This window comes from Beta vulgaris, chromosome 7 (assembly GCF_026745355.1).
Source record: "Beta vulgaris subsp. vulgaris cultivar EL10 chromosome 7, EL10.2, whole genome shotgun sequence".
In the NCBI taxonomy this organism is placed as follows: Eukaryota; Viridiplantae; Streptophyta; class Magnoliopsida; order Caryophyllales; family Amaranthaceae; genus Beta; species Beta vulgaris.
Genome location: NC_079208.1, coordinates 7033442 through 7105530, shown reverse-complemented (window position 1 = coordinate 7105530; position 72089 = coordinate 7033442). Strand labels below are relative to the sequence as shown.

At 34.4% G+C, this 72089-nt stretch overlaps 5 protein-coding genes across 5 annotated transcripts in view; 2 read left to right on the top strand and 3 right to left on the bottom strand.

Annotated features, from left to right (window-relative positions):
- LOC104898532 (uncharacterized) overlaps positions 1 to 2001 on the bottom strand; it is an 11199-nt gene extending 9198 nt beyond the window's left edge. The window contains exons 1-2 of the mRNA XM_010685624.4: positions 1627 to 2001; positions 66 to 648 (exon numbers count right to left, since the gene is read on the bottom strand). Coding sequence (XP_010683926.2) covers positions 66 to 648; positions 1627 to 1896 — 853 coding nt within the window. The 5' untranslated portion in view covers positions 1897 to 2001. The remainder of the gene's footprint in view (positions 1 to 65; positions 649 to 1626) is intronic.
- A 9876-nt stretch (positions 2002 to 11877) lies between these two features.
- On the bottom strand, positions 11878 to 15225 carry LOC104898531 (homeobox-leucine zipper protein ATHB-22). Its single transcript, XM_010685623.4, has 3 exons — positions 14909 to 15225; positions 13739 to 14109; positions 11878 to 12286 (listed from the first exon to the last, which is right to left on the bottom strand). Exons 1-3 carry the CDS (start codon positions 15081 to 15083, stop codon positions 12047 to 12049), a joined length of 786 nt encoding a protein of 261 aa, XP_010683925.3. The 5' UTR covers positions 15084 to 15225; the 3' UTR covers positions 11878 to 12046.
- A 6426-nt stretch (positions 15226 to 21651) lies between these two features.
- LOC104898530 (F-box protein PP2-A15) lies at positions 21652 to 30125 on the bottom strand. Its single transcript, XM_010685622.4, has 3 exons — positions 29575 to 30125; positions 29016 to 29134; positions 21652 to 22376 (listed from the first exon to the last, which is right to left on the bottom strand). The coding sequence occupies exons 1-3, from the start codon at positions 29890 to 29892 to the stop codon at positions 21914 to 21916; spliced, it is 900 nt and encodes a 299-aa protein (XP_010683924.1). The 5' UTR covers positions 29893 to 30125; the 3' UTR covers positions 21652 to 21913.
- Positions 30126 to 42661: 12536 nt separating this feature from the next.
- On the top strand, positions 42662 to 45009 carry LOC104898529 (uncharacterized). The gene has a single exon (XM_010685620.4). It carries the CDS (start codon positions 43245 to 43247, stop codon positions 44820 to 44822), a length of 1578 nt encoding a protein of 525 aa, XP_010683922.2. The 5' UTR covers positions 42662 to 43244; the 3' UTR covers positions 44823 to 45009.
- A 15223-nt stretch (positions 45010 to 60232) lies between these two features.
- On the top strand, positions 60233 to 60849 carry LOC125491725 (uncharacterized). The gene is made up of 2 exons (XM_057390706.1): positions 60233 to 60648; positions 60768 to 60849. Exons 1-2 carry the CDS (start codon positions 60233 to 60235, stop codon positions 60847 to 60849), a joined length of 498 nt encoding a protein of 165 aa, XP_057246689.1.
- Positions 60850 to 72089: the final 11240 nt, after the last annotated feature.

Genomic DNA, 72089 nt, shown 5'->3' with positions numbered 1-72089 from the left:
AACATTCATTTGGACTCCCACTCAATCCATAATTGAAATTTTATAATGATGAGACTATACTCCACCTGATGCTTCAGGATCTTGCTCAGAATCAGCAGCAGCTTCCTTCCCTGCACACCCTTGAGCTGCACGTTTCGCCTTCCGACGAATCTTTTTCTTCTGATTCTTTGTCAAATCACCATTGGACCCTTTACTATCTATTGTGCTCCCAGACTCATATATGGTTTTGTCCTTGCTATTGGGAAGAATAAGAGGAGCACCAGATTTTCTTGGGTCCTTAGACTGGTCTATAACCGACAATAGCAAAATGTTTTCTGGCTTCAAATCAGTGTGAATGATAGACAGCTGCTTATGCAAATAATCCAAGCCAACCAGGATATGATAGCATATCTCCTTCACCTTAGCCAGAGGCATCCCACGATAGTCTGAATACTTTATTAATGTTAGAAGATTGTCCCCTAAATACTCGAACACCATACACACATGCTGTCCATTAGGACCAGAATGTTTAAAATGATCCAGAAGCTTGACAACACACTTTTTATCATCTGGGTCACCATCAGCAATCTGTTTCAATATTGTTATCTCGTCCATAGCTGCTTCAGTGTAATGTTGCGCACTCTTTTGCACTTTCAGTGCGACATATCGCTAATTCATAAGTCAAACAACATAACAAGCATGAATGATCCTCCTTACAAGCATTTTCAACAAACTTTTACCATGTAACTGACGTATAACAATCCTATCCATGGAAGGAAGAGAAAGTAGTACACAGCAAACATCCCAAGAAACTTACTACCAACATTTCAAAAGAAACCTGATTGTACATAAGTGAGAATCAATACGATGCAAGGTTCAACAAACAAAGTAGACCAATAAAAATCTTATAAAAGTTCAAAAAGTCCTTTCCTCTCTCCTCTTCACACTCAGCTTCTCTATACTTCCATAGCCACATGCATTTATAAACTAATCAATGAATACATGACGAGAGGACATAAGGTTTTACACGGAAAAGTCGAACAATAGCAAAGTATATATATATAAAGTGTTCACAGTGCACATATACAAAATCAACAAAAGAAAAACAATTTACTAATCAAATTAGTTCACACAGGCGAACCTTCTCACTATAAGAGTTCCATAAAATACAAAAAGTCCTAATAATTTTCCAGAACAATAAAACACACACGACCATAATCACTCCAATAACATCTTCGATAAGCCTAACGTAAGCTTCCACAAACAAAAACAAAAACAAAAGAAAACTAATTACTAATCAAAATTAGCTGACAATAGCAAACGTCCTCACTGAAAGAGTTCCATAAAACACAAAAATCCTAATAAATTTCCACACAATCAAAGATTTCAAACCAAAAAACACATAAAACATGCTCATTTCAATAACATCTCCAATAAACCGTCAAAAATTCATTCGACAAAAGTAAAGCAACCTTCCAATATAAAAAACATATATCAATAACAACATCAATCAAAAACCAAACTTAGGTCAAAATCAATCAAACACAAGAGAATCCAGATAAAGAAAACAACAGGTATTGAATCAAAAACAAAAATCATCGACATCGACGATATAAAAAAAATTAGGAGGAGAGAGAAAAGAAATACCGAGTGTTTGGTATCCCAAGCGAGCCAAACAGTGGAGAAATGGCCCCAACCAAGCTTAGTTTGAACAACATAAGTTCCATTTTTGAAGGAATCTCCAATTCGTACCGCATGATAACCTCCTCTTCTGTAATCTTCTTTACCTTCGTCTTCCGATGTGTAATCGCTTCCACTTTCGCTCACTTCTTCTTCGTCTTCTTCTTCCACCGGAGATGGCGCCGGAGCTTTCTCTCTCATCTCCGACGCCGGCGTATCTTTTCGCCGAGAATCCATCGCCGGTGAATTTCTCGATCTCAGGGAGGGAGGTGTTTTTGGAAGGGAAAATAAATTAGGTGAATCTTTGACCCTCCTGAATCCTGATGATTGGGTTTTTTTTTGAGCTGTTCTTTTGTTTATATCATTTACCTTATGAGTTCAATGTAATTCAGTTCAATTCAATTCAATTCAATTCACTTCTGTTCAGTTTAATATTATTATTATTATATTTTTATTATTATTATTATCATTGTTGTCAAAATTCCGATTCGAATCTTACAATTTTATAATTCTACGATTTATCCGATCCCATCGTAAATAAATTATAACACTTACACAATTCTCTATTTTTCCAAAATAGTTTTTTTGATATAAAACTTAGAGAATCATCAAAGTATTATCGTCCATGTGATAAGGTATCGGCTTATTCAGAATTTTGCAGCATAAAACATAACAAATAGACTTTATAAATAAAACTTAGTCAACTACAAAGTCAATTTCAAAGTCAAACCAACAAAGGGTGTGTTCTCTTCAACTTAAAAAATTAAGTTTCAAGTCCAATAAGTTCATATAAGTTCAAATAAGTTGCAATCAGGTCCAATCAGGACAATAAGTTCCAATCAGGTCTAATAAGGTCCAATAAGTTCCAATCAGGTGCAATAAGTTCCAATCAGGTCTAATAAGGTCCAATAAGTTCTAATCAGGTGCAATAAGTTTTAATCAGATCCAATAAGGTTCAAATAGTCAATGTTCAATAAACATTTGTATTATTATCCATTATTTTATTATTCATATCACTATTAGCTGATTATGTTATTATTAGAATTTTAATTAAAGTACCGCAATGATTATATAGTACTATACTTGTATTATTGCCTATTATTTTATTAAATATTTGAGTAGTATTTTATTATTCATAGTACTATTAGCTGCTTATGTTATTATTATAATTTTTTATTAAAGTACCACAATGTATAGTATTATACTTGTATTATTGTCTATTATTTTATTATTCATATTATTTTTAGCTGATTATATTATTATTAAAAAAAATATTATAATCATGGTCAATTAAGGTTAACAATAATAATCATTATAATTACAATATTTTGCAATAATTCGTCTTTAAATAACTAGAGATAACATGTTTTTGTTAAATTATTTATCATAAGAGATAATTAATAATAATAATTCTGTAAAGGACGAATTTTAATACTCCCTCCGTTTCATTTTAATCTACACACTTTGACATTTTACACTATTCACAAATTTCACTTTGACCATCATTTCTGATTTATACGGGGATGAAAATATAGTCATGTGGGATCTTGTTAGATTCATCATAACATGTATTTCATTAATATGTACTTTTTATAATTTTTACAAATACAAAACTAAAGATATATGTCCTCAAAGTTTTGCATTAGCATGCGTAAAAAGTGTAAGTGTGTAGATTAAAATGAAACAGAGGGAGTAATTATTACTTCATAACAAATTTTGAGGGGTAGTATTTATGTTAGGGGTAATATTTATATTATTACTCGTCAATTTTTTTGTCTAATAAGGTCAAATAAGTTTCAATCAAGTCTAATAAGGTCAATAAGTTTCAGCCAGGTCTAATAAGTTTCAATCAGGGTCAATAGGTCTAATAAGTTTCAATCAGGTCGGTTAATAAATTTCAATTAGGTCTAATAAGTTCCAATCAGGTTCAATCAAGTCCAATAAGTTGAATCAGGTCCAATCAGGTTTAATAAGTTCCAATAAGTTCAGTTCAGTTCAGGTTCAATAAGTTCATGGCCAATAAGTTGAAGAGAACGTACCCAAAGTCTAACTTAAAACCAAATCAACTTATGAAAATATAAACTTAAAGTATGATAATTAAGCTACACGATCTCTCCAATCCCGAATTCAATGATGCATCATCTTCAAACCCGTAGACAGACAATGCATTATTGATCCCTAGAGACTGTTCGCCAAAATGGATCATCACATGATCAACAAGGCATAGACATGATCAAAATACACAAACAAAAGCACGTATCAACGGGCTGAGTACTACATAACAAATAATCATAACATGATCCCCTCAAAAAAAAAAAAAAATCATAACATGATACTACTATATAGTATATACTATGCAAAAATAAATAATAATATAATAACTTGCGGATAACTCAACTAATTAAACTAAACTTCACAACCAACATTTTATTTACTTTAAATGGAATAGCATATGGAACGAGTTGTCTGACTAAAAATCAGTCTTTCCTTTGGAAGACGAAATACGGGCGCGACTCTGTATTTCCATTACCTACGATATCAAGGAACTTATAAAAAAAAAAAAAAAAGGAAACGGTGATCAATCCCATCCCAGGAAAGCCATGGGCTATCCATGTACTCCAAATCTCTATTAGTCCAACATTTCAGACGTGCACATGCCTAAAACTATTGTTGTTTCACTTTACATGATTTACCATTTATTACTTGCTATCACCCACAAGCAATAAAGATAATACAATGATCAAACAATCACAACTTTCATTTTTATCTTAAGATTAGATAAATGATCACACAATTTAACAACACAAGATTAATTCAACCCTTAATCCAATTTTCCTTATTTGTTGAACCTAACCAACAACCAAACTACCTTTCAAAGGTATAAAATATCAACTTACCAGATAAGGTCTTCGATCCTCATAAAGTAGTGAAATAATAAAAAAGAAACAACATAATTCAACCATGATCCATACCAATATGTATACATATTAATATCCCCATGTAAATTAATAAAATAAAGTTCTCGACTATATGCTTGCATCAATCTTCCATACAAACATAATATAATCTCATAATCAACATGTTTCACACAACGACACAAAACATGCAAATTCAATATGATAGAAATCATATATGAACTCCAAATATTTCCTATACATGATACTACATGGTTCTCATCCTTGAAATCATGATACTAAGCATATCAACACAGAGGTATGTATGTACCTTGTGTAGACAAAACAAGTGGCCACTTTCACAACCTTAAAAGTCGCCTAAAGAGAAATATCCGCCTAAAATAACCAATATAAATCCACAAATCAATAATCTATAAATTTCCAGCAACTTTAAATATTTCAAACCCTCATAAAAAGTGTTTAAAATCTTCTTAACCAATAAATCATTCACTTTTAGTGCCCCCTAGCATAGTAGCACTATACTAGTCACAAAAACCCCTTAAAATCAATACTTTAATGCTTTAAAACCACAATAAGTGTTTTACTAAAATTTCCAGCAACATATAACATATTAAAACTCTTTTAAAATATACTTAAATATATTTAAAATTCATATAGGAATAATCAATTCCATAAACTATAATAGTCTACTATGATTTTTCGACCTTAAAAATCCTAAAAATCCATGCTTTGATAAGTAAAAATCCAACTCAAAAATAATAAGTAAATCTGAATTTTTATTTCTTCAATGCATAAATTATATAATTGTAGATTCATACTTAAATCATCAAACTAAAACTTTTAAACATAATCAACCTAAAAACAAATCCTTTAAACATAAACTTTAAATAAAAAGTTGAGGAGGAAGAAAAGTGATCAAACCAAGAAAGTGAGGGACACACACCTACGAGGGAAGTGGCGGTCAGCTGTAGGTGGTGATGGCGGCAACCGGCTGGGAGAAGGCGGCGGTTGTCGAGGAGGAGGGAAGTAACGTGAGGGAGAAGAAAGAAAAACGTGAGGGAGAAGAAAGAAAAACGTGAGAAAGAAGAAAGAGTAAGGGGGCCGAAGGTTTGGAGGAAAGAGTAGAGAGAAAATAATTGTGTGGGAAAATATGAGATTTATGGGGTTTATATATATTTTCCTTGTGGGTTTATAAAAAGTAGAGGTGATCATTTTGGCCCGGCCCGGCCCGTTTTTGGGCCGGGTTTTGGGCAGAATTTTTCGGCCCGCGGGCGCGGGCGCGGGCCCGGCCCAGTCGTTTTTTTTTTGGGCGGGCTTTGGGCAAGCTAAAAACGACTTTTTAGTCTATTTTTTGGCCCGGCCCGTTTTGGTCCGCAAAAGCCCGCTAAGCCCGGCCCGAAATAGCGGGCTTTGGACACAAAAATTCGGCCCGAATTTAGGCCCGGCCCGGCCAATGGGCGAATTTTTTTGGCCGCGGCCCGTCCCGAACCCGGCCCGGCCCATGATCACCTCTAATTAAAAGGTGATTGGGCTCAAATAGAGCTTAATGATAAATGAAATTAGTGTTTAATTTGAGTCTCCATACCCAATTAGGACGAAGTTCTTTTCCTAATCTAATTAATGTTTGGGTTCCTCAAGCCCATTTAGACTCCTTTTCCAGGTGCAAAAAGTATTTCAAATGTTTTTCAAAGCATGCCTAAATAAAATATTTTAATTTCTTTTAAATCATTAAAATAATTCCTTTGACTTTCAAATAGTCAACCTTTAAAGAAATGAATCATTTCAATACTAAATTATATTTCAATATAAATAACTATACATTAAAATATGTTTGTAAAATTTATAAATTTACAGGAGATTACAAAAATCATAAAGGTAATTTCACGTATTATATTTCAGCTATTATATTTGGTTGCATGCTATTTCAATCTTATAGTAATGAAAAACCATCACCATTTGCTAATGAAATAGGTCATTATGAATATGTGTAAATTTTTAACATGAGGTTCTTACCATATTCATGCATAATTATCTTAGAGTTGATCATTTTGGCCCGGCCCCATCCAATTTTTGGGCAAAAGTTTTGGCCAGCGGTCGGGCCCGACCCGATTTTTTTTATTTGGACGGGCTTTGGGCAAGCCAAAAATGACTTTTTAGTCTATTTTTTGGCCCGACTTGATTTTGGCCCGAAAAGCCCGCATATTTTGGCCCGAAATGGTTGGCTTTTTGCACAAAATTTTGGCCTGGTCCGACCAATGGAAAAAAAAATTATGCGCGTTCCGGCCCATGATCACCTCTAATTATCTCTATTTTTCTGTATAGTAGGATCTTACGACCCGATCCTACCGATTCGATTCTTCCAACTCCTACGATCCAAAGTAGGATTTCGATCCTAATAACATTGATTATTATTATTATTATTATTATTATTATTATTATTATTATTATTATTATTATTATTATTATTATTATTATTATTATTATTATTATTTCAGTTCAGTTCTATTTAGTTCTATTCATTTTAGATATTCTCAACCCAAAAACGGGCCTTTAGTTTAACATGCATGGTAAAATACGTTGAATTGCATTATAATTTATGATGAATTTATTCATAATTTTTTTTCAACATTTTAAAAGGCAAAAATTAATCTATACAAATATATTAAAAGACATTCTTAAACAAAGAATGGCATCACGTGTCACTCTTACTTAGGTTGCTTTATCAGAAAATGAATTGTACAAGATTTGATCTCGTGACTTCACGTTTATAGACTACAGTCTTAACCACTAAACCAAGTTATATTTGATATTATAATTTCAAAGTGAGATAGTAATAAATGAAAAATATAATTATCTGGGGCATAACCCGGACCTAAAAACTAGTTTCATTAATCAAAAGCCATACGAAATCTATAATCGATATCGAGAAGAATGAAACACAACATAACTTGATCAAACAACATAACTTGATCAAATAATGTTCCTTTACGACATAACTATGATAGTAATGAATCAGATTTGGCAATATAACATAGCTCTCGTTTATACGTTAAATAATACAATCTTGTATGAGAGTGTTTATCATTCTAATATAGCTGGAACAAGATATCTCTTTATTGGACCATATAGATAGCGCACGTACGGATTCCTAATATTGATTGCAAATTTGTACAACAACCTATCAAATAGGCTACAACATACCATAAAAACCAAACTTTAAACTCCCACAATATGATGAGAGACTAATAAATCAAACTCTAAACTCCCACTAGAGGAGACAAAGAATGCAATAATTAGGTAAAAAAAAACTATCAACAAAAATAAAAAAAAAAAGTGATCATGATTAAGGAAAACAATAATAAAAAAGAGCATAAAATAGAAATTGGGACTTACTATCATTGAAAAGGATGGTGGTTGCCTCAAACTGAATGAAGAAAGACTAGGGATTCGGGGGGAGGGGGGAAGAGAGACGACTATTTTCAAATTATATGGTTGATCATAAAGTTCTATATTAAATTAGATATATCTATCTTACGTACTAAGAGAAATGATATCTACAATAAAAACTTAAAAGTGAAAACATTAATTAAGTGTAGGCAAAATATAGATTCACTCTCATGGAGCATATCTTATGCCATATATCTGAGTGCATCGTACACCTAAAGTTATTTTTTTACCCATTCCTCATTTTTATGCTTATTTAAGGAGCTTTAATACAAATGAGTAATAAATTAATAAATAGCCATAGCTACATTGTATGGTACATCCAAGTGTAGAATATAAATTGCACTTATAGTGATAGAGGTGCAGAACAAGAACTCTTCATTAATGCTACCTAGACCAACATAGCTTAGACAAATCTTAGATGATGATGTTAGAGGAGTGATCATGCCACACTTTATTTCTTAGTTATCATAATTTCATGTCTTTTACAGTTGGACCTTCACTATCACCTAAAAAATTAACTTTAAATGTGTATGTTCTTGTTATAGATTACTATATGACGGTACTATTTATAAAATGATTATTGTCAACCCTTAAGAATACACATATATATATTGTTAATTCTATGAGGAAAATTTTGTTATAATATATTACCTATTTCTGAAAGGGATTTTTGTGTGAAATTATCTTTTTGCAAAAACTTGAAAGGAATTCAACCACTCGGCTATGCCTCGTATGTTGTACGACATAATGCACTACCTAATCCCATCTAATTGGAAGTCAATATATGGGCGGAGATACACAATTTTATGATACTGACTTGACATGGAGTCAACAGATGATGATTTCAATTACCTCAGAAAATCTCACTCTCGCTCTCCTCCAATTTGTTTTATCAATTGAATATGAAAGCTAATGAATTTCGTAAAGCGATAATTGAAGTCTTGTTGACCCCACGTTAAAATTATTATGCGAAAGTTCACCCTTTCCATCAGAAAGTTGGATAGGGTGGTGTGGTGCAACATATAATACTAGTCGTATATCCACGCATTGCGAGCGTCGACAATTTTATATATGAATAGGCATATATTTTTAATCTAATTTTTTTTTTTGGTAGTGATTTAAATTATTGAGGTTCTTTTGTAGATGTTACTATCTTTTTGAACTAAAGGTGACCGATTTTTACTTGTTAGAAAATTTTGGTCGAGATTTAATAATACTTTGTAGGCTGCTTTAGTATAGTTCTTTAACGATTGTAAATGTTAATAAACCATATTACCATTTTGTTTGAACTTTGTAAATACGAAGTATTATGTTGTTATGATATCACTTTTTTTAAGTTGAAGATTTTAATTAATTTCGTGAATTGATTGTATCAATCTAGTCAAGGTAGTAACGGTGATTGCATATTCCATTTTTGACTTATTCCATATGGCAAGTTGCATTGATTCTCATTTTTAAATTTATTATAAAAACACATTGTTTATTTTATTAGAGGGTATTCTAGTCATTTCAAATGAGGACACCACACCTTCTCCCTTGACTTATATAATAGAGATTAATTTATTGGGTAGTTTTAAAGACTTACTCCCTCCGTCCCATAATATAGTGCTTGCATTCCTCTTTGGGTGTCCCAAAATGTTGTGCCTATTTCTTTTTTATCAATTTGTTTGGACTAAATTATCCTTCATTTCTACATAAAACTTTCCAAAATACCCCTACTTTTTTTTAAAATATGTGCCCCTATTTACTGTTTTACACCATTCCAAGGAATATTTATTGCTCTTTCATTTAATTTTAGAGGAAAAAGAAGAAAAAAATTAGTTCCAAGACAAAAATACCCAATAAAGATTTACTTAAATATATATTTTTGTGAAATCCTAAAACTCCTTTTATTTTCCTTAATTCTTGTGAAAAATGAGAAGTGAGCACTATATTATGGGACGGAGGGAGTATTATTTTTAAAAAAGCTATTACAAAGTCCCTTCTATGAAAGGTTTATCTACAACAATATTCTATACACAAATTCTTATATACGGCCGGTCACATCGAAAATTTCGCATGTGGCTGGCCCACTCCAATTTGAAATAATAAGCCCAGAAAACAGTAGCACGTACCTTTCAGTGTTACTAGAATCACCGCTAATACAAATCTGCCTCTCACACAAAGTCGATGCCATGTCTACTCCTTTTTCTCTCTCCTCTGCTACAATTTCACTCTCTTCTCCCTATCCATCTTCATCTTCAACTTCTCTCCTTCAATCACTTTCGAAGCTTCAACAATGGCGACGCCGTAGAACTCCTTCGACGATGCACCTCCTACTGTCTTCGAAGCTTCAACAATGGCGAACTCCGCAGAACTCTCACTCGTTTCTTCCTGGGAATCTATATTCATAGGTTTTAAGAAAGCCCATGTGTTTTCTTAGCAATAATGAATAACCTCATTTAATCTTATGAGTAACCCCAAAGGTTCACAAAAGTAATCGTATTTATTCAAACGAGTAACTTCATTCATTCATAAAAGTAAACTGATTAGTAAACTTATTTATTCAAATAAGTAACCTAATTTGTTCACAAAAGTAACCTCATTTTTTTATACGAGTAACCTCGTTAGTTCACAATATTAATCTTATTTAATCATACGGTGACCGCATTTGATCAAGTAAGTTCACAAAAGTAACCCCGTTTTATTATATGAGTAACCCCATTTTTATCATATGAGTAACTTAATTAGTTCATACTAGTGATGTCATTTAATCTATGAGTAACCTCATTTAATCTTATGAGTAACCCAATTAATTCATATTAGTAACCTCATTTATTTATACAAGTAAATTCAATTAATCATACGAGTAACCCAAAGGTTCACAAAAGTAACTGCATTTGCTTATAAGACTAACCACATTTCAATGTAGGAGTAACACCCTTCTATTTTTAAAAGTAACCACATACTCATACAAGTAACTCCATTTGGTCATAAGAGTAACTCCATCTGTTCATAAGTGTAACTCCAGTTGTTCATAAGTGTTTGTGCATAAAGGTCAACTTCACAAGGCCATATCTCACAGCACACTTAAAATATTGGAAAGATTCAAGTTGTAAATGAAAATTTGGCTTGATAGCTTTCCAACGCCTGGTCAAAAACTCGATTTCGATGAAAAACAAGTGAGATATGACCATTTGAAAATGAGTTAACGGGTTGATACGCTGTCGCACACGCGACCACATCTGTAATTTCTGTGTGGCCGATCACACGCAAGACGCGTTGTATTCTATATTGGAGTAAAATTTTTACGATACATAGGTAAAAAAAAAGTTAACAATATGGCTTGCTTATGAGATTAAATGGATGAATTGAGAAAACTTTTCCATTTAGCTATCTAACTTTAAGTGATTATATTCTTTTACCATAGTAGAAAATATACATAAATAAATGTGTCACGTGTCTTAATGAAAAATATAATTTTAAAAGATAGTATTTGAATGACTAGCTTAATGGAAGTGGAACCTTAAAATCATACACCCATGCATTACTCATATTAAAACAAAATTATATTAATCTAAGAGTAATACAATAATTAGTATATTTAGTAGCATATCCTAGTATATAGTTGAGGTAAAACAAATCATAAAAGACTCGGTACAAGTGCAAGCATGACGAACAAATAGTACTTGATCTAGTGGTTTGGTTTGTATCCCCGTGGGATCATATCCTACTAAAGCGAGGCATTTTCGAGGTGGAGATTTCCCCTTACTATTCTCCCTACTTTTGAGAGGCCTTGCCTGCAAAGTCGGACCGGATTGACTTGTGCAAAATTTCAATCTGATTAGAGCGCCTTCTCTTTACCTTAAAAAAAATAAAATGCAAGGGTAATTATGCGTGAAAGCTCCCAAAATGCTAGTCGTACGTACCATTTCACATTGTAGTATTTAGCTAGTTAAAGTCTCTTAAAAAAACCTTAAGATATAGACATATATTAATTTATTTAATGTAATTTTCAAGCACAAGTTAATTAATTTATATATTAATCATGCAAAAGCACCCCAATAACATGGTGAGACTGCATTGTAATCGTCAACATTGAAGAGATGATGACCCTCTTTGTTGTTGTGCCCACGACTGAAAACGGCTTGTGCGTTCTTGTGATGATCAGAATTTGGAATTGCAACCGACGAGCTTTCTACGGTCTCTTCACAGGAGGCTTCTGTATAGTTGTAAACTTGTTTCTTTGTGGCTTGTTGCATAAGCATAGACTTCAATTTTAGTACCTGTTCATTGAGTTTTAAGATTTACCCATTAGTTTTCTATATGTGAGCATAAAGAGTCGCAAAGGGTCGGCTACTGTACTTATCAATTTGAGTGTGCACAAAGCGATCCGGATCGGAATCGGACCGCACCGGAGATTCCGGTCCACCAAATATCAGGATTTCGGTCCACTGGTCACGTCCGGACTAAATTCGGAAAATTCCGGTTCGGACAGGTTGGACTGGAATTTCTACTATTTTATTATAAACAAAGTTCATATGTTATAAAAAAAAGTAGAAAGTTAGAAACTTAAAACCTACTATTTATTCTTTAGGATTATTGTTATTACAATTATTAATTTTTAATGTATATAATTTATAAATATATTTAAATAAATCTGGTCCAAGAGGTCCAGGACCGGACCGGAATTTTTCCGGTCCGGCAAAAAAACCCTGTATTCCGGTCCATCGGTCCAGCCGGTTTCGATGCGGTCCGGTCCTGGACCGGTGCACACCCCTAATTGTACTAGTCATCTTGTTGTGTAAATGTAGCACGATATTGGTTGTGTTCACTTGCAAGACTACAATGATTGCTCTTAATCGTACAATTGCAATTACATTAACAAAGAACAAACTAGAGATAATCTAAAAGGTAGTCTGACCCAATTAGAAAATTCCCGGGATTGTGCAAATTGGGCCCGATTTTGGGCCCGGTCCGGTCCGTCCTTTTTTGTTTGAGATGGGCTTTGGGCAAGTCAAAAATGACTTTTTAGTTTAAATTTCGGACTAAACCGATTTAGGGCCGAAAAAACAGGCTTTGAGCAATAAAATCGGGTTCGAAATTTGACCTGACCCCTTGTGCGGACCGATTTTTATAGTGGCGGTCCGGCTAACCTCGCATTTTGATCACTCTAGAACAAACTATGCTTCATCATACATGGAGTTCGGAATTAATTTTTAAGAAATTAACATTATACACATGTCGTTCATAAACTTGATTAATGGGTAGAGTAGTCGAATGAGTGTGAAGTTGTGAACTGTGAAGATAGGGTTAAGTTAACCTGGATTCTATTTGTTAGTTTTTTAATACATGAGGTTGTTATTAGGTATAGTCAATACAAAGCCAAAATAGTTAACCAATGATTTTATTAAGCAAAAAATAAAGTAAAAGAACAAACATTTACGTCATAGTAAAATTGAGTATATATCCAGCTATCCAATTATAATTATTTGTGATTTTTTCCCATCATAATAAATGGAGTAGTGAATAAAGTAATTTATTTTAATAAAGAGGCAATGGTAAGTCTAATATTAATAAGAGAATTTGCCTAGCTAATAATAACTAGGTTATTAATTTCTTTCGATGACTAGTTTAATTCATTTAGTAACTAGGTCTACTTTTATATTAAAAATTAATTAGACTGTCCCTTTTAATAATTTTTGAAAAATAAGTTGGTGGAGAAAGAAAGTACTAACCTCATCTTGGAGTTTCTGCTTCTCCTTAGACACATTTTCAAATTCAAGCTTAAGAGCATCATACAAATACTCAAGTTTCTTAGCCTTCCACCTTGCTCTTCTATTTTGGAACCACACCGCAACTTGGCGAGGTTGAAGACCCAGCTCTCTTGCAAGCTTCATCTTTCTATCAGGGTCTAACTTCCTCTCTTCCTGAAAACTACTCTCTAATGACTCTAGTTGATTCGTCGTCAACCGCCTTTTCATCTTCTCTTGATTATTGCCAAAACTCATCATAATCATGTCTCTTCCCATTCCCATACTTGGCGTTGCAACAATATTTGAACCCATCATCTCATCAACTGAACATTGATGCTTTATTACCTCTAAACCTTGGGGATTGAAATATAATGAACTAGAGTTAGTTACCATATTATCAGGGCCGGTTCCGAGGGTAGGCAAGGAGTGCCACCGCCCAGGGCCCGCGATCGTGTGGAGCCCAAAAAAATAAATTAATTATGACCAGTTAAATAAAAATTGATACACTTTTTGAATATTTAGTGAAATTTGTGCTATTTTGTACAATTTTTAATAATATTATGTGCTTATTTTTTATTGGTATCATTAACAAAATATAGATTATAGTTTTAGGTACGAAGGTTTTAATTATATGGCCTATAAAATATTAGGATCGACTCATATAGAGGCCTTTGTTTTTAGGTCCGCCTAGGGCCCAAAAATTATCAGGAACGGCCCTGCATATTATATATATGTAGTGCATGTTTACTGCAAGAAAATCACAACGTTGCTAAACAATATTATTAGCACACCTAGGATACGTACTTCATATAGTAATCATATACTTTTCCCGTTTCATAATAAGTGAAAAACTTCTCTAAAAAAGCTTTCACATAAAACAGAGCCGTGTTTCACTTATTATGGACGGAGTAAGTATTAAAACGAGAGATAGGCTAGGATTTACCCTTTTACTATATTAATTAAGACCTAAAGCTTGAAAAATAGTAGCATTTCATGACAACTTCACAACATACTATATACTAAGTACACCATATATGTTCAATACTATGCTAGAAATAGTAACATATATGATTGATAAATAAGTTTCTTACATACATGAGGATACAAATGAATGAGAGATATAATACATGCATATAACTATGATAAACTCACCAGGAAAACTATCAAGTTGGTTAATATTGTAAAGTAAGTTGCTGGAGGAGATCTCGGGGGTGCAAGAAACAAAGGCTGATGAGTTTTTTAAGATATCACTATTATTATTCCAATCCATATTTAATTTGGCTTCTCTTTCTTGTCTTCTCCTATAAAATAGACTATCCCAAAACATTTGGGTAACATATCAACTGCTTGCTGCTGTTCATTATGTATACAGAAGAAGAAAAAATGACAAATTAGGAAAGGGACTTAACTACCATGAGCTAAGAAAATGTTGGGGATAAGTCTAGAAAGTGAGAAGACAAGTTCATAAAAAGGACTCTTGGGTGTGCTATTGTATGTAATAAATACAGTGATTCTTTTATCTAGGGATTGGAGCACCAGAATAACTTAAATTTTTGTTTTTATTTGCTAGAACTTTCTACATATACGAGGGACATTGCTACACCTACCTATTGGATAGACAACGCACTACTAATAGAGCATTAAAAAATAATTATTATGTTGAGTTGGATATCCACTACTATAATACTAAACACGTCTTTATTAATGGTGGGTAGTCTATCAAGTAGGTATACGGAAAATTTTCCCTATAGAAGTGTCATTTTGATTTGTGGAAGTATGAATGCAAAATAGATTGTGTTAGCTTCATTTCAAAAGAAAAAAAGTGGTTAGAGGTCTAGAGTTGGTCTTATAAGAGACCGTCTAATTTTAATTTAAAATTAGGCAACATATTAAGCTCAATAGAAAGAAGATAAGTATTAATGGGCTTTTTGAATAAAGTGATGGGCTTTTTGAATAAAGTGATAAACTTAAGTTAGTCTAATTTTAACATAAAATTAGACCATCTCTTTTAATAACTTGTGAAGAACCTATAAGAAAAGCATGAAATATAAAAAGAAACAAATGGAGTATACACTAGAAAAATAGATTTATAGGATTGGTAAAAACACAAATTAGAGCTTACCATCGATTTTACCGATGAATTTCCACTAAAAAAAATCAATGAATGAAGGCTAGAGCTTGAGAGAGAAAGAGAGAAAAAAATAGGAGAGAATCATCGCTCAATTGTTTTTCGTTTAGATATTAAGGACAAAGTATAAAATATGACATTTTGAAAGATCTTGGGGTCACAAAAATGAACTTGATTTGACCTAATGGATAGTATTAACTATTATCATTATATTAAAAAAAAAGATAAAATAAGTATGGTTGAAGATAACAAGTAAAGTTTATTGAGAAGAGAAGGGAAAAGGATTGGCTCAAGATATTGTCCAAACATAAAAAAAGTAAAGTGTTTTGAGTCATCTTAAAATGTCAAATGAGTAATGTATTTTGAGGAGCAATAATATTTTTTTTTGTGCTTTTGGCTCATCTTTTTGTATGATGCATCACATGTTCAAATAATGGTGTGACATTATTACTAACGTTCTAAAGACATTTGCAGTTATCTTATGAAGACATGCTCAAATGACAATGTGATGCAATTGTGTTTGATAGTCATTAAGCGTACATGGCAAATATGTTACAAATATTATGAGTACACCATGCACTTTCCACAACTGGATCAGGGTAGTCCATGACAATTTCTAATTCTTTTTGAAAAATGTATCTTTTTCAAACCCATTTTACCTATGTAGCATTGGTACTTGTTTTAGTTAACATAATCATACCCGCACCCGTACTATTATCGATATTCCTAAAATTTCAAAATCTTGTCGTTTTCTGTCCCTGTACCCGAATCCGCACCCATATATACCATATCTGTCTACGTGCAACCTATCATTTTACTCATCTATGACACAAGGCACCAATCAACTTAGAAAAGAATTTCAATGCTATATCATATATCAATCACTAAAAATTAGATTAACAAAGGAATTTTAATTTTTTTGTAAGAAGGTGTTCTACAGTAATCTTGACTCCCTAACAGTTATCACATTTCTGAAATGGCTTCAGAAAATCTGACACCCTTCATTGATTGCAATGAACCCTAAAACTCAAATCCAAATCTAACCAAGAAGGTGTGAGCAAGCTACAGATAGCTGCAGTGCACTATTAACACTGCAAGTGAGGTAAAGTTAAACACTGTTTAGTTTCAGCAAATTTCTTGGGATTGATGACAACCCAGAGAGTAGACTGTAGTAGACTGCTTTTGTTTTCACAGTTTTGTTTTTTGTATTATTATTAGCAGTGATGAAGAAAAAATAACATAAAATATATAAATTTGGTAGGTTACATGCACTCATTATATGCTTCCCTATACTATTACATCGTCCTTTCCTATGTTTTTATTTCTCTGCTCTTCTTCTACAAGAGACCAGAGATCTGTTTGGCTGTGCAAGGGAGTAAAAGAGAATACAGAGAGAAGTTAGCTGTGCAAGGCGTGAGAAGGAGGAATGCATAAGTTGTCTGTTTTTACCAAGACCAAGATTTGGGGACCAGATAGTGACTTTAGATTCCTCCTCCAAACAGGCTCTGTGATTTCTAATACTCCCATAACTAATTGTAATACGACTCCGTTCTCTTTTAAATAAAACGTAGGGTTTCAACACAGGAATTTAGGAGAGAAGAGAGATAGTAGAAAGGAAAAGAGGAATCCATGTGATACCAAATAAAATAACGTTTTATTTATTTTGAAACAGCTTATAAAGTGGTAAATGTTTCATCTATTTTAGAATAAGAAAGTATCAGTTTGCTGCATTTACATTTATTTGGATAAGAATGATGAAAGAAAAGGTAAAGGAAAAGGAAGGGAAGGGAAGAACGAGCTTTCATTTTCCTTTCAAATCTTTCTAATGTAAATAATTTTTTTTTATTAAGAGGGGATGGAAGTAAATAAAGCTCTCTTTTCAATCTCCGATCTCCCAGTTTCCATTCCTATACTCATATAGTTGTTTAAGTTAACAACTCATGTACTTTCTTTCTTATATATGTACATTCTTTACTGATTTATATGTTAAATTATGTATTAGAAAAGTTGTATAATATAGAAGTTAAAGTTACATTAAAAAGAGATTCAAGAACTCACATAGTAATGTTTTGTTAATACCTATAGCTAAAATTATGAAATAGCTACTGGAAATGACAATTGTCATTTTAGTTGTCATGTCAATGCTTAAGAAAGAAAGACATATATATAGGGGGTGTCATTTGTGATTTTATTGTCTTACGATTTTTTTTCTTAGTATTTTTAATGAGGTAGAACTACATATCAAAGGACCAAGGAGGGGTGGATGAGATTCGATCCCGTGACCTTTTAATCACACTGGCTCTGATACCATGACAAAGGACCAACTCAACAAAAAACTTAAACGGATAGTTAAGGCCCCAAGAATAGATCTATACTCTATCACTACATACTACCCGACGCTGATATTTTGTCAGATATAAAATCTAATTTGATGATTGGATAATGAATTGCAAAGTACGGATTACGAGCTTAATACCTCTTACAAAGCTTTTCATTTTCATTTGGTGAATAGCAAAGATAAGTTTCAAAGAAATGTCATGTCACGGATGATATAGTGCATATCAATGCTTAGGCGAAAGGGGAAGAAATTGCGAGCTACAATTCTTGCCCACGCTTTTATATTAATCTTCTCAATCATCCATATTTTTATAACACAAAACATAAAAATATGTTACAATATGTTGACATTTCCTTCTTATTACATAGCTCGTTAATTCAATTACAGGATATAGTCATTTATAGTCAAAAATTAAACTATATATTTTGTGAGGCCTCGCTCTTTTCAAAACAATCAAACTCCTTAATTAACTTGCTAAATCGATTAGTTATTGATGCATAAAACTCTTCTATCGACGTAAGTTAATTTATTTAAAAACGAGCTCAATTATAAAAGAATGTCATGTGCAATGATTATCAAATTTAGCGGTTTAAATGTGGTGAAAAATTATTTTGATAAGACACTCTCAAAAGTTGAGATCACTCTAACATGATACAAAATCGAATTCTATTAAAACAAATTAAAGCCACTATAATTGAAAACAAATAACTTAATAGACCTCTGAATTTGTCTTGTAAGAGATCGCCTATTTTTAAATTAAAATTAGGCAATGGTAAACCCAATATCAAAAAGAGAATTAACCCAGTAGTGATTAGGTTAATTTCTTTTGGTGACTAGTTTAATTTATTTAGTGATTAGGTCTTTTATATTAATACTAGCAATTTATGCACGCTATGCGTGCCTCACTTTTTTAGAACATAATTTATAACTTTTTTGGGCATAAACAAAGGTAAAATTTGAACATTAGACATGTTTTTTGGGCTAGTTAATTTTGTTGATTAAGCCTATATCACTTAACCAAACCCGTCTTTTTATTATTTATTTTATATATACTTTCTTTAATATTTTTAAAATTAAAACTGATGAGCGATAAAAGAATGTTACACAGATTTATTAAGTATTTATTATATTTTTATCAACAAAGTATTTTGTTTTAATTAAATCATTTCACTTTGTTAATTGATTGTATTTTTCTTTTTGATTTACTACTTGATTGTGTATAATTGATCAAATATTTGATTTATGCTATTTAAATTTGATTTTCTTTCATTTTTTTTGGTAGAGTTGTTGATCTACTAAAAGGTAATTAAGTAAATTTATTGGGACCGTGATTTTTAATAATTTATGTTCTTTTTATTAGTTTATATGATTGAAGATCTAGAAAATCAGCTTCATTTTATATCCTATTTTGCTACATCAGTTTCGTGGATCTCCACAGGAAAAGATCCAATTATTATCAATAATAATATCTTCCAGATTATATTTAAGATGAAGGAAGTATAAAAGTAACTAGGATTATATTCCCCTTCTACTGCTACTTCGATTCCCACAGTTGGAGGCAATGAGCAGAAAGGGTGAAAAAGCATGGAAAGGGTATAAAAAGGTTGGAAAATCAGTAACAACAGACTTGGCCGCTTGTGCAGGCACACAACATTGATAAGCTACGATTCTCTTGCCTTTTGATTCCCGCATGTGCCCCTTTGTCCAGCAGTGCTCTCCTCTACTCTACGTATTAGGTCTGCTTCTCTATTTGATCTTAATTCTTAGGTTACCATAGTTTGATGCATGATTTAGATCTAGTCTGAGTGTTCGAATTTCTTCCGCTACGACTGCTGGGGTGTAATAGAGAATATATACATAATATTCTCTTCCGAGATTTAAGATATATTTTTTGTAAAATTTTACCTCTTACATTGTAATTTCTTTATCATAATATAAAATTATAACTTGTGCTTATGACAAAATATCAAACACCAAATTATACATCCTTTTTAGTTTCCAGGATATTATCCGAACCTAATAACTAGTTTGAGATTGAAAAGGAATGGACTACAGCAGTTTAAAGATAAACATAAATTAAACCACGTAAAATTAACTTTTTTTTTTTTAGGGGACGTAAAATTAACTTGAAAGTAGGAAGAGTTGTGTGAAAAAAGTTTGTGATTGTTTCCCCATCTTGACTCCATATTATGATTTACCCTTCTTAACTCCATATTGTGATTTCGGTGGTGTGGATACACATTAGGTCATTAACTAAGAAATGCCCAAATTTGTTCTTAACTAGATCTAAATGACACATTGTATTGCAACAAGCTAAGTAGTAAGTATAACCACAATTAATTGATTGATAGCAAGAGCTTTACAATAATGTTAAGGTCGTTTTCTCATGTCAAAGAATTAGTTTTCGACCACTTGAATTAAGATCAAATGACTAGAAAACTATAGATTGTCCAATAATTATCTGCTAGTGGTGTTTTGAAATTGAATTGCTGAAATAACGTATATACACTCAGTATTGGTAATTTTATATAAGCATTGAAATAATATGAAGGAAATAGCAAAGCATAAGGAATAATATGAACAATAACTCAATAAGCACGTATTAATAGGCGGCTCTATCATAATGGCTTACACTATGGGCATTTAGGGTTTAGGTTTCATGGTTTAGGGGTTTCAAGGTTTAGGGTTTCAGGATTTAGGGCATTTAGGGGTTTACAATTAGCTATAAAAACATGGAAATTCCCTCCAATTTCCAAGCTGTCAAATTAACACAGAACACCAAATCACACTGAAATCATTACTCACTCCGGATAGACCAACTAGTCATTCTAAAGTTCCACCTGTTGAAAAAAAGAAAGTTCGTGTATTGCTACCATTTTCAATCTATACTAATATATTAAAAGGCGTGCATAAAACAGGAACGGTGTCACGTGGCGCTCTCCCTAGGGAGTTTTAGATCATGTAATCCATGTACAATAAAAAAAATAGAAATTGCATAGTATAGGTTTTGATCCCGTGACCTCAAGTTCATGTACTAAAGTTTTAACTACTAGACCAAGTAGTATTTAGTACTATTATTATCAAAGTACAATATTAATAAATAAAAAATATCTTACCCGAGGCATCGCCCGAGCCTAATAACAAGTTTGTCATTAAACCTCTGGATTGGACTTCAATCTTATATGTATTCTATATCATCTTTCTTTTAGTAGGGCTCAAGGATTTGGCATTATAAGATAAACTTAGCATTATTACCGTGGCAACATTTGTACAAAAACAATAGAATCGGCAACAAAAACTATAAATCCAGTCTCTAAAAACGTGACCAAATGAGGTTAAAATAATTTCAGAGGTTTTTCCCGACTTTGTTCGTGTCAACAAACACAACAAATAATTTACATGGTCAAAATTAACAGAGCAAAACCAAGGTAATCACACGCTCATCAACAAGCCATCTATGCAGACAAAAAATATTATATGCTCCCCTACATTCTTCTCTGTAATTGGTGTAATGAAATTAAAAGAAAAACTGAATAGCCTACTTCAGTGAAGATTACAGAACCACATCAAGATGATATCCCTTGCTCTTATACCACAAAGTATTATAGTGCAAAGGAGCATGATAAACCCCAGTATGCAAAGTTCCACACAGCTAACAACTTACAATAAACATGATATGTTGATTCTATGGTTAATTTGAAATCAATCTTCTTTTCCGCTGTCTTAAATCACTAGGAATGATAGATACAGAATCTACACAGAGCCCACCTTTGGAATGCGTGCAATCGATCTGCTTCATTGAGAACCTGACTTCAGGTACAGATTCTGAATCTGTCACGATGAATTCGCCAACATTGTACTCTATCCAACACCCTCGCTTAAGGTTCATTTTAATCTCTTCCGGTTCTGTATCATCCAAACAGCACTCAGAAATTGCATGCTGATTATCAGAAGTGGTAAATTCAAACCGAACTGGTTTTATATGCCATCCATGTGTGTGTTCAAAGTTAGTCGAGCGACGTCCCAGTCTCTTGGAAAATTTCCCCAAATGTAGCCTAAAGGAAAGAGTATAGATATCAGGAGGTAAAGGGAGTTTAACAACACCGTCCACCTCAAACCACCATATTTGCTGCAAATAGGCCACCTCCTGGAACCTGCCAGAAATTCATAGATAATGCTTAGGAGGACAGAACACAGAATCTACCATCAAATTACCCACAAGACAAATGTTACTGATTTGTCATTACCATTTACACACTAAATAGAGAATTTGCATTTGACCCTCTGGAAGTGGTGAATGAGAAAAACTACCTTACTGATGGCTCTCTTACTAACTGTAAGGAAGATATCAAAACGACATATTGACACACAGAACTCTCATTATTTCTTCCTTGTTTTGCATCATTGAGGGGAAAAAAAAAAGCAAAGATTTAGTGTCTTGATCCCTCTAACTCTCTTCCAGACTACAGAAACTTGCTACATCAGCTGTGACCTAATTTTTATACTGTTCAAATTCACATGACTCTTTCCATTTGTTTTGCACTTTATCCCTCAGACTATTTGCAGACTTTTTAAAAAGAAGTCAGATGACACTAGAGGTGGTGTGGCACAAATTCATTGGGCAAAAAGCAATCAATAGATGGCACAATGCATCCCACATGAAGCACAAAGTCTTGGGGGAGTGCTTTCTATTTCAAAACACTCCAAACCAGTGTAACATAATTCGCTTTTTTCAGTTCGCGGTTCGCCCAATATGGGCCAAAAATAGGAGAAAATCGAAAATAATTTGTCTTTTCCGGATCGCAGTTCGCGGGGAGATTGGGAAATTATGTGACAGTGCTCCAAACTCAAACCAAAGTCAGTAGCACTTCATCGCGTGAGACTCTCAAAGTTTGAACCAAGTTTTCAACAAAGTCCTCCAAATTTCCAATAAACTCATTGTTAGGTTGTCAACTATATAGCTTACCCACAGAAAGATACAGAACAAAGCATAACAAATAGAAACGAAAGTCATTAGCAAGACCAAAGTACAATAAACTAATTTCGCTCTTACGGTAATGCCTTAATCAAGCTACTAGTTAACTACTTCTGATGGTTCCTACTCCTGAAGGGGAGGTTTAATTCTTCCTTCTGAAACTTCTAGTTGCCAAGGATAACCCCTAAGCCACCACATATCTATGCTTAGGCTAGTAGTTGATGCTGAAGGCTGGCTACAGTCTATATAAAGGTATACGACAGTATTACCAGCCTACAAACAGTAAAAACCTAATCATGAACGGGAAAAGCTGGTATGCAAGTACTCGCAAACTGCTACGTTGGTTTAGCAGTTTGAATTATGGACATAGGAAATGTTTCTTGTACAAGACAGAATATGTATCAAAAATTTCCACATGCAGATATTGGAAAAGTAAAATGCAGCAGAACTTCATCGCTTTAAGTAGTTTTTGCGCTCAACATAACTCATAAATAAGCCCAAAGCATTCGCCTCAGAAACTACATCAGCATTGAAATCTAAAGAAAATTCACAAGGATGTTCATATCGGTCGTCTTTATTCAAACTAGAATGAGCGAATGGGAACCCTCACTAAGGCGGGATGGATTGCAGCTTGGTTGATCAGCCGGGATTGGGGGTAATTTAGAATAGAGCTACAAATAAGAGCCACAAAACAATAATAGTTCCTTATTTCAAAATTGAATAGAGTGAAAATGAGAACTGGGAAAAAACAAAGGTAATGATGATTGATAATCTGAGCGATCTGCTTATTCACATGCAATCTGAAGTTAGAGGAGCTGAAGAAAACAAGTTAAACTAAGACATTGGACTGAGATGTAAAATCTCCTACACCAAAAAAAAATTGTTTGGCAAATAAAGTTCACAAGAAAATCTGGAATCTCAAATCTGATATCTCTATGTTAAAATCTAAATATAGATATAATTTCAGCAACAGATACATAAATACAATACCATAAGATGGACACCATCAGAATTGAAGTAAAGAAAGTTGTTTTCAGCAGCTTCAACCATCACCCCCCCCCCCCAAGAAAAAAATCATGTATACTAAATATGCTCCAATTCCTGGCCCACCAAAAACATTTAGAATAGTTTGAAACTTTGGAAGCTGTAGATAAGTTGTGTTTGCTTGACAAAAAAATATCCGAAAGGCGACGGGGCACAGTGATTTGCAATATTTCCAGCTAGTCACCTCTGTCATGAACTGAGAAAACTTCATGGGCTTTATAAAAACACTTTGGGCGTCAGTCCACCTCTAAAAGACTATAAATGGGAAACTTATTTTCGTTGAGGTAACTAAAATGATCAAAGGCTAGAATTATGCAATGGCTGGTCCACACAAAGAAAATCAATCCCAAACCTCAATACAATCTTAATGTTTTAAAAAAAACTGCCATATTATTTAAATAGAAAAAGAAAGTCAAAGTAATAGGACTTCAACATGATTCTATAATCCAACTTTTCTGATGCTACAACCATTGAACTAAAAAATATTTGTCCTTGCTACAACATTACTTTTATATACACATTATATATTTTAAAGTTTTAAGAAAAAATTGAGATTAATTGTTTATTTTAGTACACTACTCACTTCAATCTTTTTGAGACATTAAATTATATACGCAATTTTTGGTTCAAATCGATCCTCAGGACTCACTAAAAATCTGATTTACACAACTTCACATATAGTCGTTGATATTTTAACACCTCCTCCATTCCATATTAGTTGGAACACGTCCCTGATCAGGAAGTTTCAAATTAGTTGCAACATTAATTGATTTGGTAATAAGTTCTCTATCTCTATCTCTCTCCTCATCACATGGTTTCTCTTTTGTTTTTTCTCTTATCTCTCTCCTCTTCACACGCACTTCTTAGAAATTGTGCTTTCCTTTTATGTTGCAACTAATATGGAACAGTGGAGATATCCATGAACTTGATAAGCAACCGAGTAGACTATGAGAATTTTTTCACTTTAGTAAAGAATTATAATAACGCTCCTTCCAAATTTCTTAGTTGTAACATTTGACTTTTGTACTATTCATAGACTAATAGATAATTAAAGATACTAATGGTCGAATTGTGCATTAGCAAGCTTGACAATCAAATGTTAGCAACTGAAAAAGGAAGAAGTAAATTGGAGTACTATTATCATCCTTTTGTGAGTACATAGATCTTATGATTATACTTCCTCCATTCTTTCTTAATTGCAATTCTTCCATTATTTGGAAGTTTCACATTAATTGCAATGTTTCTTTATTTAGTAATATCTTTTATCTATCTCTCTCCTATCACATAGGTCCCAATTTTTATCTATCTCTATCTCTCTCCTATCACATAGGTCCCAATTTTTATCTATCTCTATCTCTATCTCTCTCCTCTACATGGCTTTCAGAAATAATGTGCCAAAGGGGTGATGTTGCAAAAATAATGAAACGAAGGAAGTATGATTTAATCCTATGATCCAATACTAAAAAAAAACCGAAGTAACCCGGAGTAATATATTGAACCTAAAACTATTTGCTACAGTTAGAAAGGAAAAAAAACAAAGATTGATAATCTAAAAAGATATTTCTAAATTGTTCATACCACACATCAGTCATTGCCATCACAAGCCTGAACTCGTATTGATACTGTCAACAAATTGTTCATGCTTCACAAATTTTAAATGCGTTTACATTCACAGCCTTGCTTTAGATTTTTTTCAAACATCCCGTTGCATTTATACTAACTGATAGACTTATATAACTCATCCCCTCCTAAAGAAAAAAGTCCCTTGATGCCAAAATGTTGACATCTATCTTTCTAGAAGCTAGAAAATTTGCTTGCCTTAAAAGACATAGAACAGGAATACTAAACTAGATATATTCCCATACCTTTAATTTTTCCTGTTGTCAAGAGATGGAATTCCCACATGTTGTGAAAGTCCCAATTCAACCGTCTTCAGTTTTCTTGGAAGAAAGCATCCTGAGAAAACTTCTTAACTCATAGCCAAGATATCGTGGAAATGAACAAAGATTAAGTACAATTTAGTAATTTAATTCTCATAGAAACAAACTTTACTATTGCAAGCATAAGGCTCCATTAGTACCTAATATCCCATAACCCATTAAAGTGCATGGGGGTTGCATAAACTTGATTGTTATTGTTATAGTGACAGTCTGATAGATTCTCAAGGTTTCAAGAGCTCTCCAAAGTTTCATTCCTAGCACGGGTGTTTTGCAAAAATGGGAAAAAAAGGTGATCAAGCAACATAAAAAAATTTGAGTCCAATGTTGCTTACGTCTTGGATAGGGGATTGAACAAAGAAAATTCAATAAGTGGTAAGTGAAATTTTCAAAATGAAGAGGAATGCCAGCCAAATAAAGCAAGGATTACAGTCAGAGATGGGTGAGACAGTTTTGAAAAAGACTTGTAATTTCAAGAGATCATATGCAAAGAGATTGATGGAATCATGGAAACATTGCCAGGGTTACTTTCCAAGGTGTCCAAACTCCAAAGCATTTTGTGAGAAGCTAACATACGCAAATAAAAAGCTTCTGAAACATCGCATTGAAATGTTTTCTCAATCGATATGTTCAGAAATTCAGATCTGCAATCTAAGAGACGTTTCAAAACGTCTGTTGTGTTCGAGTGCGCATTTCAGCCCGAAAAGGCACATGCGTAAAAGGGAAATTTATCAAAACCTTGACAGATCCACAATCTCCACCAGAGTTCAGAAGGCGTTGACAGCAAATTCTCAACATCAAATGCCAGAGATGGCAGGGACCATGAGTGTTTTGTAGGCAAGTCATTCTCCCTCTAAGAAATTGATTCATAAAGGGCCTGAAGTTGCTGAAGGTTTGCCTCTGTTTATCGCTACCTTGACCTCTCTATCTGTATGTTTGATTCGTCAAATTTTATTCCATTTAGTTTTCTAAAAATCCAAAAAAGTAAAATAAGAAAGGAATAATTGATTCTAATAGTACAACCTTTTACCGATTAATTTTAAAGTCAACCTTTCAATTATTCTTGAATAATGCAACCTTTTGGGGATATTTGCTTTTAATGGGCTTTCACGTGTTGATAATCACTTTGTTTGGTAAGCCACATTTTCCAACTCGTCCATTTTTCCCTTCTCTTGCCTCCATAACCCTACTTCTTTGGTAGAGTTAATGTTTTAATCAAATTTAAGTCATTTTGACTCACTAGACATAAATAGGATACAAAGGTTGCATAATTTACGAATAATTGAAAGGTTGGTTTTATAAATTAATTGTTAAAGGTTGTATTATTAGAATCAATTATTCCAATAAGAAATAAAAGAATTACAATCATTTTAAAGGAGTAAAAAAAAATTTAAGAAACCCCAGGATTGAAAATTGTATATTTGAAAGACTTTTCCTATTCTTTTCTTTTTAAATTAATTTCCTTTTCATCTCATCATAGTAGACAATGCACAGTGACAATAGCAATTGGCTCTCACAATAGTAGCAATCTAAATATCATAGAATCAGTGAAGATTACAGAATGCTAGCCATGTGGCTGATAATATCACTATGCATCTTACTAGTTGATGAAGAAGGCCTGACATTGTTAAAACAAAGAAGTATACAAACTGATATTCAGATCTGAAATGATATTCATTCCAACCAGGGCCAATGTCTAGCCTAATAGAAACTCTAAGAGCATACGTATGGTTGAGATGTAAAGTAAAATGCAATAAATTGAGAATCACACAGTTCAGAGGAAAATGTGAACAAGGAACTAAGTGCGACACATACAGCAAAATATATTCAATATGGAATAAATGGAATAAGGTGCAGAAAGGATTTGGAGTAAAAAAACCGTAGAACAACATCCTGCATTCCACAAAATTTAACAATTTAAACATCATGTGTTTCGTCTACCAAGGTACAAGCAAACCCATATTTGATTAAGAAAATATCCCGACAAGACATAGTCTTTGTTCATTAATCTTAACATCGTCCTTAAATCCTTGCTTTCGAAACCGAAGCAGGTGGACATACAATAGAACATACAGATTAGGCTGAGTTAAAATAAAGCCAGAACTAATAGGGTTAATTGCTGCAATGATAGGATGAAGCTTAAATCCTGCACAATAACATATATTTCTAGGTACAATACAGCTCTAATAGAACAAGTAAATCATGATAACTGAGGCTTTTTAACCCATTTCTCCTTTCAAGATTCTGACCTCAATCAACCAACTCTTAATTAGCAGGATTCTCTAAAGCTCTCCTTTTGCTTATGATGTCAAAGACTATTAATAAGCGTTCACCCCCAATATATGTGTCCATCAAATTTCATCAAGGCCAAATACTTTGCATTTCTCACAAAACTAAACAGTAACTATAAGGGCTTATCCTCCAAACCAAATTTACAGCAAATGAATATTAATCTCCCTATATGTTGAAACCAACTTGTACCCATATGTGAGTTGTCCTACATTAGAGATAGAGTACCACCTTATAAGCTAGAGGAGCTACTCCTACTATTGCCAATTGGTTTTAATATTGAACCTTCTTTGGGCTAGTATGTAGACTGAACTCTGCTCTTCCTTATTTGGTTGCCCAAACCCGCTTTCACATTATCTATATTGCATAGGCTTTTACAACTACAATGCCAATTACCCTAACCACTTCCAATTTTGATCAAATCTTAACTTTCAACAAATAGCCCACAAGAGAATTCAGTGACAATCAACCAAAAGGCTCATTTACAGTCCCAAAAAAGCAAAAAAAAAAACAGATAAAAAGTAGATAAATCAACATGCTGCTTTTACCTGGAGTCCTCAGTAGGTATCCAACTCCAATACCTCCTATCTTCAATCCCAGTGATTGCCATTGCTCTTGCCGAAATCGATACGCACACCCTCCCTGTCACTTTGTCCACCCAAACTTGCTGCCCATCAAATACAAAACAGCAAAATCAATCTCAAATTATCCTCCACCACATCCAAACCGCAACACCAACCCATAAAAACAAAAACGAATTAAAAAAATACCCCAAATTCTCCACCATGAAAAAAATAAATTCTAAACACCCTTCTCAACCCAATAGAAAAAAAAAATACCCCCCTTAAAATCCCACATTTGGTAGAGCAGATAAGATTAACCAACAAACAAACACAATGTAAACAAAGATTACTTCCTAACCACATTACATAACACCCACATAAAATTCACATCCTTTCCCCAAAATTTCTAAAACAATATTCCAGAATTCCCAAAATACAAAAAACTCAAATACCCAACAAAAACAAAAATCTCAAACAACAAAACCCAATTTGACCCAATAGAAAAGGAACCCTAAATCAACCAAATTATACGAAAGAAATTCACCTTGTTGCCATCATCAATAGAGATGGATCTTGCAAGAAGGGTAAAAATGTGTTTCTTAGACAAATCTTGGTAACGTTCAGGAGAGAGAAGTGCAAGCAGATCTGGGTAATTAGGGGGAAGCTTAGATTCCCAGACGCTGTCGGAAGAAGCAGCCCCACGAAATGCGCGATTGAGGCGCGCAAGATTGCAGATTTCAGGAGGAGTTAAGTATACAAATACGCAAGCAACACATGCTTCGGGTATGTCGCCTAGACCAGGACCAGATTCTCCTCCTAAATTAGCGCCGCCCTCTGTTAAATTCGAGAGCGACGCACCCATTATTAGATTGAAATGTTGAATTTTTGAATAGAAATTTGGAAATTGGGGAAATTGGGTTTTTTTGAGGGGGTTAGGTGTGATGAGAGGGTGCCATTGAAGAAGAAGAAAAGGGGGTTTAAGGGGGGAAAAGAGAGAGAGAGAGGAGAAGAAGAGGATGATGTTGAGTGAGATAAAAAGGAGGGAGTGTTTTTTGGATTTTGGTGGATTTTGTTTGTGTTGTTTGTTGGTTTTTGTTGGTTTTTGTTGGTGTGGTTTTTTCGAGTTTTTTTGGTTTTGGACTTTTGGATAAGAAAAGTATCTTTGTTGGTTGTTGGTAGGGTGTGCATCGGTGGAATGGAATTTTGATGGATAGCATAGAGACTAGAGTGTAATCTTATTAAATTAGTTCTACCTATCTAAAAATACAAAAATACTCCCTCCGTCCTCTATTAGTTTACCCCTATTCCTTTTAAGAGTGTCCCTTATTAGTTTACCCTTTTCTTTTTTTTGCTATTTTTGAAATGGGACCACAAACTTTTCATCACACATATATTCAACTTTAAGTATAAATAACTTTTTCTCTCTCTTTGTATGCACACAATACTATTCCTCCTAAAACTCTATGCAAAAGAAAGGGGTAAACTAATGGAGGACGGAGGGAGTAATTAATTGTTTTCTATGTTGATTGAGGTGGTAAACAATGATACGATTCGCCATGAATCTATGAAGAGATTAGTGAATTTGGGTAAAAAAAATTAATCTGTTTAAATTATTAAGTTATTTCGACACGATAGATGAAATAAACAAGAAGCGAGATGGTTAAATATCGGGTTCAATTAACCCTTTGACCCGAGATGAGTCGGGTCCACTCATGCTTGAGTCAAGGTTATGATTGCCTGTCGACAAGTACAAAAAGGGTATGGGCCAAATTATTATAGAGTTGGGTCGAATTAATTTCCGTTGAATCCATATCAGTATCTAAATGGGTTTGTGGGTCAAATTAGTCCCGGGTGCACTTGGGTCGGGTCGTTTGTTATCAAATCGATTCGGTACAAATCATTTTGATTTTAGTTAGATTTCAGTTCGCGACTTTCGAGTATCGAGTCGTTTTTAGTTTAAATCATTTCAATTTCAGTTAAATCAGAACAATCCATACTTAGATCTTACAAAAAATAATCAATAGTTGAGACCTATAAAAGACAATACCCCATAATTGAGACCCCCAGTGTTAACTTTTCCTACAAAAAAAAGAATAACAAACATGACAATCCTTTTTTTGATAGCCGCTTTCAAACAGTTCTGTTGTTTGAGTTTCTTCTTCAGTTGCTTTATTATTTACCTCCTACAAGTTGGCATTTTTTACTACTTTTTCTTCTATATTGTCATATGTATTCCCTTATCTAACAATATATCGCCACAAACTGTACCAAAACACCACCTAAATTTATTGTAGTCATCACACTTATAACACAGTTGTTGTGGATTCAATGATGATTCCAAGCTCCTACTTATGAATATTTTCCTACGTTTGCAAATGCTATTTGGGACTCTAATCTATAATAAGGATTCAAATTTTGAATAGGTGGCGCGCTCGTTGTAAGCATGTCAAAGATAAAACCTAAACTACTCGATTTATGACAAGAAAAGGGTTGAACCCACAAGGATTAAGGGAAACACCAATAAGTATCGACTTTTAATAACTATGCCAAGTATATTTCTTTTACAGATTTATAGATGCAAACACAATAAGAAAAATGATCTTGGGAAGGGTCGGGTATCCACCAATCAACTCATTTACAAACCAAGTAATCATAACAGTTATCAACAATGGGGATCAATTGAGGGGAATTGTTCATTCGTTGGTACTATAACCACTCTCTCGAGGTAGCTAGATTGTCGTAGTCTCCAGCCTAAGACCTATTCTCATGGCTAAGGCATTCAACCAAGCATATCCACAAAATGATGAACATAAACAAGTAAACAAAGTCCCTTAGGCTAGATTGTCCTTATTCTCATTGTCCTTCATGCCTATAATCGATTTAAGGAACCCATTAAGTGAATTTAGAATTCCATAAAATTGGCAACTCGGACGGGTTGGCTTGATTTGATCACTCAAGTTGAGAGGGACCCGGGTGCGCCAGGCCAATAAAAGTGAATTTCAAGTTTTCGCAAATCACGATCCAGGTGGATTATGTTGGTAGTTCATCTTCAAAATGACCATCTCTAACTTGTTCTTCATCAAAATTGGGCTGTGAACATTTGTTGGAAATATATTGAGTGAAGCTTTCATCTCCAACTTAAATCACTCAAATATGTTTTGTATGCTAAAAGTTATGTCCATTTGAAATTGACCCTTACGCACAAACCCTTCCAAAATTCTTGGTTTGCTTCTGTGACCTCTTCTATGCTCGGTGATGCTTCGTTGATCTTCCTTATCTTTGATCCTAATATCTGAGTTCGTGCAAACACCCTCCCAGCATGCTTATAATAAACGAGACCAAAAAAGGGCCTAACAAAGAGCACACGGGGAGGAGACATGAACCATTAGAGTAATTAGCTACTAACAAAGCAAAACTAACTTAAAAACTTTAAAATACTAACTAAAAACTACTAAAACTTAACAAAATTAACAAGGTATCAAACACTCTCAAGCTACACCATTGCTTGTCCTCAAGCAAAATGGAATTAAGGACAAGAGAAAGAGAATAAAATTTATTATAAAACAAAATTAAGAAGAAGGAAGAAAGAAAGAAGGAGAAAAAAAGAATTAACTCATTTTCGTAGAAATCACAATTTTATTTGGCATATGCAACAAGCTCTTTAAACCTGGTGTATCATTTTTCAGATAGTTTTTAGGTGCATTTAGGTTGTATTTTAGGAGCATTTTGGTGCATTGTAGTTCATAATTGTATATAATTATATGAATTGTGAAATATTACTCATTTTGCGCATTTTCGGTGTTTTTTTAAATGAATTTCAGGTATTGAGAACATAATTGGAGTATTATTGGACAAGCTTGAGTATTAGGAGCTATTAGAAAGAAGATACATTGATAAGGATCGTCATGGATATCTCTGTATGCAATTTGGAGCCAAAATGAAATTGGAATTTAATGAAAGAATTATGAAAATTGAATCATGTCTACTTTTTTGTCCATAACTTTTGACACAATAATGATAATTGGTTAATTACAGCGACATAGGAAAGAAGACTTTTTTTTTTACGGAAAGAAAAGGGATTTCATTAATATTTCGCCAAACGGCACTTACAAGTCATTTCTGAAAAACATAAAATTCTAATAGAAATACATATCACCCTAGAAATGTAAACGTCGCAGATTTGACTTAATTTTGCCTTGATAAAAATCTTCATCTGAAGCAATGCAATCTGTGAGTTCGCTCTGGTTCGGCATACGATCTGCAGATGCGAAAATTTTGGGATGAACGTACTCCAATAGTCTTCCATAATTTTACAGAAGTTGTGAATCCCTAATTCTTCAAAAACCAACACAATCAACATAGTAGAAAAAATCACCATCTAAAAGATGGAAACTTTTATTGAAAGTAAATAAATAGGATTTTTCGGGGCTTACCACTGGTGTAACCAGTGGTAGCCCCTAAGAAAAGGATGAAGGAAGAAGAGGAAGAAGGAAGAAGGAAGGAAGGAGAAAGCTTAAAAAATGTGAAAACCCTAGCCGCAGAGGCTAGGAAGAAACCCTCCCAAGGAAAAACCTACAGGAAAAAAACTCTCTCTAGAAAACTAGAGAGAGAACCCATCCTCGTGTTGTATTTTAAGTAAATTTAACTTACATAGGAAAGAAGACTTAAAGATCTTTCCTATCCATAACTTTTGACACGTTAATGATAAATGGTTAATTACAACGACATAGGAAAGAAGACTTAAAGAGCTTTCTGAAATAGGCCGCACGACCCAAGGCGAGTTATATTTAGGGAGATATGGGTTTTGCAAATGTGCATTGTGTTCTTGAAGCCTGCTACATGTATGCAGGTTAGTTAATTCCGCCTATTTAATGATTCAATGGACTTTTGTTATCTTCTAACTTAGTTTCCTAATAATATTAGGAGATACAATTTTATATTAGAGGTTTTCTAATTATGTCAGGATATTCTTTTCATTATTCAAGTGAGGCTCTTATTTTTCTCTAGATGCTTTACAATAGAGGAAGCGTTGATTTTACTATTCTTGAGAAGATTAATTCAAGACTTCATATTTCCAATCATCAATTCAAGTATTTCTCCTCTTTTATATTTTTGATTATTAGTTATGTTTTCTTTTATAATTTATTTATTTTATTTAATTAATATGTGTGAGTAGTTTTCTAATATAGGGTTAAGCAAACCGTAGCTATATTGATTCATGTATAATATACTCCCTTAAACTATCCAAATTAGTTGTCTATTTGCTCTTGCTTAATTGAATGTAATTCCAATACTAGATTAAAGATAATCAGTATTGTTATTATTCCATTGTCTTGATCACAACGGGAGTTGGATTTTAACGGATTTGAGTATTTCAATTAAAAATATGAAATTCTCCACGGTAGTAGGAAGAATGGATTATTAGGAAGTTAGAGTGTTTTGTTTAATGTATTTAAATTGCATGATTCAATAGGAGTAGACTTGATTGCATATTAGGGAAGCCATAGATAACCGAAAATGTATTATATAGATTGTACTCTTCCTTGTGAACATTTAATTAATTAGTTTGGAATAGGAAATTATCTTTACGTTAACTTGGTGATGCTTAACTCTAGCGGCCCATTTGGTTAGTGGTTATAAATAGTGGTAATGGTAATGAAATTTAGTGTAAATTTGTAAAGATTTTCACATGTCCATAACCATGGTAATGAAACTTTATCACAAAACATGGATTTTTCTTTATAAATTTTCATTACCACCTAATACCACCTTCCCAAGTGGTAATGGATAGTAATGAGATTTTGGAAGAAAATGAATATCTTGTGATTAAGTAGCATTACCATTGGTAATGACATTGGATTTCTAGTACAAATTTACACTATAATGCATTACCATTCCCACCATTTATAACCTCTTACCAAACGGACCGCTAGGTGTTTTTAATCCTTAAATTTATTATCATATTATTAATTGTATTGCATTAGTAGTAGCTCTGTAGTTCTTTGATCATACTCGTTTGTCACTTGTATAGTTGAATTGAGTCAAGAATAACTAGTATTTAATATTGTTTGTCTCTAATAGATGGACATTAACTTACCCAGTTACCTTACTACATAGTTAGAAGGTTAGCTATCCCGTCAATACCTCAGTGCCTTACCTAGAAAACTCCGAGAGCTTCTTCACAAAACACAACCATACATCTTCTTTATTTGCTAGCCGACCAATCAGGACAATGTAGAATTCACCAAATCCACTTTCCCCGATGTCATTAAAGCATGCATGAGCAGTTTACATGAGTTGCCTCTATTTTGGTGGTTCTTAATTTTTTTTGACGACGACTAGGATTTGGGAAGGTGATGAATGCTATTGGATCGCCTCAAATTATGAAATTGAATTATGAAACATATACACAATCTGAACTATTTCCACTCAAAATCAGATTCGATTAATGATATTGTTGGTCTTTGAAGAAAATATTGAAATTGGGTGGGAACATATGGGGGTGAATAATTGGCCATTTGATAGTGATTTAGGCTATGTTCAGTTCACCTGAAATTTTCTGATCTTAACTTATCTGATCTGATCTGATCTGAACTTATTTTTTCTGATCTGATCTGATCTGAACTTATTTTTTCTGATCTGATCTGATCTGATCTGATCTGATTTGAACTTATTTTTTCTGATCTGATCTGATCTGATCTGATTAGATCTGAAATAAGCAAAAATAAGGTGAACTGAACATAGCCTTAATGGATAAGACTTTAGGCTCTTCAAAAGTTATAGAAGCTTAAAACACTAGTTTACCTTTCCTAGATACACAATTAAGCTTTAAACTCCCCTCTATTTAAAACCGAAGAGAAAGAAAACTAAGTGTGGAAGACATGATAATTATATCTAGGGGCACAAAGGATCGCAATTTTGAAGCAAAAATATTCAAGTGTGAATAACTCAGTCAACATCCAAGACTAGACGTGCAATTGAGCATCCATAAACTTCTTTTAGTAGACTCTAAAGCAATCAAGATAAAGTCACCTCCTAAATGAACTTAATCCATGCTCAGACTCTTCCAAAAGAAGCCTCTAAACATATTCTCAAAATAAAAAGCAAGGAATTCACATTATATAATCACTTAGCATCTTTTTTGGACAAGGAAAACCATATTAATTTCATGAAATAAAACAAAATGTAAATGATCAAGAATCATAACGAACACAAAATAAAATCAAACAATAAAAAGCAAAATTTCGGAAATCCATAAAAAGTTAATTCAATCTCTTGGATGAAAATGGAGAAAGATACAAGGGGAATGAGATATCATAATGTTCCGGTAAGTTAATACAACGAACTTTTCGTAAAATCCATAGAAAGTTCACACCTTTGAGTAACGAAAGAGATATGATGGTGGAGTTGGTGGTGCCGCGATGGTGGTCTGGTAGCGACCCACACACGAAATGAGAAGATGTCAAGAGAGAAATAGACAATTGGCGAAGAAGAAGTGCCGTTTCTGGTGGTGGGCGGTAAAGATGGAGGAGAGCGAGGGAAGGAGAGTGATTGAGTGAAAGGGAGAGGGGGTAGGGTTACTGTTGGTCATCGGTTAAGGATGACACTTGAGGGGTCTTAGGCTTTGTTTGGTAGGAGAGATTTGGATGGAAAAGAAAGGAAAGAAAAGGTAAAAACAAATTTTCTCGTGTTTGATAAAAGAAAATAAGAGAGATTTGATTGGAAAGGAGAGGAAGTGGAAGGAAAATAATACTCTTAAATCATTGCTTTCCTTTCCTCCCAAAATCGGAGGAATTTAACTGGAAAGAAAGCTAAGAAGTTTTTACCTATGTTTTCTTTATTTCCTTTCCTTTCCTTTACTAATGACAACCAAACATGTGATTCCTCTCAAATCCACTAATTATACCAAACATTAGAAACTACAACTACCTTTTTTTTCCTTTCTATTATTTTCTCTTCCTTTCTTTTTCCTTCCTTTATTAAAAAAATACCAAACAAAATGTTAGGATTTTTTTTTTTGCTTTTTTTGTTATTACTATGGTCTTGAGATCATATCCAGACTCGGAACTACATTCGAGAAACAAATTCAAATCCGTTAGATCTAATTTTTTAGATCCATATCCTACAAAACGGATCTGGATCCATGGATCCGGGTCGAGTCCAATATTCAGTGTCATCTCTAGTTCAATTGAAAAGATGGATGACGATGGTGGAAGAGATCGCACATGTGAGGTAATTGTTACAAGTGTAACAATTACACCCAAGACTTTGTGTTTGATTTATTCTAGCTTCATATGGTGGTCTTATGTTGTGGTTATTGGTGCTTCTCAACTCTTCTCAAAAGAACAATCCTTATATGATAATATGAAAATACTTTGTTGTAATCCTTTTTAATTGATATGTAATCTATTTTGGCTAAATTGAAACTATTTCTTCCTTGCAAGACCAATCTTCCAAAAGGACTAGATTTTCAAGAAAAAATATTATCAAATAATATCTTAAATGATACATTTCCATTGCAAATAAATCATAATCGCATTGTTCTCATATAAGGAATATTCTCTATGAAATTGATCTTATCTATCTCTCCATACACGCACACATGTAAAAATACCAGACTACATACGTGCGCACTGTGCAGTGAGGAAGCCAAAATATTTATTTTAATGCGTTAGCTATACAAGTATATAGAGATATCAAAGATATTAAGAAAACATAAAATAACTCTATTCTACCCAACTTGTTATGATAAACCAATAAATCATCACTAAATACTATCTTAATAGATATATAAAATAAATTATCTCAATACTTCCTCCGTTTCCTAAAGATCTTCCCTCTTTCCGTTTAAGGACGTTTCCAAAAGATCTTCCCTCTTTTACTTTATTCCTTATCTGATAATTTTTCCCCTTTTTACCCTCTCATGTCCCTATCATATGGTCCACTATTACATTATTAATTCAATTTTACTCTATTTTTCTGTCATACTTTAACCCCTTTATTTGTTTATTTATCTTATCCTCTTTCTCTCTCCTACTTTACCCACCTCACGCAAATGGATACTCCTTGGTATCTGTAGTAACAGTAACAAGGAAGATATTTAGGAAACGGATGGAGTATATCTCTAAGATAAGGGAAAGGTAGATTGATTTTTTAATCTTCCAAATTTGTCAATAAGCAAATTCAGGATTTCAACATAGAAATTTTAGGATTGTTTAACTATAATAATACAAACTTTGGTCGTTTCTCTCACAATAATACAAACTTTTGACTATTATTTGATATTTCAAATTTTACAGGCTAGGTCAACTTCACTGAAAATCTCTAAAATAGGTTAATATATTTTTATTTTTTAAAAAGAATCTATAATAACTTTCTCCCTCCCTCACCCACCGGAAATACCACTTCTAGCCCCACCCCCACTCTTGAAGCCCTCCATCACCCACAAACCACCTCCATCTATAATAACTAAACTTTATAATTGAAATATAATAAAAAAATCAAAGGAACTTTAAAACCAAACAAGACTATTAATGTTATTAACTTCAAACCAAACTTAATATAATATATCTACTAAAGCAATTGATAAAAAAAATCTGTTACACAAGCTCTCTATTCCCATATCCCCATGATGCAACATCCGCAAACATGTAGATGTCAATGCACTAAAGAATCTACTCACCAAGAATGGGTCATCACAGGATCAATAAGACAAAGCCATGATCAACACATACAAAGAAAGCACGTAATCAGCAAAGTTGAGTACTACATAACAATAAATAAACATTCCTAACATGATACTAATAAATAATATGCAGGGATAAATAATAACATAACAATCTAACAATTTGCAGATAACGTTTACTGAACTAAACTTTAACCATCTTCATTACTTTAATTGAATAGTTATTGGACCGAGTTGTCTAACTAAAACTAGCCTTCACCTAGGAAGTTGAAATACAGGCGCGACTCCATATTCCATATTGACCTGCGATAGTAAGGAATCTTTTAATAAAGAATAGGAACGATGATCAATCCAATTCCTAGAAAAAGCCATGGTACGCTCGCCATGTACCCCAACTCCTGATTGTCCAACTTTAGACATGCACCAGTTTAAAGTTTATTACTATCAATTTTACACTTTACATGATTTACCAATTATTACTTGTTATGACATACAAGTAATACAAACACATATAATCAAACATTTACAACTTAATTCCTTTTTATCTTAGGATTAAATAGGTGATCATACAGCTTACAACCCAAGATTAATTCCTTCTTAATTATTTCAATCATTCTTATTTGTTGAACCTAGCCAACACCAACTTACCTTTCAAAGGCATAAATTATCAACTTACCAAATAATGCCCACAGTCCTTATAGAGTAATGAAAATAATAATATAAGGGAACACATGATTTAAACATGATCTAACTCAACAAATATATTAATTCCCTCATGTGAATTAATAAATAAAGTTCCTGACCAACATGCTTGCATCATAGACATGAAACATGTAAAATCAAAACATAATAGAAATCATATATGAACTTACAAAGTTCTAAAATCATGATACTACAACTTTTCCTTCCTAAAATCATGATATTACATCACATAACACATAGGTATGTACGTACCCTGTGTAGACAAAGTGATAGGCCACCTTTAACACCTTAAAAATCGTCTACAGAGTAATCTCCGCCTAAAACAACCAATAGAATTTAAAATTAATACTCCAAATAAATTCCAGCAACTTTAAAATACTTTAGATCCCCTTTAAAAATATTTAAAAATTGTTTTTATCATCAAAACCGCAATTACTTATATTACCTAGCATAGTACTACTATACTAGTCATTAAAATCCATAAAACTCCATTAATAATAACTTTTCTTAAATTCCAGCAACTTAAAATTATTACAACTCCCTTTAAACATACTTAAACATGCTTAAATTCATAAGTTAAATCAATTTCATAGCTTATAACATGCTATATGATTTTTCAATCTTTAACACCCTAAAAATTCATGCGTTGATAATTAAAAACCCAATCTAAATATATATAATAATCAGATCTGAATTTTTATTCTTTCAATACATAATTTATATAATCATAGATTCATCATTAAAACAGTAAATTAAAGCTTCTAATCATAATTAGTATTAAAACAAAACATAAAAACATAATCTTTAATCAAAATTTGAGGAGGAAGAAAATAATCAAACCAACACAATCAAAGAAAACAAGGGAGAGGTCGCCGGCCTAGGAAGGACAGTACTGACGATAACACATCAACTCGGCGGTGGTGGAAATTGTGGTGTTGTGACGTTTCTTGGTGGAGAAGAAAGTGTTTCTTGAAGAAGAAAGAAGGAAGGAAATAACGTGGAAGAGGAGAGAGAGAAACCGCCGGTTTGGGGGTGTTTGAGGAGAGAGAAAGTTTTTGTGTAGGTAAAATTTGGGTTTAAGGTATTTATATATATGTTTTTCTTTTGGGCCTAGGAAAAGGCAATTGAATTTCAACAAAGTTTAATGATGAATATGATAGATGATTTAAAACTCCTAACATCAATAGAAATCATTTTTCTAGTCCACTTAGAATTTGGGTTTCTCAAGCCCATTTAAACTTCTTTTTCAAATCAAAATAGTATTTCAAGTATTTTTTCAAAGCATGCCTTAACAAAAATATTTTAACTTCCTTAAAATCCTTAAAATAATTCTTTTGACTTTCAAAATAGTCAACCTTCTTTAAATAAATAAATTATTTTAAAATAAATTATGTTTAAATATAAATATATATATACTAAAATATATTTATAAAATCCATAAATTTACGAGGGATTACATGATGGCTATATATATCTTTTGCCACATACTTTTTATACAACATACATAGAATAATATTAATATAAAATAAGACCAAATTAACTTGAAAGTTAAAATCAAAGTTAAAGTATACATAATATTAATATAAAATAAGACCAATTAACTTGAAAGTTAAAATCAAAGTTAAAGTATACATACATAATACATTAATATAAAAAAATAATATTAATTGCCTCAAAGTCGGAGTTGGATAGGGTGAATCAGATTTTTAATGAGGTTTGACTCCAACCCTACTCCGACTCGAAGTCTGACTTTTTAAACGAAGTTGGATGCGGATTTTTTTTTTCTCGGAGTCGACTCAGATTTTTTGCCTCAGAGCGAATCTGACCAGGGCCGGATTCGAAATGGATTGCCATTCCTAAGAGAGATAAAGAGGGAAAAAAGCAGGGAGAAGAGAAAGAAACGATTTTTTGGTGGTGGTGGTGTGTTGTAGAAGGAGAGAATCAAAAATATATTTTTGAGTTTTATTAAATTTAAATTAAAAAACCAATTAATGAAATTGTGACAATTTTCGGTCAACCTGTTTCGTCTAGGTTGCATTTAGTTTCGTCTCATTTTAAGAATTTTGCTATAAAATTTGAAATATTAAATAATAATTGAAATTTTTTATTATTACGAGTGAAGCGGCCAAAGTTTATATTATTTTAGTTATATAATTCGAAATTTTATGGAGTTTGGTGACATACTTGAGAAGAAGATTAGGAATAGTCAGGAATCAGGATTATTTGCTTTACAATTTACATTCCACAAAGAATGGAGGGAGAAAGATTGATTATTAATTTTTCCTTGGGCTAGTGACACAAATTCCAAATGGTGGGCTTTTGTAATCATTATTTTGATTCTAACTCATTTGGGCTTTTGTTCAATTGGGCTTTTTGTAAACATACATATTTGTAGATTTCTCTCAAATGAAGCAACAATTATTTAACAATATAGTAGTTCATACTTTCAAATGAAGCAACAGTTATTTGGATTAATGCCTAACCTATCCGAATAAAATTTGGATTTCAAATTTTCAATCTGAATCCAAACCAATTAGGGTTTGAATCCGATCCAGTCCAATCCAAATTTTCATACTCTAGATTAGATCCGATCCGAAAATCTGATTTTTTAAAACTCTAGGTTCTCGATGAAATGAATTAAGCACAAAAGCAGCCTAGTAAAATTAGGAAATGAAGAATTAAGTGCAGGTGATGTTTTAGGGGAAGGGTTGAAGTGCTATGTGTATTGCCATATTGGGCTATGGAGTAAGTTTTCTTATAATAAAAAAAATCAGTTAAGCACTTAAACCCAATCCAGATACATAATACAAGGCATATTACTATTTGGTTATATTGAATTTTTGGATCCAATTACCCTCAATCTAATCCGATCCGAAAATCAAAATTTTCAAAAAATCTCAATCCAAATCCAGTCCGAACACAGCTCGAATCCGATCCGAATTAGTAATTCGAATTGGATTGGATTGGATTGGATTTTAGATTTTATCCGAATAACTTTCACCCCTATATGTAGATTAAAAAGAAACGGATAAATAAAAAAGTGTGTAGATTAAAAAGAAACGGACGATTAATATATTATATATTATGGAAGAATTATCATTATTCATTACCTCCCACATTCCCACTTGCTTCTCCAACAGTAAACAATTTGACATTGCACAACCCACCCGGAAGTCACTTTTATATTAGTAATATCATCAAATACTCACATCCCAAAACCAGCCCCAGTGACCAAGGTTTCCAAAGAGAGAGAAACAAAGAAGAAAAACAGTGGGGGCATTGCTTTTCTAAAACCTGTGGTCTGTGGACTATCTCCACTCAAAAACCAAAACCAATTATCCAAAAACAATGGGCAGTTTTCCGGTTGCTATCTTTTCAACAATTTTAAAAACACCACAAAACAAGGTAAGACAAAAAAAACCCACAAAACCACAAACTTTAAAAACAGGCAACACCGCTCTCTGATTTTCTTCTTCTTCTCTTCTCTTCTCTTCTCTTATCTATATTTCATAATCCCTACCACTCTCTGAAGTCTGACCATTAATACAATACAACCATTCCATCTTTTTCAACCCCTTCTAATTAAAATCTCTCCTCGATTATTACAACTTACAATCCTCAAAAAAATACCAGCTGATTTGATTTTCTCTCTAGTTTCACTAAAAAGTCTACATTTTCATTATTTTATTTCATTCTTCTGTGGTTTTAGTTACATAATTGCATACATTTTGACCTAAAAGCTAAAACTTCTTGTTTTCCACCTTAACAGAAAAAGAAAAAACTTAAACTTTATCATCCTGTAATATCTTGTACTATTACTACAAATAATGGAAGGAAGTGGGTTTTCAGGAAGAATGTATTCAAATACTGGGGTTGGCATGCTTGGCTTAGAAATTCCCTTAAACCAACAACAACAACAACAACAACAACAACAACAATCTCAACAACAACAACAACAACAACAACAACAATCTCAACAACAGCAACAACACCTCCAAAAACACCCACATATGGTGGCTTTCACCAACAACCATCACAAACAACACCAGCAACATGAGCAACAAACCCAACTCTCAATGAAGCAACCCTCAAACTACTTATCATCATACAATAACCCAAATTCAAACCCGAACACAAACCCGACCCAAAACCAAAACCCAGGTCTTAAAATCAAAACCCAAATGACCCATTTAACAAATAGTGATGAAGATGAACCTGGTTGTGCAAATGATCATGAAAACAGCTCAGTTGATGATAAAAGAAAAGGTGGGACTAATGTGTCACCTTGGCATAGAATGAAGTGGACTGATAATATGGTAAGATTGTTGATCATGGCAGTTTATTATATAGGAGATGAAGGTGGAGTTGAGATTGGATCCGAGAAGAAGAAACCGGGTTCGGGCGGCGGTGGAGGTGGAGGAGGTGGTGGTTTATTGCAGAAGAAGGGGAAATGGAAATCAGTTTCTAGAGCAATGATGGAGAAAGGTTTTTATGTATCTCCACAACAATGTGAGGATAAATTCAATGATTTGAATAAAAGATATAAAAGAGTGAATGATATTTTGGGTAAAGGAACTGCTTGTAGAGTGGTGGAGAATCAAACTTTGCTTGATTCTATGGATGTTACTCCTAAATTGAAGGAAGAAGTCAGGAAATTGCTTAATTCTAAGCATTTGTTCTTCAGGGAAATGTGTGCTTATCATAATAGTTGTGGCCATGGAGCTGGTGGCCATGGTAGTGACCCGGGTGCGGCTGCAGCTGCAGCTGCTGTTACAGTGGCGGAGCAGCCGCAGCTGCAGCATATCCAACAAAATAATACCCTCCACCACCACCAGATGCCGATGCCGAAGCAGCAGCAGCAATCATGCTCACATTCAGCAACAATGTCACGATCTTCAATGGACCCTAATAGTTCACATAAACTAGGATTAGGATTAGAGGATCACGACGAAGACGACGACGATGACGATGAAGATGATGAAGATGAGTACTATGAAGAGGATGAGGAGCAAGATGAAGGAGGACAGAGGAAGAAAGCAAAAACTGTTGTGGGTGATTCATCCAACAACAACAACAACTCACATGCATTGCAAAAATTAAATGGGGAAATAATGGGTATGTTGCAAGATGGGAGTAAAAGTTCAAGAGAAAAGAAACAATGGATGATGACACAGTTAGTTCAATTGGAAGAACAGGGTTTGAAGTTTCAATTTCAAGCATTAGAGTTGGAAAAACAGAGGTGGAGATGGATTAAATTTAGCAGTAAAAAAGAGAGAGAAATGGAGAAGATGAAAATTGATAATGAGAGAAAAAGACTTGAAACTGAAAGAATGATGCTTTTGTTAAGACAGAAAGAGATGGAAGTGCTTGTTGAACCATCAAACCCATCTTGTGTTAGTTCTTAGATAGTTTAAAGGTCAACCTTTTGTTAAGAAACTTGTTTTTAGTTGGTTACATTATTAGGGTTTTCGTCTTTTAGTGCCAAGAATTTTTAGATTTTTCATGTGTAGATATTTATTAGATGAAGTATGTACTAATTTTATCACATTATAGTTATAGTAATGAAATTTCCAATGGAAACCTTGTTGAAAACGTGGAGAGCGGAGCAAAATAGCGTAGGGCAAGACTCAAGAGTAGAAGTGGTAAAAGTTCACCTAATACGATGACATTTACAAATCTGGTATGAAATAAGTAGGTTGGTTTTGAGTTTTATTTTCACCTCATTAGTTAAGTAAATAATTAAGAGTTTAATGGTTTTATATATGGGGTGGATTAATGTTTAGGAGTTTTAATCTGAAACAAAATTTTGTTTCCTCCATGGATTTGTTTCCTTGGTGGAGGAAACGAAAAAAAATGGAGGAAACGAAGGTTTGTTTCGTTTCCTCGGTGGATGAAACGAAAAAAAATTCAGTGGTCTCACGGTGGTGTTGATGTTGCCTCTGTCATGATGATTGATACAACGGTGGTGGTTTTGGTGATGGTGGTTGCTATGGCGGTTGGGGTGAGGTGAGAAAGAGAGTGAGAGGAGGAGAGAGTGTGTGAGTGAGTATACATAGGGGTAGTTTAGGCAAATCCATTTTGTTTCCTCCATGGAGGATATGAAACAAAATTTTGTTCCCTCCGAGGAAACGAAGATCTATTTCGTTTCCTCCAAGGTGGAAACGAAATTTTGTTTCGTTTCTTCCACGGATGAAACGAAAACACAATTTGGTATCGTACCTTGGTGGCGGAAAAAAATTTAAAAGACTAACTACATTCCGTTGGTGGTTGTCCGTGACAGTGAGGTGGTGCTCCGGTGGTAGTGGTTCACAGTGGTGGTGGTCTGCGGTGGTGGTGGTGCGCGAGTGTGAGTTCGACGGTGGTGGTTGTCCGTCAGTGGAGGTGGTCCGCCGGTGGTGGTGGTCTGTTGGTGGTGGAGGTCTGGGGGATGGAGACATGGAGTGATCGAGGTGGAGGTGAGGTTGGATGAGAGGTGACAGAGTAAGAGGGGTGAAAAGGGAGGGGTATGGGGTATCTATACTATTATCTAAAGCAGAAGACAAAAGCTGATGTGTCAAGCTCACATTAACCGAGCAATTCTAGAGCTCCTCACAATTAAACGCTCAATGAGAGTGTCCACGTGGCAATGCATGTTTTTTTGGCCGAAAAATTAATGAAAAATGCAAATGATTTCGGAAATTAAATGATTCATTTTTTAATTTAGGCAATTAATATCATGATCTCATAAGAGATTTCCGGAAATCAAGGATATTCCATTCATATAGTATTGTGAATGAGAGTTATATATGGGTACAATTTCGTAATTCAAAATTCAATGTGATATTATTGTTGGCCGAATTTTTTTTTTGCCTTTTTTGAAAGTTTACGAATATTTTACTAATCAACTAAATACGGGAAGTAATTTAAATTATCAATCAATCTTAAATGATCCAATTCTATTACCAAAATTGGTTACTCCCAAAAAATCATTGCCTAATTTAAGCTAAATCAATGTAATAATTTTTTATGTCCCGTAATTTCTTACCAATTGACAACAAATTTTTTTAAACGTGAATTTTGCCGTCTTCCTTAATAAAAAGCAAATGTTAACGTATTTGTATATATGATTTGCTTTAATCGACCCAAATAGGAAAAAATTCCTTAAGTCTATTTTGCATGTCCATGATTTCCGCTAATTATGTATCGAAGCTTATTGCGTACGTTTTGGCATGAAATTATTATAAATAGGGTCAATTGAAATCCATTAATCATTCCTAGCCTTGCCGCACCACCACCACTCCACCAGGCACAATAAAATTGAAATGCTCGACCACGGTGGAAGAGGATAGAGGAAGTCCAGAAGTACCAGTAGCAATGTAACTGTAGATAGACCAAGAGGAAGAGGAAGAGGAAAGAGAAAATCCACGAGAACCACGTCAGTAGCATCAAGCATCATAGACCGAGGATAGAAAGAGGAAGCAAAGACATTAGTTGTAATTGTTATCCAAATTGATTCATAGGCGCCTATAATTGATCTTTATCAAATTTTACAAATTTATTACTACTCCTATATATGATAATAAGATAATCGCGTGAGCCATGAGCTTTGCTATTCTTACATAGTATCCTTCTATATCTTTTCATATCATCTCTTCTCTCTGTTTTTTCCATTGACCTTACTAAAGTATGTTTATACTACTTTTCTCTTTGTAATGGGTTTGAATAAATAGTTGATTCTTCCTATGAATTAATGGATTTTCTTGCTTTTTCAGTTTTGTTTTATGCTGTTTTTTTCTTTGTTTGAGGGCATAGATTACACATGGGTGGGTGAAATCAGTTCTTTTGTGTGCAATGAAGGAGGAATCACAACTCTGATAGTGCTAAATTTGCCATAGATTACATATGGGTTTGTACTAATTTCTTCTTTTGTGTTGAGGCTTAGGAAAATGATGCAAAGATTGTCAACGTTTTCTTGAATTAGTCCAAATGATTGTGACAAAATATGAGCAAGTTACAAGTAATTTTCATGCAAAAGAGCATCATAAAAAAGTGTGTTTGGGAAAAAGATTTTTGGGTCATAGGGGAAAAAATGGAGATTTTTTTTTAATGAATTAGTCCCAAGTGCAGGAGTTTGTTATCCAACAATAGTGATAGATGATAAGTTTGACTGAGCATGATTATTCATATAGGTAATAGGCTATATGCTCTAGCAACAAAATGATTTTAGTATTTATTTACTTATCTATCTATTTCGTATATTTTATTATGTTGGGGTGAAAATAAAAGTTTTCGCAATTAATTTATAGTATCCTGATTGAAATGGAGATTATCTAAGCAATGTGAGTTAAGTAGGTGTGTACAAATACATTTGATTCTAAATAATATAGATATATATAAGTAGGATAATGTATAATAGGAGTGATTGAAATATTGCTATAAACGAGAGAGGTAAAAAAAAAGTTAAGAAGAGTATGATTTTGTAATCAAATAAATGTAATTATGTAGTAGCTCAGTATGGGCCTATACATTAATTATTTATATTATTATCTAAAGAAAAATCCTAAATTCTACGTGGCAAGCTCATATTAGCCAAACAATTTTAGAGCACAACCAAAGCAAGCCTATTAATACGGTATCCACATGGCATTATGTATATGGATTCTCAAAATTGTTATGTTTTGGGTAAAAAAAACGTTAATTACGTTAATTATGGTATAAATGAGACAATTAATATCATGATCCCCGTATCATGCTTATGTAAATCAATTACAATCGTTAAAATATGGAAATAAAATATGTGGATGCTTAAATCATGTGCAAGTTGATCACCTAACTTAAAATCATTCCTAATTTGAAAAACATGATTTTAGGGATTGATTTTTGACACTTTATTATTTACGGTTTTCATATGATAAATAAAAAACCGAGTCATATATTAAGTTAACTTTTACGATTTATTTAGAGAAAATTTAGGGATTAATCAATTGATTTATGACGATTTATTAAAAACCGAGACACAATTTTACACTTTAGTATCATAATCAACATGCTCAAGCAAAAAGATGGTTATTTATCAAGAAAAATGAAATTTATACTCAATTGAGGAGAGAGAATGTAGTAGTAGTTTATCTTATGCCTTCATCTTCTTTTCTTGCATCAACAAATCTATTATCAATGTGCAAAAGGGAAGCCAGAGAGAAATGTGAGCAACTGGAGATGAACTGGTTGCATGATTGAGTCCCAGTATTGTGAATGGTAGTTTTAATTTATCTGATTCTCAAAGTAAAGGAATGGGTAGAGCAAAGACTTTCAAAATCAACTTTTTTAAAAAAAATGATTAGTCGCATTTTACACTATAACTAGGCTTAAAAAATCAAAATATGATTTTTGGAATATGATGTTATATGACTATGCTCAATATTGTTTATTTTGCAAAACTTGCAGATACGATTTAAGCAAATTTGTCACAACGCTTTTTTTAAAAAAATATAGTGAGCAGACGAAAATCATAATTGTACAACATACAAGTCATAAGCCTATTCTAATTTTTCTCACAACAAGATCATAACATCTAAATCACATGTTATTAGTTTTGAAATTTAGATAAAATTGTTCTCATGAAGTTCTCAAAGTATAAAAACATTGACTATAGTTCATGATATTGATGGTAATATGTAAAAAGTATTTCATATTGCCAATTCAAAAGTATTGAACTAAAATTTCATATATCAAGTCCAATTTACGAAAATTATAGTTGTACAACGTATAGGTCATAAGCCAGTTTTAATTTTTCTTAATATAAGATCATAAGATATAAATCACAAGCTATTAGTTTTCAAATTTAGATGGAGTTGTTATTATAGAGTTCAAAAGTCCTTATACGATGGCTATAGTCAGTGACATTATGGCAATATGTAAAAACAATATCCATTCACTTTTATTTCAAGGTCCAGAATTTGAAAATTTTAATATAATTTTATCTTAATACTCCGTATGTGTTAAACATATCCTATAAGATATTCCTAAATCCATTAAATTTGTTAATGATATGTTACAAAAAATTGATGATCAAATGTGTGCATCCAAGATTCTGAATAAGCAAAGATAACAACATTAAAGAATAGAGTGCGTCATTTTTTCTTTAAATAAGTAAATAATCATGAATCCAACCGTTGATTTTCTATAGCTAACAACTCATGCTTTAGAAAACCTGTATATGGTTAATAGCAAATTAAAATTTACTTTAACAAACTTTTATGTATATATTATTTCTTATATTCTTAATTTTTATATTATCACTTTTGTAGATCAATGGGTTAAATATTTAAACCCTGATTTTAGGGAAAATAACATAAAGTAATCTTAAATTTATAAAATAATAAATTTTCTGTGCAATTTGCATGGGTCTAAAATTAAAAGCATAGCTAGGACAGTGGCCAACCAAATATGGTGCAGTGACGGTGCAAGAAGGGAAGAGAGATGATGAACGAGACTGTCAAAAGCGGGAGCGAAAGTGGATGTATGGCTTAGTGTTATTTAATTTAGACTCTAAGGAAAGCAGTAGATAGAGCAAGGGCTATTTCAGTCAACTCTTTTTGGAGAAGAAAAGGTGTGACATGTGATCCGCTATGACATCAACTACATCAACCACTAACCACACGGGTTAGAAGTCAGTTTTAAAATATTCTAAATACATGATTATAATATTTTAAATCACAATTAATATTCATCACCGTGATTTTAGGAGAAGCTTCTTATAATCTTCCATTCATATAACAGAAAACTTGCAGCCCATACCAAGAAAAACAGAGAGAATCGTCATCTTTGATTGCATTTGACCGCAGAAAATAAGAGTTTTTTTGTGGGGATATACTATGGTAATAGGGCATTTTGTGGGGATATACCTTACTATAGTTTTTTTGTCGGGATATACCAACCTAAATTTAAGTTTTGTTAAAAATACCAAAATCACTATTTCCGGCGAGAAAGTCAAATTTTCGGCCTTTGACTTAGTAGGAACTCGCGAGTGAGCCACAAAGTGACAGTGACGAAGTTGGAGAAAAATGAATGTAATAGAAGCAATTGAATATCACACACTATACAAAGAGTAATTAAGCAAGTCAAAAGACGAAAATTGACTTTCTCGCCGAAAATAGTGTTTTTGGTTACTTTTAACAAAACTTAAATTTAAATTGGTATATCCCCACAAAAAAAATATTAGTGAGGTATACCCTACAAAATATCCTATTATCCTGGTATATCCCTGCAAAAAACTCAGAAAATAAAGATAAAATTTAGGGGTGATAATGTTTTGCAGAGTATGAGATGGAGAGATTGAGTGTGGTTGTTGAACTTCAATTGCCAAATAATAATGTTAACACTTAGAATTAGATCAAATCATCGTACTCAAAACTATTATTCGGGCCTCAGTGTACAAATTGCAATTACAAGTGTACAAATGAAAATTACAAGTTTATATATAGGAGTAATAAAATAATGTGGGTAATGGATAGTGAGTGTACAGTCAAATCTATTACTCATATTATTATTTGGGTAATGGGAGTCACGGGTAATCTCAATCGTACTTAAATCACAATTCGTGGTGTATAATAAGAGTAATTCGCAAATGTATTATAGAAGTAACTCACAAGTGTATCATACTCAATTAAATGTATACATTTTTTATAGAATGTACAAAGGGAGATGTTGTATATGAAATTGCAAGTGTTAGTACATAAAACTCCATCATCTTACATAACTAAGTAGCTTGCTTTTGGATCTGTGCAAAATGAACGAACGAAAAAGTTTTATTTTATCAATTTGAAGTATCATGTGTTAAAATTCCAATTTATATGATGGTAAGTGCTAAGTGTAGGCCAATTAGTATTACTAATATTAAGTTGTATAGGTTAAAAATACTAAGTCGTGATTTTCCTTATTATAACAATTTTTTAACAAAATAAATTACGTGACACACACAACTTAACATGAGTAACATGTAATCTATGATATGACTATTTCATATAAATACTTTTCGATAAGTTTATATTTTAAAATTATAAAAAAATTCATACAAGTACTTTACGATACATTTCATATAAATTTAAGATTTTATAATACGTTCCTTGAAATATAAGTTCTTTTCGATATTCTAAAGGTTTTGTACAATTATAGAGATTGGCAGATTATGTAGATAAAGTAGGAGAGACATAAGAAATCATTTGGGTAACATTATATGTATTACATATGAACTCATAATAATTATTTTGAAGTCATGATAGAATAACGTATAAACAATCGAGTATAATTAAATTGGTATATTCTATACGATATTTCTATATATATATTTATCATATTTTCAGTAACAAAATGTAATAATATTTTAAAATTAGGAGCAAAATTGACAATAAATTGGCCTTAATTCATGTTAGGCATTAGGAAAGAAAATGGCTTTCTACTTATATGATCATAAACTAAATTTAACAAAAAAATAATATAATTATATTATTTTACACAAGATCTTGCCTATAGTACCTGAGATTTTAAAGTATCCAAAATTATGTTATAGTTTATATGATGACTAGAATGTAGCATATTAGTTAATAAAATATTCGAGAATCAAAACCTACTTAATGGGAGGATTAAAGTGAGGAAGGATATATATACATACGAGGCATTGTTCAAGGCATGCTGCAAATCTGGGAGGATGCAAAGTCATGTGGCGGCCACAAATCAAAAATTATTTCAGCATATTAGTGTGTTTTTCATCATTTTTTTTAAGTGCGTATCATATCTTAGCAGAAAAAACTTTTTGCACTATTTTTTCATGAGAATAGGGGAATCATCATTAATAAAACGACATATTGCATCTACAACAATACTAACCCTTATATTAAAGATAATATAAAACATCAATTTGAATGTTTTAAACCAAACTACTAATATAGATGGTTGAACGCTATCGTCATATGGTAATATTCCATATAGTTCTTTTTTGAGAAGAGAAGAGGAGCAGGGGAAGGAGTAAGTTCGAACCAAGCAAAGGATGAGTCAAAACTGAGCAAGTGGGAAAGGAGATTCACAAAAAATAAAAGATAAAAGCATCTAAAAGAACAAATTAAGTGTCATATAATTTTATTGAGCCGTTAAATAGATTTCTTATCTTTTGAAAAAAATATGTTTTTTTAAGTCATTGGATCAATTTTTGAAGACCTGTCCCATAATTTGTAATATTTCTAAATAATTCATAGTGGTAATTACTAAAAGTAGACAATCATAGTTTCGATTATTGTGGTCAATTTCCCTATAATATTTTATTTTTTTTTAATTGCCAAATCATAATAATTCGAAAATAGTTGAAATTTAGAATCATATGCATGCTTTGTAATTGCTTCATATTTTGTTTAATATGTCAATCTGTATTTTTTAAAAGTAAATATAGGTTACTATGACATCATATTTTAAATAAAGTTTTTAATACATAATTATTATTAGCATTAGATATATTATGATCTTGAGTTATTTTAAGGTAATTTTTTAAAATATACTCCCTCTGTCTTTTTATCTTTCTCACTTGGAATCTTGACACTATTCATGCATAGAGAGAATCTTCTCAAATTGTTCATTGTATTTGTCTATACATATTTGCTTCTAATATATCATTTAATATTTGTGGTTATGTGAAATATAACATTTTTTTGGTGTTTTGCAGTTAATGTTAGTCAAGAGCAAGAACTACATTTTCATTCTCAAATAAGTCACATAAGTTGTATTACTCAAAGAACTCCTTTATGCGACATATCTAATGGTATTTTTATTTTATAATATTCCCATTATAATGTTAAAATAGTTAAAAGCTCATGAATGTAGTTATTTTTTTGTACTACTCTATATGTAATTATATATGACATACAATATGTTATGGTAATAATAGATGTCATATTTGTTTGTGTATTCTTTTTTTTGAAAACTAATAGAAACAACATTTTTATCAATTTACTATAAATAAAAAAAATTAATTTTGCTTCATATATTCGTTTGGTCGTATGGAATAACATTTTAATACATATCATTAACAATTGGTTCACATAATTTAATGTTGCATTTGAAAATGAAAGTTAATCTAATTACAACGAGCACTATACATATGGTGCATAAAAATACAAGAATAAAGAAATTAATACCTTACAATGTATTTTCTTGAAGTCTAATAAATCTCCTTTGCAACATACTGACATGCAACCCATTTTTTAATTTTAACTACATAATTGCAAAATTCGTTTAAATAAATATTATAATCAACCTTCGTTAAATATATATTTATGTACATAAATACAAAGTTAAAAATAAGAATTTTCCTGAAATTCAATTCAGCTCAACAGAATATAAAATATACCAACTGATTGTTGATATTCCACCAACATCTATATATTTAAAACCAATAAAATATATTATTGAATAGTACACTATTTTACATTTAAATTATAATTTTAAAAAATATTAGGACTTTATTTATTATTTTCATTATGTTGAAGATAACATTTTAATTTTAAAGAAATATTAGCATGAAATCTAAATACTCAATCACATTTGTAATAATAACCAATAATATTAATAATTATAATGAAAAAATTATGTAATTATAAATTCATCATGTATAATTATATGTTCGTACGAAAAAAATTGTATATGCAAAATCTTTTGTTCAGTTTCTATTAAACTTATGTAGAATCGACCCATAATTCACCAAATTTTTACATGCAAATCAATATAACAATATAATTTATTGTAGTTATTCATATCTTTTTAAGATCTCTCAATAAAAAGTAAAAACTGCATATAAATATAATACAAACTGTATATACATAAACGAAAAAAAAAACATGTTAAATTAACAAAAATAGTTGTTTCTTACCTTAATTTTCAATAAACATTAACATGCAATCTAACTACTCAATCATATTTTTATTAATAACCAGTATTATGAATTATTATAATTAAAGAAGAATTTAAGTTATAGATTTATCATGTATACTATTATCGGAAAAAAAAAATTATAAACGAAATAATTGTCTCACTTACTATTAAACTTTTTAACTTAAATTCACCCATTATTCATCATTTTTACATGCAAATGAAATTTCGAATATTCATTATTGTATTTATTCATATTTTTATAAGCAAAAGCAAAAAAAAATATAAAACTACATATCCACATAACATATACCATATAAAAAAAACGAAAAAAAAAGAAAATTAAAACTTACCAAAAATCTTTAATTTCCATATTGAATATGTTGAGATGATGACATGCAACTACATTTTGCAAGTAATTCGCCCATAACTAATCAACATTTGAGAAATTCCCGAATTAAAACTTTGAAAAAATGGAAATATGTAGAATTTCCATATTATTTTCTACCGAGACATTGCGAACCAAAAAAATCTGATTTTTTTTGTGTTCTCATCTTTGATGTTGATTCTGTGTATTTGATTTTGAGAATAGAAAATTTGTAGGACAAAATCGTGAAAAATGAAGAAAGTTTTTTGGAAATTTTTGGAGGAGTAGATGAAGAGATTTGTGAAGAATTATAGAGAGAAGTTAGAGAGATAGAGAATAAAGAAGTTTGTGTCATTAGTTTGAGTAATGAAATGAAGTAAATAAGGAATGCATGTGAATCATCACAAATATAATAACAAAGGTTGCTTATAAATGTTGTCTTGACCGAAATATAATCACTACATGTTGACTTATAATTTGATATTTTGTACATAATCAAATGGTATGTTATTAATGTTATTCTATGTTTTTTAAAAGAAAACAAATAATATATAGGTTAATTTCATGAAAGCAGTCTATTTTAATGTCAATAAACATGAATTTTAAGAAGACTTTATATGTAAACATATTATCTTTAACCCTCTCAATATTAATTTATTTGTGATACTATGATTACATAAGATATAGTCATAATAAAATATTATTATTCTAAATTTAATTAATTAATATATTCACAAATTATCGTTTGTTTTGGTTTTCATTTGGCAATTATATTGTCTTTATATAACTTCACTTTTTGTATTGTATTGTTTTTGTTTGTTTGCAGTATCCTCAAGATCTCTAAATCAAGTTGTATCAAAACAAATTGAACAACGATGTGCAAGGCAAAAAAGAAAACTAATATTATCACAAAGACGTGAAAAAGTTTCGGCCAATTTAGGGACGCAACAATGCGCGCGTATTTAATTCCAATGTTTTTTGTCGTTCATTGAACGGTATAGATGTGTACTATAGAGGCTATTATTATACGAAATATTATCTTATGTTAAATATAAACTTATTTTATCTTTTCGTATTATATTCAGATGGATTCGTTGTTAATTCACCGTCAATAAGCACAATATTTAATGATTCAAGTATTATTTGTACTACAACATTGGGGCGTATAGGTAAATATATATATGATAATTCCCTTTATATGGTAATTAAATTTTAATGTTAATATTAAGATAATTAATATACAAATTTTTATTTTTCTAGATTTGCAATCATCATCTTCTAATTCGTCTTTTGAGGCACCGCTAAACACAGTTATTGCTAACAATAATCCTACCAGCATTGTTATTCAACGGTATAGCTTTACATACATTGCGATATGTAATTATTATTATTTATATTAAACGATTAAATAAAATTAATATGCAAAATCTCATGAAAATATTTATTTGACATTTACTTTAGCCACACAATCTCCTTCTGATATTGCCAGAAGTAACAGAAAGCAAATTATGTTAGAAAAAAGAGCTCGAGGTATGCATTCTCTACTATTCAATGAACTGATTGTATTCGATAATTACATCGATTTTTTTTTATATTAACTAAAACGCAATAATTAATAGGCAGCTCTATGGTTTCTGGAGACATGTTGGAATTGGCACAATCTCATAGTAATGTTAGATCTAAGAGACATGTGGTTCGAAGTTCAAATATCCTTAAATCAGTTACACGGAGAATTATAAATGGTATTAATTTATTATTTACTTATTAAATACAAGTATCTAATATTTGAAGTACTTTTCACATCGTATCTAAAATGTATTGTTTTTATGACTGTTATATAAAGATGAAAATATTGAGTCAAGTTCTCATGACCAATCAAATACTACCGTTCAAGATGACTGTGTTACAGAAGACGATAGTGACAACGACGTCAATTATATGGATATCGTTACAGGTTGGCATATAATTTGTAATAACTATTGCATATCATGCGAAATGTCGTACTTATTATTATGATTTATTGTGTTTTCTTCTAATTTATGTTTATATCGCATATTTATTACTGATTTTGTTTTTTCCCAGAGAGCTACTCAGATTTAGGAGACCCAATATATGTATGTGAGTTTTGTGGCACGGAAATGTGGTTTAATGAGAGAGTAACAAGAAACCAAAAAATCAAGCCAAAGTTTTCATTGTGTTGCATGCAAGGGAAGGTTCAGTTACCTCTGCTAAAACATCCACCTCAAATTATTTATGATCTATTGAAGAAAAACATAATAGAAGCAACATTTTCTTGAGAATATAAGAGGATATAATATGATGTATTCGTTTACATCAATGGGTGGAAGGATTATTGCACCTACAACTAAAGGTCGAGGTCCATATAATTACAAAATTGGTGGTCAAAATCATCACTTAATAGGTACTTTATTGCCTGCTGATGGTGCACGACCAAAGTTTTCTCAGCTTTACATATATGATACTGAGGATGAAATAAAGAACAGGAAAACAGCTGCAAGGTACAACATAGTAAATGGATTTAAGTATCATTGTAACTTTAATTGTTTAATTTACATATTCCTTTTCAAATCCTAACTTATTTGAAATTATGTCTTACCAGTACATCAAACCCAGACAAGTTTGAAGATCGCTTAGTCGCAGAATTACAAGATATGTTAGATCATAATAACCCTTTAGCTCATAATTTTAGAATGGCTAGGGATAGGTTTGCATCTAACACGTGTGAGAATTTGAAATTAAAACTTATCGGCAAAAGAGAGTCTGATGGAAGAACTTACAATTTGCCAACAACATCAGAAGTAGCTGCACTTATCGTAGGAGATATTGATAGTGCCGACAAAAGAGATATAATTATCGAAAGAAGGGTGGAAAGCTACACAAATTTCCGAACTTCATCCTTCTTACCTCGCTATGCAATATCCACTATTATTTCCATACGGAGAAGATGGATTTAGAACAGATATTATGCACAGGGATAAGACTCCATCAGACGGTTCAACAGGAAAGAGGTTTAAACTCACAATGCGTGAGTTTTTTGCATACAGAATACAAGACCGAGCTCTGGAGGCGGCAACAATACTATTATCTCAGAGGTTGTTACAACAATTCTTAGTAGATGCTTACACAATGATTGAAGCTGAAAGGTTGTCTTTTCTTAGACACAACCAACAAAGCTTGAGAGCTGCGAATGTCAAGAATTTAAGAGGTGCTGTCGAAAGAGGTGAAACAGAGGATCTTCGACGTGGGAGTCGTATAGTATTGCCATCTTCCTTCACAGGAGGACATAGTTATATGAGAGAAAACTATCAAGATGCGATGACTATTTGCATATGGTATGGTTATCCAGATTTATTCATAACATTTACGTGTAATCCTAAATGGCCAGAGATTACTAGATTTGTAAAAAAAAGGGCCTAAGGCCAGAGGATAGGCCAGACATCATATGTCGAGTTTTTAAGATGAAACTAGACCAGCTGGTGAAAGATCTGAAAGATCGCAAAATATTTGGCAGGGTTAGGGCTGGTATGTTAGACATAGTCCTTATTTCTATTATTATTATTATTATTATTATTATTATTATTATTATTATTATTATTATATGTTATTTTTAATTGGATTGCTATCGTTATATATTTTATTTAACTTGAATATCAAAACTTATTTTGTTGTCTGCTTATTTTCAGTGGTTTATACAGTTGAATTCCAAAAGCGTGGTTTGCCGCACGCTCATATTTTGTTGTTCATGCATCAGGGAGACAAATACCCTGTTGCTTCAGATATTGATAAGATTATTTGTGTGAGTTGCCTGATAAATCTGAGATCCAGAACTATATCAAGCAGTAAGCGAGTACATGATGCACGGTCCATGTGGCTCAGCAAATACAAATGCTCCGTGTATGATTGACAAGCAATGCAGTAAGCATTTTCCCAAGAGGTTCAATGAGGGAACTAAGGTAGATGATGAAGGATATCCAGTGTACAAACGAAGAGATAATGGATCTATAGTTGAGAAGAGTGGGGTTCACCTTGATAATCGGTATGTTGTTCCGTATAATGCTAAATTGCTTCGTAAATATCAAGGACACATAAACATTGAATGGTGTAACCAATCTAGATCAATTAAATATTTGTTCAAATATATAAACAAGGGATATGATAGGGTTACAGCTGCGGCTTATCAAGATAAACAGAAAGAAGGTGAAGCTAAAGAAATAGATGAAATAAAGATGTACTATGATTGCCGATATATTTCGGCGTGTGAAGCAAATTTGGAGGATTTTTGGATTCAGCATACATTATCAAACCCCTGCTGTTGAAAGATTAAGTTTTCATCTTCCGGGAGAACAAACCGTTTTGTTTAACGACCATGCGGATGTGGAATCTGTACTAGACAGACCTCATATTGACAATACGAAATTCCTAGATTGGATGCAATGTAACCAAAAATATAAAGAAGCTAGGGAGCTTACTTATGTGGAGTTACCTACAAAATTTGTTTGGAAATAGGCACAGAGAGAGTGGACACCAAGATCTAAAGGTGTCACAATAGGACGAATCTACCATGTCTCACCAGGATCTAGAGAGAAGTTCTACCTTAGAACTTTATTGAATTTTGTAAAAGGCGCGACATGCTACGAAGACATTAGAACGGTTGATGGTGTAGTGTATCCTACATTCAAGGAAGCTTGCTACGCAAGGGGTTTACTTGATGATGACAAGGAATATGTCGATGCAATAACAGAAGCAAGTTTTAGAGAATCAGGGTATTATCTAAGACATTTGTTCTCTATGTTACTATTATCTGGTAGCATGTCAAAGCCGGAGGAAGTTTGGCATAAGACATGGCAGTTATTATCTGATGACATACTTTACAAGCAGCGTTGTCTTCAAAAAAATAAAGGTAAATAACTACGAAAAGATTTTTTAGTCAAAAACCATACTTTTTAGCAATTTGCATTCTTAATATAGGTTACTGTTTTGTTTATATGTTTCACAGACCTGCATTTAACCGATGATCAAATCGAATCTTTTGCATTGGCTGAGATTGAAACCATGCTCCAAAGTAATGGTAGCAGCTTGCGTAGATTCAGTGAAATGCCGTTTAATCATGTTTGAAGGACAAAACAAGCTTATAGCAGATGAGCTTTCATATGACATTGAGGAAATGACCGTGGAACACGACAAATTGTATAAAGGTTTAACTGATGAGCAGTCGATGATTTATCGAGAGTATTGGATGATGTCTCGAGTGAAGAAGGAGGTCTATTTTTCGTTTACGGCTATGGAGGGACGGGTAAAACATATGTTTGGAAAACATTATGTGCTGCAATAAGAAAGAAGGGCGAAATTGTATTGCCAGTAGCTTCGAGTGGAATTGCTTCTCTCCTCCTTCCACGTGGAAGAACAGCTCATTCTAGATTTGGTATCCCTTTGAATGTAAATGAAAATTCTACTTGCGCCGGAATTCACCCTGGGTCGGAGTTAGCTGATCTTCTCATTAAGACAAAACTTATCATTTGGGATGAAGCTCCGATGATGCATAAGTCTTGTTTTGAAGCACTTGATAGAAGTTTGAGGGACATAATGAGGTCTGTTGATAGGGATAACTTGCATCGACCATTTGGAGGTAAAGTGGTAGTATTCGGTGGTGATCTCAGGCAGATATTACCAGTTGTACCAAAGGGAAGTAGGCAGGATATCGTGTTTGCCACCGTTAATTCGTCTTACTTATGGGATTCGTGTAAGGTCCTTAGACTTACTCGCAATATGAGATTACAATCAGGTTCCTCAAAATCTTATGTTGATGAATTGCGAGAATTCTCAGAGTGGATACTAAGCGTTGGAGATGAAAATGCTGGCGGTCCTAATGATGGTGAAGCCGTCATCGAGATTGCAAAAGATATCCTTATAGATCCCGGGGCCGATCCGATTTTAGCAATTGTTGAAAGCACGTATCCAGACCTACAGGAACATATTTGGGAAGCTAAATATTTCCAAGAAAGAGCTATTTTGGCTCCAACAAATGAGATAGTGGAGATCGTAAATGATAATGTTCTATATACTATTATAGGAGAAAAGAAAGTCTATTTGAGTTCGGATGCTATAAGCAAAGAGGAAGGAAACTTTGGAGTCCACGAAATATACTCCACTGAATTCCTCAATACAATAAAATGCTCTGGTCTCCCAAATCATAGCATACGATTAAAGGTTGGTGCGCCCGTTATGCTTCTACGTAATATTGATCAAACATCTGGATTATGTAATGGCACGAGGTTAGTCGTCAATCATTTAGGTAATCGTGTTATTGAAGCTACTATTATTTCCGGAAGTAATGTGGGTGCAAAAGTTTTTACCCCAAGAATGACATTGACGCTGTCGGACTCCACCAAGTTTCCTATCAGATTTCAGAGACGTCAATTTCCTTTAATGGTTTGTTTTGCTATGACTATAAATAAAAGTCAAGGACAATCTTTGTCTCGTGTAGGCCTGTATCTCCCGAGACCTGTTTTTAGCCACGGCCAATTTTATGTTGTTGTTTCCAGAGTTACGTGCAAAAAAGGTCTGAAGATACTTCCTTTTGACAAAGAACACGGAGTGCGTACAAGTACAACAAACGTAGTTTACAAGGAAGTGTTTTCAAACATATAGATTGCGTTACAAAAATTATTTCTGTAAATAACAATTTGATGCCTTCATATATGATTAGTTAAATATGTTACGTTATTTTGATTATTTTTATTGATCATTAGTTATGCTATCAAGCAATTAATACTCCCGTGCATCATGCACGGGTCCTAAAACTAGTTTCAAGGAAAAAATACGGTCGATTTTTAGTAAATACAAGCTGTTGTAGCCTAAAAAATCAACGGCTATCGTGCTGACACGTGGCCCCATCAGAGCCCTACATGTGGCATACATGCAGAGGGGTAAAAGTACAAAGGGTTTGGAAGTGGCAGGCCTAAAAGTACGTTTCTCTGAAGAAAGTGTACTAGAGGCCCCTCTTCTGGCCCCAAAAATCGTACTTAGGCCCAGTAAAAATGATCTACACCTTTTTATGAAAGTGAGGTGTGCTGATCAATCAATTACTGCCACGTGTCCCGCTACTTTGATTAGCCAATCAGATGCTCCCAAATTAGGGTGACATCAAGGCACAGCAGTCATTTCAAACAGTATAAATAGTCCTTGATTTCAGGGTGAAAGGTACGTTTTTCAGAGCATAGTACTGTTACTCTATCATAATTTATTCTCTCTCTCTCTCTCTACTTTCTCTCTCTAAAAGTTCCTGTACATCCCTGACATCTGACTTAAGCTTCGGAGGGGGAAATACCACCCAAACCTCCAGGGTGGGTCCCTTTTGTGCAGGTTGCTGGTCAGGAGTTTGCTAATTTTACACAGCATAACATTTGGCGCCGTCTGTGGGGAGACGCAACAATGACGGACTGTCACTCTTCGAATGTTGCAAGGAACCGAAGTTTTAGAGTTCAGGTGGATGATACCGTTGATGACGAGAGACCACCTCGTGGACGGGATCAGGGCCATGCTGCCGTTCATCTAGAGGGTAGGACTGTGACCCCAGTCATCCAAGAGAATCTCGACCGTCCAGTGACAGCTGGTCATTTGGAAAATGTGTTGAATGACTTCCAGGCAAGGATGGCCGCTGTTATGGAAGAGCAGATTAAGAACAATATGTTGTTCTTTCAGATGAGTCCAGGAGGAGAGGCAGCTGAGCCACTCAAAGGGCGATCCCAGGAGGGTCGTCCAGGACCTAGTCGGCCACCTCGGCCAGAATTGACTAGGCCGCCTTCCAAAGGAAAGCAGCCAGCAGTTAGTGATTCTAGGAGGAAGATGGACTGGAAACTGGTGGTCCGTCCAGCTGATAATATCCCTCCTACTGGTCACATGATGGAGACTGATGCCAGGGAGTACTTGGAGGCCAAGAGGGCGGCAGCGCAGCAGCGTTCGGCCTCTGGCTCCACGCCATATATGAAGGATCCGTCCTTAAGGCTCCCGTCCAGAACAGTGGTGCGAAGCCGTGGCCCATCAGCTTTCCAGCCAAGGCAGGAGAAGACAGTTTTGCAGCCTATGGTGTACAGGCGTCAAGCCGTAGCTAACACCTCATCTAATCCGGTTTTGAAAGAGTACCGTCAGGAGCACATACCCATTGAGGGGCAGGTGGCGGCACTCCAGATCAATTGGTCCACTCCTTTCTCGGTCAGGATCATGGAGTCCCCTCCTTTCCCAAAGGTTAAGCTCCCAACCATTGAACCTTTTGATGGAACTACTGATCCGGACGATCACCTATCAGCTTACAAGCATCAGATGTATGTCCAAGGGGTGGATGATGCCACTTGGTGTAAGAATTTTCCAGCTACTTTGAAGGGAGTAGCGCAAAAATGGTTTAAAAACTTGCCACCTAACTCAGTGAACAATTTTACTGAGCTTAGCATTCTATTCACCAGTCACTTTGTGGCTAATCGTCAAGAACAAAAAACAAGCATGCACCTGGGAAAGGTCATCCAAGGTCCTAAGGAGGCCTTGAGAGGTTATGTGAAGAGATTTAATCTAGAAGCATTGCAGATCCAAGATCTGAATGCGGGTGTGGCGTTTGACGCCTTCATCAGAGGCCTAAGGCCAGGAAGTTTTAAGTTTGACTTGGTGAAGAAGAAAATTACTACTTTAACGGAAGCATTGAGGGAGGCTGAAGCATTCATCCATGCCACAGAGGTTTGTGCTGAAGCTAAACAGCCAGAAGTGAAGAAAGCTGAGGAAGCTGTTCAGCCAAAAAAGAATCCGCCCAAAAAGGCTGACACTTGGGCAATGACTTCTATGACCACTTCGTCCAAGAGAAGTAGGCGGTCAGAGCCGGCGGCCTCATGTAATACTCCGTATTTTTGGAATTAATTCGTAATAATTCAGAAAGTATAAAGAAGTTAATAAAAAGGATTTTAGTAATATTTACAGAGTAATAAGAATATAATAATAATAATACAAGTCGGTTGTGTTAATTTCGGATTTATAAATGTTAAACCGAGTTCACTCAATCTAGGGTTACCACTTTTAGAAGGGTATAAAAAGGGAAATAAGAGGAGGAAGTTGAGAAACCCTAAATTTCTTTCTCTCATCCCTCAGCCGTCTTTCACCTCCTCTCTCTCAATTTCTCTCTCCTCTCTCGCTGGTCTCCTCTCCCTCACCGATTCTTCCTCTCCTCCCTTGCTTCGTCTTTCTCGCTTGCTTCGTCTCTCTCGCCTGCTTCGTCTCTCTCGCCTGCTTCTGTGCGACGCTCGTGTGGACGAGGCTTCGCGCGTTGAAGGCTGTGCGAGCGAAGCTAAGGGCTCGAGTGAGTCGAGCATTGTGCGGTTGTGCGGAAGGCGCGCGACGAGGGCCAGTCGAGGGCTGGATCGAAGCTGTGCTAGTGAGGGCTGCGAGCGACGAGAGATCTGGTGCGAAGCTCGGGTGCGAGCAGGACGGAGCGTTGTGCGACGAGGCTCGAAGAGCGACGAAGGTGCGAGAGGTTTGGTGCGACGAGGGCTGCGAGTGCGGTGCTGGTACGAAGGTTGCAAGCGACGAAGCGTGTAGTCGTGTATGTGCTGCGAGCACCGAGGCTGGATCGAGGGCTGCGGTAGTGCGCGAGTGTGTTGCGCCGTTGCCGAAGATCGGTCGCCGGAATTTGATTTCCGGCAAGCTTAACGGTATAAAAATCAATTTTATATATTGAATATATTATATTAAGTTTATTAATAAATTCTGTTTTCATAATTATGTTAAGTATAATCAGTTAACTAATAATTCAAGTTAATTAGTTTATTTTATTATTCTGACTAAAGTTGCGAATCTGACTTTTGGACATAATACTGGATCGGACCTAAGACTTTTGGACATAAGATTTGGACATAAAACATGGTTGGACTTAATTTAATTGGTTTAGTAAAGATAGTGGACTAATATGAGTATGTTCACTAGCTTTGACTCCTTAAAAGACGTTAAACACTCTATAAGAGAAAAGTAACGAAAATTCATAAACAAGGGGTTTAGTTATCGCTTACTTCGAATTATTAAACCGTATAGTCTTAATTACGTAGTAGTTAACGTTACCAACGACGTAGCACTAAAGCTTTTATTTAACGATTTAGGTCCCAATTTCATAAGCGGAACGTTTGATTAAGACAGCGAAAATTCTCCGTTACAAGGTACGTACGCGTACCAGTTTAATCCCAAGTATTAGTATCATGATTAGGTTGCAATCTATGTTATTGGAACCTAGAAGCATGATAGGGAATGTTTGATTGATTGAGATTGTCTGGTTAGACATTTGTAATTGAAATTGATATGTTGCATTGGAATGCGTAATTCTATCGTAATATAAACAAGAGCATTTTTAATCTATCCATAGTGTAACAAGGTTGTTACAAGAGATATGATTCGAGCATAAGAGAAAAGGTAAATGATTCTATGTATCCATAGTGTAACAAGGTTGTTACAAGAGATACGATTTGAGCATTTTAATGAAGAGAACGGGTAATTGATTCTATGTATCCATAGTGTAACAAGAGTGTTACAAGAGATACGATTTGAGCATTGTAACTAAGAGAAAAGGTAAATGACTATATGTGGTTATGAAATGAATGGTTAATATTAAAATAATTATGGCAATATCTTGTAGCTGGACTCCCTACAAGTGATGAACAATGGGGGGAGTGTGGGACTTGTCCTACGCTCCTACGCAGGCCTACTGTGACGACAATAGTGTCCTTATATTTTTGACACTCAAGTAGGCGGAAGGTTCCGTTCGATCGTGGGGGTATGCATACTAAGGTGATGGGTGTGAGACGGCTCGAAACCGTATTTGCATTTCATCTAACAGACCTAGTGTCTGTTAAGGATTTAGTAGCCCGTATGATTCTAGTAAGATGACGGTGCCCGTTCGATGCCAATTAAAGATTAAAGATTAAAGGTTAAAGGATGTAACATAGTGTAGCATCATGCTTAAGATTGTTCATGTGTGCATCATTTATGTTTACATGTATTCAATGGTTCATTACGTACTCAGCATGGCTGATTGTGTGTTATTATGTGTTTGATGAACTGCGATGAACCATTGATGCTACAATGGGGAGCAGACTAGGTGTGCTGGTGCTGCTGCATAATCTCGAGCATACGGGGACTAGGCTTGGGTATTTACATTTAAAGCATTTTGAAATAAGTATTATTGGTTTTTCTAAGACTTATATATGGTTTGTGGTTTGAATGAAAGGGGTCATTGATGATTCCCGAGTTGTATTTATATTTTAATTCCGCTGCATTTTAGTTTTCAAGTTAATGTTTTAAGTTATCGTTAACCCTTATTATGCCTTGCGTTCCATCGCGGCGGTAACGCCCCCGAGGTCGACGCGACGTAGCAGTGGTAGGCGCGCGTGGATTTTGGGGGTGTTACACCTCAGCTGAACCAATATAGTTCAACAAAGATCAATATTCCATTTTGATGGAAATAAAAGATCAACATGAGCTAAAGGCGCCGGCCGAAATGAAGATGCCTTACCGTAACAGAGACAAGAGCAAGTATTGTCACTTTCACAAAGATTGTGGGCATGAAACCAATGAATGCAAGCATTTGAAGCGAGCGCTAGAAGAGTTGGCTCGAAAAGGAAAAATGAACAATTACCTACCCTCGTCAGGAAGGAAGTTTCAGAAAAGGGATAACCGTCAGGGAAGGAAAATGGACGGAGATAGCACGGATGATGATGTAGTAATGGTTATCTCAGGAGGATTTGCGGCTGGAGGTCCAACAAATCGTGGCCACAAAAACTATTTGAGGGAACTCAGCCAGGTTATGCTCACAAACCAGACCGAGTCTGACCCTTTCCCAAAAATAGTGGTCAGCGAGCTGGACCGAGGGAAGATAAGGACGCCGCTTGATGATCCACTAGTAGTGGAAATGAAGATTGCCAACCTTAGGGTTAGGCGGATTCTGATTGATACAGGAAGCTCCACTGATATAATCAGTGCTGATTGTTTGTCCCGCTTATAGTTTGACAAAAATGAGTTGATGCCAGTCAATCATCCTATAATCGGTTTTGGCGGAGGAATCATACACCTTATGGGAACCGTCACATTGCCCGTCAGGGTTGGAGAAAAAGATGCGGCCATAACGCTTTTTGTGAAATTTTTGGTAGTACGAGACTTGACAGCTTATAATGTCATTCTCGGACGACCTACCTTAAATCACATCAAGGCCGTTATTGTGACCCATTTAATGCTGATGAAGTTTGAATGTGATGGTGGGAAGATTGGATCCCTTTATGGAGATCAGCAAGCTGCCAGAGAATGCTATCTCACCACACTCAAACCATCATCTTGGAAAGAGAAGGCAGAGTGTCCAAAGGCTCAAGAAAATGATTTGGCCAAGAAGGTTAAAGGCCAGATTGTTGAGCTCAGGCAAGAAGCTGAGAAGGCCCAAGAAATGCCTCCTCTTGAGAGCAATCCGTCCATGCTTTTGCCTAGCAAGAAGAGAAAGTGTTTGGCAATTAAAGAAGAAAAGCATTCATCTGAGATAATGGCTATAATGGGTCTGGGACTAGAACGTCCAGAACCGGTGGAAAGTCCAGTAGAGATTTGCTTAAATCCAGAACGTCCAGAAAGGACATTGAAAATTGGTCAGTTTTGAGATGCAGAGATTCAGGACGCCTTAGTTGCGTTGCTGCGAGAATTCGAAGATGTGTTTGCCTATGCTGTAGAAGAGATGCCTGGGATAGATCCTGAAGTGGCCGTCCATAAGCTCAACATTGAGCCGGGGCAAAAGCCTATTCGGCAGAAGAAGAGGCATCTGGGGCCGGCCAGAAATAAGGCCGTTGATGAAGAAGTCCAAAAGCTGCTCAAGTCTAAGTTCATCCGGGAAACATATTACCCAGATTGGGTAGCAAATGTTGTAATGGTTCCAAAGCCGAATGGCACTGGAGAATGTGCGTTGATTATACGGATCTGAACAAGGCTTGTCCTAAGGACAGCTTCCCTTGCCTAAAATTGATCGTCTGGTGGATTCCACGGCCGGCCATGCCCTGCTGAGCTTTATGGACGCCTATTCTGGCTTCCACCAGATTCCTATGTGGCCGGATGATCAAGATAAGACTTCCTTCATTACTGAGAAAGGATTGTATGGATGGCTCAGGATGCCCTTCGGCCTAAGAAATGCGCCAGCCACATTTCAGAGGCTCATTAATACGGTGTTTCAGCCGCAGCTTGGGCGAAATATGGAAGCCTATATCGACGACATGATCGTCAAGAGTAAAGAAGAGAAAGATCATCTGGACGATCTGAGGGAAACCTTCCTCACCTTGAGAAAATTCAAGTTGAAGCTTAATCCGCAAAAATGTGTGTTCGGCGTAGTTGCTGGGAAATTTCTGGGATTCTTGGTTGATCAGAGAGGGATTGAGGCAAATCCCGACAAAATTCAAGCTATTATGAATATGTCTTCGCCGTCCAAGGTCAAAGAAGTTCAGAGGTTGACGGGCTGTTTGGCTGCTCTTGGACGGTTTCTCTCAAAATCAGGAGACAAATGTCACCATTTCTTTGCTACTATCAAGAAGAATGCCAAGTTTGAGTGGTCGGAAGAAGCTGAGGTGGCGCTTCAGCAAGTCAAAGACATCTTCGGCAGCTGCCTAGGTTGATCAGTCCGGCCGAAGGTGAGAAAGTTGTATGTATACCTGGCTGTATCACCCTTCGCAGTAAGTGCAGTCCTCTTGGCTGAAAGAGACGCGGTCAAATACCCGTCTATTTTGTGAGCCATGTGCTGAAAGATGCAGAAACAGATATTCGTCCATTGAAAATTCGGCTTGGCTTTGTGATGGCTAGCCGGAAGTTAAGGCCTTACTTCTTGGCTTACACACATTCTTGTATATACAGATCAGCCGCTTAGGCAAGTGTTGCATAAGATGGATGCGTCTGGCCGGATGTTAAAATGGGCTGTTGAGCTTAATATGTTTGATTTAACATTTGAGCCTAGAAAGGCAATCAAGGGCCAAGCTTTGGCTGATTTATTGTAGAGTTACTCGGCCTACGTAGAAAGCGTCCAAGACCGGCGGCAGGAAGGCGTCATTGGACCCTTATGGTGGACGGATCCTCAACTGCTAACGGATGTGGGGCAGGAATCATTTTTCAATCTCCAGAAGGGGATAAGTTTGAATATGCTATGAAGTTCAAATTCCAGGCGTCCAATAATGAAGCAGAGTATGAAGCTCTCTTAGCCGGCATAAAAATGTGCAAAGCGGCTGGGGCCTTGGAAATTGAAGCTAAAACTGACTCTCTGCTGGTTGTCAGTCAAGTCAATGGTGAGTTTGAATGCAAGGAAGCGTCCATGAGCAAGTATATGAATTTGGTCAAGGAAGAGATCAAGTCTTTAAAGAGGTTCGTCCTAGATCAGGTGCCCAGATCAGAGAACCATCAAGCTGATGCCCTCTCTAAACTGGCCAGCTCGGCTGAAGGAGATGTTCCTAGAACAGTCTTCTGGGAGGTAAAGGCGGCCAAGAGCATAGAGGCCGGAGAAGTACTGTTTCTCAGCCGGAGATGAGTGGATGAGTCCAATCATTGAATTCAAGAAAACCGGCCGTCTGCCTCTTGATCCCATTGAGGCCAAGTATGTGAAAGCAAGGGACAAGTGGTTTGAATTGTGGAATGAGACTCTATACAAGAAATCCTATAATCGGCCTCTTCTCAAGTGCATCAGCCGAAAGGAAGGTCTGGACGTTTTGAAGGAGTTGCATGAGGGAGCTTGTGCTTCTCACATTGGAGGAAGAGCTTTGGCAGAAAGGCTCTCAGGACGGGCTACTTTTGGCCGTCCTTAAAAGAAGATGTACTGCTCTATGCCAAGAAGTGTGATAGTTGCCAAAAACATGGTAATATCCATCAAAAGCCGTCCAATTACTTGACGCCCATTCTCTTTCCTCTTCCCTTTGCTAAATGGGGGATGGACATCCTTGGGCCTTTCCCTATTGCTGCCGGCCAGAAGAAATTTGTAATAGTAGCTGTAGACTACTTTACAAAATGGGTTGAAGCTGAAGCATTAAGGGGCATCACCACCAATGACGTCAAAGGGTTCATCTGGAAGAACTTGATTACAAGGTTTGGCATGCCCCAGTCGATCGTCTTTGATAATGGGCCGCAATTTGAAACACCCAAGCTTCGTCAATGGTTGGCTGACCAAGGGATCAAAGCTCACTTTGCAGCGTAGCTCATCCACAGGCTAATGGGCAAGTGGAGGCTTTTAACAAGATTCTTTCGGCCGGGATAAAAAAGAAGTTGGACAATGCTAAGGGGCTTTGGGTAGAAGAATTGCAGCTGGTCTTATGGTCAATAAGGACAACGGCCAAGAATTCCACGGAGAGACTCCTTTTATGATGGTTTATGGCTCTGAGGCCGTCCTCCATTGAGGTTGAAGAACCCACTTTAAGGTAATGATGTATCAGAAAGCTAACTGGGCAGCTCTTAGGACGGCTTGGACTTAGTTCCTGAAGTCAGGGGCAACCTCTGCTGAGGATGCAACTATACAAGTTGAGAATGGCAAGAGACTTCAACAAAAGAGTTGCAAGACGTCCGTTAAAGCTGGGAGACCTCGTCCTAAGAAAAATGGAAGCGGTCGGCCGAGCCAAAAGTTAGGCAAGCTTACTCCTAACTGGGAAGGACCCTATAAGATAATCGAAGTAGTTCAGAATGGCACCTTTCGTCTAGAAGGATTGGACGAGCGTTCTATTCCTAGGACGTGGAATTCTGACACTTTGAAAAAATACTTTGTTTAGGGCATCCAGCTAAATTGTAATCTTTTGGTAATGCATTACAAAGAAAAAGTAGAATGTATACATGTATCTTGACTATTCGTCAAGCAAACTTCATATAATACAGCTCTACTTCTCTATACTTGTTGATTTATTTGCTTAAAGTTATACAATCGTCCAAAGTCAATTAAATTTAACAAAGCAAAAGACAATGCACCTTTCATTAGGAGGTCGGCCGAACATGTTATCGTCCTTAAATGGATAATATGCAAGATTTGGCCGGTGTTTACTTAAAGAGTTGAACACCTCCAAACAAGGTCGGCTAGGATTAGGACGCCTTAGTAAAGGTGTCCTACTTTCCGTCAACAGCCACAAAACTTCGAAATAACAACCTTAGTAAAGGAACAAGTTATTTCATAATTTAACAAAGATGGACGAGTTACAATCACTATTGGAAAAACGTTCAAGTTATTTAAAAATTATGGTCTTAACTCCTTCTTGAACAGTGGAAAGTTATAAAAACTCCTCGTCCAAGAAGGGGGGCATATATAGGGGCATAATTTATAAATTGACTAAGTCTTTGTCCAATGACGAATGATTACCCAGGTTTTGGCCGAGCAAACTATGTTGACGAATTACTTTTATACTTAGACATTAAGGAAGGTCTTAATGTAATCGGCCAAAAGAGCTGATTGCATCGTCAGAAGGATATTATGACGAGTACCTTTTGTACTTGGTACAAATATGGGATTGTAATGTAAGACGTCAAAAACAGTAAAGCATAGCACAATAGAGATTGAAAAAGACAGCTTTTCATATATGAAAGGGATGGTTACAATCTAATCTAAAAACAAAGTACAAAAAAGAAAAAGTTACAAGTGGCTCACGGCCAAGATACAACAAAAGAACTAGGCGGCAGGAGGATCATTGTCCTCTTCGTCCTGGGCCTCCGCATCGTCCTCTCCCTCTTCATCCTCAGAAGATTCTTCAAAGACGGGAGGGTCGGCTCCAGATATGGTCGCCTTATGCAAAGTTTCTTGGAACTCCAGCCGACGAGTATATCTGGGGATATCCTCCTCTTCGGCCATCATGCCAAAAGCCTGCACCGCCCATTCCTTTGAGGTGTCTATGACGGTGTTCATAGCCTCTTTGGCGGCAGCCACTGTGTCTGCAACCTCAGCACGAAGGGCTTGGTTCTTGACCTTCAGGACAAGATTCTCTTTATAGAAGTCCGCAGCCATTGTCATGACTGAATTCCTCTCGTCCGTCAGGGCACGCTCCAATGATGCCCGTTCGTCCAGCATCTCCGTCAACCGAAGGAGGTAGACTTTGATCTGGGATTCCAGCTCAGCTGACCGCTTTTCCAGGGCAATCTTGGTCTGCTGATGCAACACCTCTTGCTGGGCCATAGCAAACTGGGCATGGTCAGCGGCCGCCGTCACATCGTGGACGAGCTTTTTGTTTTCTTTTCTGAGCTCCTTTGCCCAGTCTTCTGTTATCATGCTGCGAGCAAAAAGCTGAAAACATGAAAGGATAAGGCATGTCAGGACGGATGAAAAAGAAGTAAATAAATGCCAAGTATAAAACATAAGCGTCTAAGGAGAAAAGGATGTACCTCGGCAGCAAGCTGA

What these genes read in the sequence shown, in the direction of transcription:
- LOC104898531 (XM_010685623.4), bottom strand. Translation starts at nt 15,083, where the DNA reads ATGTTTTGGGATAGTCTATTTTATAGGAGAAGACAAGAAAGAGAAGCC. An exon ending in CCAACTTGATAGTTTTCCTG is followed by an intron (nt 14,110 to 14,908) that starts GTGAGTTTATCA and finishes TCAATCCCCAAG; the next exon opens with GTTTAGAGGTAATAAAGCAT. An exon ending in AGCAGAAACTCCAAGATGAG is followed by an intron (nt 12,287 to 13,738) that starts GTTAGTACTTTC and finishes CTCAATGAACAG; the next exon opens with GTACTAAAATTGAAGTCTAT.
- LOC104898530 (XM_010685622.4), bottom strand. Translation starts at nt 29,892, where the DNA reads ATGGGTGCGTCGCTCTCGAATTTAACAGAGGGCGGCGCTAATTTAGGA. An exon ending in CTATTGATGATGGCAACAAG is followed by an intron (nt 29,135 to 29,574) that starts GTGAATTTCTTT and finishes TTTGATGGGCAG; the next exon opens with CAAGTTTGGGTGGACAAAGT. An exon ending in ATACCTACTGAGGACTCCAG is followed by an intron (nt 22,377 to 29,015) that starts GTAAAAGCAGCA and finishes AATTTCTGGCAG; the next exon opens with GTTCCAGGAGGTGGCCTATT.
- LOC104898529 (XM_010685620.4), top strand. Translation starts at nt 43,245, where the DNA reads ATGGAAGGAAGTGGGTTTTCAGGAAGAATGTATTCAAATACTGGGGTT.
- LOC125491725 (XM_057390706.1), top strand. Translation starts at nt 60,233, where the DNA reads ATGCATAAGTCTTGTTTTGAAGCACTTGATAGAAGTTTGAGGGACATA. An exon ending in TTAGCAATTGTTGAAAGCAC is followed by an intron (nt 60,649 to 60,767) that starts GTATCCAGACCT and finishes ATACTATTATAG; the next exon opens with GAGAAAAGAAAGTCTATTTG.